A 71,406-nucleotide genomic window follows, 5' to 3' on the forward strand; every position below is an offset into this window, starting at 1 on the left:
GGTTCTTCATGATTTCATATGTAGGTGAGAGAGGACCGCGCTTTTGGCCTCTTTTCATAAAAGTATAAATGTCTGAATAACTCATCAGGACAATATGATTGGTTGATGTTTGGTATTATTTATTTATTGTGTTTGTGTATTAAGTGGGGACAGTGCATGTAATGAACATACATGGACTCATGCATGTAAACATGCATGAGTCCATGTAAACATGCATGATTGTAGCCAATCCATCGCCCCACACTCTCATTCATCCTGGCCTATTGTACATGTTTTTAATGGAAACCTACGCAGACACAGGTATATACAAACTCCACACAGAAAGGCCCTGTACGGGATCAAACCCGGGACCTTTCAACATTGAAGCACAAGCGCTAACCACTACGCCACCGCCAGCGTTGCCAAGGCCCTGGGGCACCAAACTGTGGGTTGGTCCTGGACGGTCACCTTGGTCACCTATGCCCAGGGCCGGCTCCAACTTGACAGCCGGTACCACTGAAGCGCGGGTCGGCACTCGCTCGGCCGTAATTGTGACCAAAACAAAAGCACATGTTCACCCCTCCCCCTTCCCGCCAGAGTCTGGTTGGAGGAAAAAGGCTGTTCTACATAACACCGCCTTGGCCACCCCACCCCTTCTTACTTAAAGGAATAGGCCACCGTTTTTACATACTGAGATATGTTCTTACCTTAGCTGTGACGAGTTCTTTAGGACCTGTCTGATCTTCACCCGTGCCTTCAGTCACGTAAACACAGCGCAGACGGCGTTAGCATTTAGCCTCTCCCTCTCTCCTCTATAGCTCCAAAACAGGTCAAGATAGAAGCTACCAAGCTCTTCCACGTTTTCCCTATTTAAATATGGTTACGTGAAGTGTTCCACTACAAAGTATAATTACACAAAATTAAACAATGTGGATTTTCTAATCGGATAAAAGGGGGAACTATATTGTAAGGCGTAATAAAACCAGGAGTAATTTGGCATCCGCACAGTAAAGTGAAGATTACTGCGCAGTAAAGTGAAGATTACTGCGCGGATTTCGAACTACTCCTGGTATTATTACGCCTTACAATATAGTCCCCCCTTTTATCCGCTTAGAAAATCCACATTGTTTAATTTTGTGTAATTATACTTTGTAGTGGAACACTTCACGTAACCATATTTAAATAGGGAAAACGTGGAAGAGCTTGGTAGCTTCTATCTTGACCTGTTTTGGAGCTATAGAGGAGAGAGGGAGAGGCTAAATGCTAACGCCGTCTGCGCTGTGTTTACGTGACTGAAGGCACGGGTGAAGATCAGACAGGTCCTAAAGAACTCGTCAAAGCTCAGGTAAGAACATATCTCGTATGTAAAAACGGTGGCCTGTTCCTTTAAATGGCCACAAGTCGGGGAGCTGCAAGATCTCAAAGTGAACTCCTGCGAAGCACAAGATGCTACGCTGTAGTCTGCATTTAGAAACACAAGATTGAGCCCACTGAGTTCTGCCATTGTTTAAATCACTGGTTCTCAACATGGGGGTCGGGACCCCAAGGGGGTCGCCAGATCATGTAGATAAAATAGACATGCTTTTTTTAGCGTATATTATAATATTTTATTGTGGCATGTGTTATTTTACCAGAGTGCCATTATATGTTCATAATTTGATGAATTTTATTTTAGGCGTTTGTTTTTTTTCTTTGTTTTTTAAGAATTATGTCGGCTTATGTTCAAATTTCTCACAGTGTGACCCGGGCGGGGGGTCACAAACCCCTTTAACTGTTATAATGGGGGGCGCGTTTGAGATGTTTGAGATGTCTTAATGCTGTTTTTCCTTTGCAGACCTTTGCGGCTCCAAAAGGTTGAGAATCACTGGTTTAAATGACTACACGACTACAAAAAATACTGTGTTTGAGATGTCTTAATGCTGTTTTTCCTTTGCAGACTGTGAAAAGGACCTTCATTTCTCTGTATTAGGAGTATTTTTTTATATTAGGGGTTGCTTTATTTGAGTAGTTTTCCTCTGAAGTAAGATTTTGTGAAAAATGATGTCCCAGTCTCTGTGCACAGAGAGGCTCTAGGACAAAGACAATAGACAATAGCATCGGCCTGGGCAATTCATCCAAATTTGATCTACTTTGGTCAATGTCAATAATTGTCAGGGACTTCAGAGAATCGATAGGTATACAGCCGTTTCTTTGGCAGAAACAGCTCCTAGCAAATCAAATCTGCCCCAATGACCACGAAGGACTGAGCCTTTTCATATTCCGCTCGGCTATACCCAAATCTAAAAGCTTGGAGCCTATAGGCCAGGGTAAAGCCTCATTTGAGAGATTTTTCCTTGCATTGTTGCCGTGTTGTTGTTACTCTTTTGACATTTTGTGATGTGACTTTTTTATTACCTTTTTTGTTGCTTTTTGTAACTTTTATGTTGCTTATTCGTCATTGTTTTTGCTACGTTTTCATCCTTGTGTCCATCCTTGCTATTTGGACTCTTTGTTTCAAGAGACTTGATGCATGTTGGTCATTTTATACTCACTACTGCCACCTCAGGCCTTACGTGTAACTGCAGGTTCTAGATTAAGCTCGTGCATGACGGGACACCTTTGTGAGTGACAGTGCAGGATTTTAGAGGCAGTTGTGGTGAACAGGTCTGGGCTCATTCTCTACAGTAGGACATGGCTGGAACATGTGGGAGGAGGAAAATACTTGATTTGAACATTTTTAAACTCCGTATAGTCCCTTTCAAGAAGCTTTTAGAATTGGGTAATGCCGCACTTGAGAACCTGTGCACTAAAAGGTCCTGTAGCCGCTCATAGTTGACCTGCCTGTCTCTCGCTCCTTTGCAGAGGAGTTGTCGTCGTATTTGGCCAGCAGTATCTCCGAGATGAACGAGCTTCTGGACGGCGATTATGACCAGGACCTTTACTGAAGATGTTCTGATGATGTCACTCGCTCAGGGGCCACTGGAAACACAACATCTGACATCATTATAAGCAGTCAACGTGAAATAAGTTAAAAGTATTCATTATAGAAATCGAATTGCTTTTGCTACTTTGACCAGTGAAGAAAAATGTCTGTATGTATTGACCAAACCTAATTACCTTTTGTGTCTTTTCTTGTTATGGAGTTTTGTGCCTCAGATTTATCTCCTGTCTTTAATGTTAAGATGAAAATATTTCTGTTTACAAATATATAATATGGCTATGGACCGGATGTGGAACATGTGGAACATTTTGGCAGACGCCTCAGAAAGTATTTAAAAATGTTTCATTTCAATAAAAATGTGTGTTTGTTTGTTTACGTTTTTCACAGATTGAATAAAATGCTGTCACAATGTGGAGCCTTGGTTGGACTGTGTGAGTGCGCCCTCTGGTGGAGAAAAGGCCAATGTAACTGAGGGACAAGTCCTACGATTATTAGGGCAAGAGACAGGACAGTTTATAAAGGGTTTGAGCTACAGGCAACACTACAGACACTGTTTTACTGTTGTTGTTTTTCTTTCTCTAACACATACACTTTCACATGAAAAAACAACAACACAAACTAAACTAAAACACAAAATAACGTGTGTAATTATTCCTGATTCAATGTTTCTCACAGATTTATTTGACAAATTGTCATTTCAAGGGCCATTTTCTCAAAATGCATTTTCCTCTCTTTGTTGCGACATCATCTCCTCTTTTACCCACTTATTCAATACCTAATTCCTAATTTATTGAGTTTGAATAAAAATAAAATAAAGCTACATTTCTTTTAGCCTTATTTCTACAGATTGGACTCGAGGGTCGGTCTGCAGCCGGACTCTCTCATAAAAACAGCAGGATTTACATTTGAGAAAGAAGTTAAGAGATCTCGCTAGATCCCTCTGTAAGCAAACAGGTGCTCATGGAGATCTGAGGACCAGGATGTACTTGAATAAAAGACAGGATCGAGGCACGTTTTTCATTTCCAGACGCCAGTGTCGTGTCCGCTCTACAGAGTCTTCACTAGGGCACGTCAGGGGTGTTTCAATCATTTATATTAATCGTTCAAACTAAAATGACTGTTATTCTGTTATTCCTCAGAATAACAGGATTTATTTTGTTCATAAAACCAGAATATTTTCTTGTTAAAACAGAAACCAGTCTCATGGAAACAAAAACAGATTTTTTTTTTTTGCAGTTTTGATGACAAGGTCAACTTCAGCCAGGGACACTGAGGTGACCATCCTGTAGTGTGTGACCAAACACTGTACTCCAGCCCAGAGCTGTGGAACGCTCTGCCCCTCCACGCCCGAACGGCCCCACCCGGGAGTGTTTCACATCTCGTCTTGAAACACACTTTTATTCTCAGGCTTTGAAGGAGTTGAAGTGAGTTGTATTGTCCCGTGTCTTTTACTTATTTTATCTTGTTTGTTTTATTGTTTTAAAAATTGTTTTTAATTATTTTATTGTCTCATCTATTCTATTTATGTCTTTCACGAGCTGTGTATTGTTTTATGCAGATTTATATGTATTCTCTTTTGTTTCATTTTGTGGTAGAGCCTATTAGTACCTGTTTATTGTTTTCTTATGCAGCACTTTGGAAACATTTGTTGTTGGTTAAATGTGCTCTTTACAAATAAAGTGGACTGGATTCAAATCTTCGTTGGAAATGCGCAGGTTTTTATATTTACGGTTTGATAATGCCTTATTTAATGATAATAATAATATGAAATGTTATTTGTATTGCACTTTACAAAAGACGCCTCAACGTGCTACAGGTAAAAACAAAAATAAACAGTGAAAAACAGCAAGAAACATAAAAAACATATAAAGAAAATGCATTATTTAACCTTTAGCTCGCAAGATAAAAGCTCCGACCTTACAACCACTGGAGTGTCCTTTGGGGCAGGATTCACAGCGAACATGAAGTTTTGACCACGCTGCAGTGACTGACCATCACTGACTCGTCATTTACTCCATGAGCTCTCTCTTCATTTGTTTGGGACCCTGCAAATTTTCAATGTAAAAGATGCGGGACAGGAAGTACAGCACTGATCAAACTGAGATCACGTGGGGACATCGTGCATGTAGCTCATAGCCCATACAAAATAAGTAGGTCTCTAATTTATTGTTAAAAACCTCAATGGGTACATTGAGTACACCGTCTGGTCACTTTTTCTGTCTAAATGTGGTCTGATCTTCATCAAAATCTTAAGAATGATTAAACAGTGTCTACTTGAATTAATACCACCCAAACATTTACATTTGATCATATTTTTTTGGCCATAACATGTAAACATAGGAGAGCGTGGAATAAGTAAGTACACCCCCTGAATCTGACTGAACTGCAGCAGTTTTGTAAGAAGAATGGTCCAAGATTCATCCTGATCATTGTGAGCGTCTGATCTGCAACTACAGAAAAGCAGTTATTGCTATTGATTCACAACGATCAGGATGAATCTTGGACCATTCCTCTTTACAAAACTGCTGCGGTTCAGTCAGATTCAGGGGGTGTATTTACTTATTCTACGCTCTCCTGTGACTGCTCTACACGTACACCACGTCGAACATTATTGATGGTAAATGAGGTTGAATATTTCTGTACAAAACGAGAGTTACTGCACTCAGAAGTCCTATGCGACTCCATGTGAGTCGCATAGGATGATCGTTGGACTTGTATGAACTGGGAGAACAATGTTTACATGTTGTGGCCAATAAAAATATGATAAAATGTAAATGTTTGGCGGTATTAGTTCAAGCAGACACTGTTTAATCATTCCTGTGAGTTTGATGAAGATCAGACCACATTTAGTGACCAATTTAGGCAGAAATGTGAGAAATTCCAGACAGTGTAATTCTTGTATGCACTATGTTCCCATGTGCTCTCTTCCAGGACAGTAAGATCGATGCTGTACTGCTTTGTCCAGACCGCATGCTGTCAGGCGTCAAACATGCGCCCAAAGCCCCTGGTTGGACGCTTGTGCTTAGTGATGTCAGATGCTTGTCACAATATCACAGAACGCTCTGAAGGCGAGTCAGCTCAGAGTGTGTTCCAAGACCTCCTTCCCCCATGGTCTACACAAGGACCTCCCCAGTATTTAAGCCTATATCCAGCACATACGCTTCAATAGGGACATTATTTGTGTCAGTGGCAAGAGGCTAGGCTAACCTGGTTAGCTTGTTACAATCGCCTACAGCTCAGTGTTGATGAAAAGTCTGCAATAAACCACAAATGTGTCAAGCTCGCCTCGGTGTGAGTACATGTTAAAGGCTGCTTTATGTAGCTGCTGGCGTTATTGATGTTGTTAGTGCATAAGCAGCTAGCTCTGGGAGAAAACTGACCGTTGTAGATGAAATGTGAGCAACATAGATATAATATGATAAAGATGAGCGGGTCAATTCAGCCCCATTGGTTCCTGAGTCATGTGTGAAACTTAATGGCCGTCCTGTCTCCCTCTATGCAGCCTGTTCCTTAAAAGGGCAAAAAGGCGGGAAGACCTGCGCTCGTGGGGTGGGCGGAGCCTCCACAGAGCTCCAGAGCTTGATTGACAGGCTCTGGAGCCAGTTAATGCACTGAAAATGCTTCCAATTGTCAGGCTGACAAACAAAAACCAGGGTGGTTAAAAATATTTCACCTACGCCAGCGTGGTCACATGGGTCATAGCGAATATTAGAAAAAGAAAAACTCTTTGGAGCCAGGCTTGTAAGCCATTCTTGGGACGTTTGAAGTCCCATTAGAATCAATGCTCTCAAGTGTCTCTTGGAGTCGCCCCTGGCCACCAGGGGGTGGTATTACAGCAATGTCAGCTCCCTGCCAAGGACCATAGTAAGGGGGCAGCAGTCTCAGCAGAGATGCCCAGACTTCCCGATCCACACACACCTCCTCCAGCTGTTCTGACCCCGAGGCGACACCAGGCCAGCTCGGAGACATAGTCCCACCACCGTGTCCTGGGTCTTCCACGAGGCCTTGTCCCACTAGGACATGCCTTGAACACCTCCCGCGGGAGGCGACCAGGAGGCATCCGGAACAGATGCCCTAGCCACCTCAGCTGGCTCCTTTCGACGTGAAGGAGCAGCAACTCTACTCCGAGCAGTTAACTGAGCTCCTCACCCGATCTCGAAGGGTGCGCCCAGCCACCCTGCGAAGGAAACTCATTTCGGCCGCTTGTATTCGTGATCTTGTCCTTTCGGTCATTACTCAAATCTCATGACCATAGGTGAGGGCGGGAACGTAGATCGATCGGTAAATCGAGAGCTTTGCCCCGACTCAGCTCCCTCTTCACCACGACAGACCGATACAGCGACTGCATCACTGCTGACGCCGCACCGATCCGTCTGTCCATCTCACGCTCCATCCGTCCCTCACTCGTGAACAAGACCCCGAGATACTTGAACTCCTCCACTTGAGGTAAGGACTCCCCACCGACCTGAAGAGGGGAAGCCACCTTTTTCCGGTGGAGAACCATGGCCTCAGATTTGGAGGTGCTGATCCTCATCCCGGCCGCTACACACTCGGCTGAAAACCGCCCCAGAGCAGCTGAAGGTCCTGGTTCGTTGAAGCCATCAGAACAACATCATCCGCAAACAACAGAGATGAGATCCTGAGGCTCCCAAACCGGACACCCTCCGGCCCCTGGCTGCGCCTAGAAATTCTGTCCATAAAAGTAATGAACAGAACCGGTGACAAAGGGCAGCCCTGGCGGAGACCAACACGCACCGGGAACAGGTCTGACTTACTGCCGGCAATGCGAACCAAGCTCCTGCTGCGGTCATACAGGGAACGGACAGCCCTTAACAGAGGGCCCCGGACCCCATACTCCCGGAGCACCCCCCACAGGGCACCACGAGGGACACGGTCGAACGCTTTCTCCAGATCCACAAAACACATGTGGACTGGATGGGCGAACTCCCACGAACCCTCGAGCACCCGATGAAGGGTATAAAGCTGGTCCAGTGTGCCACGACCAGGACGAAAACCGCATTGTTCCTCCTGGATCCAAGGTTCAACTATTGGCCTGATCTTCCTCTCCAGCACCCTGGAGTAGACCTTACCGGGGAGGCTAAGGAGGGTGATCCCTCTGTAATTGGAACACACCCTTCGATCCCCCTTCTTAAAGAGAGGGACCACCACCCCGGTCTGCCAATCCAGGGGCACTGTCCCCGACCGCCACGCGATGTTGCAGAGACGTGTCAGCCAAGACAGTCCTACAACATCCAGAGACTTAAGGCACTCAGGGCAAATCTCATCCACCCCCGGAGCCCTGCCACCGAGGAGCTTTCTCACCACCTCGGTGACTTCAGCCCCGGTGATGGGTGAGCCCACCTCCGAGTCCCCAGCCTCTGCTTCCCCATCGGAAGACGTGACGACGGGATTGAGGAGGTCCTCGAAGTACTCCTTCCACCGCCCGACGACATCCCCAGTCGAGGTCAGCAGCCCCCCACCCGCACTGTAAACAGTGTTGGTGAAGCACTGCTTCCCCCTCCTGAGGCGCCGGATGGTTTGCCAGAATCTCTTCGAGGCCGACCGATAGTCTTCCTCCATGGCCTCCCCGAACTCCTCCCAGACCCGAGTTTTTGCCTCTGCGACCGCACGAGCTGCAGCACGCTTGGCCTGCCGGTACCTCTCAGCTGCCTCAGGAGTCCTACAAGCCAACAAGGCCAGGTAGGACTCCTTCTTCAGCTTGACGGCATCCCTTACTTCTGGGCGCCACCACCGGGTTCGGGGATTGCCGCCGCGTCAGGCACCAGAGACCTTACGGCCACAACTGCGAGCAGCTGCATCGACAATGGAGGAGGAGAACATGGTCCACTCGGACTCCATGTCCCCCGCCTCCCTCGGAATCTGGGTGAAGTTCTTCCGGAGGTGGGAGTTGAAGACCCCACTGACAGAGGGATCCGCCAGACGTTCCCAGCAGACCCTCACAACACGCTTGGGCCTGCCAGGTCTGACCGGCTTCCTCCCCTGCCAGCAGATCCAGCTCACCACCAGGTGGTGATCGGTTGACAGCTCAGCCCCTCTCTTTACCCGAGTGTCCGAGACACGCGGCCGGAGATCAGACGACACAACTACAAAGTCGATCATCGACCTCCTGCCTAGGGTGTCCTGGTGCCACGTGCACTTGTGGACACCCTTGTGCTATAACATGGTGTTCGTTATGGACAAACTGCGACTAGCACAGAAGTCCAATAACAGAACACCACTCGGGTTCAGATCGGGGAGGCCGTTCTTCCCAATCACTCCCTCCCAGGTCTCACTGTCGTTACCCACGTGGGCGTTGAAGTCTCCCAGGAGAACAATGGAGTAGCCAGTCAGAGCACCATCTAGTGCCCCTCCCAGGGACTCCAAGAAGGCCGGGTACTCTGCACCGATGTTGGGCCCGTAGGCCGAGACAACGGTGAGAGACCTGTCCCCAACCCGAAGGCGTAGGGACGCGACCCTCCCGTCCACCGGGGTGAACTCCAACACGTGATGGCTGAGCTGGGGGGATATGAGCAAACCCAGCCCAGCCCGCCGTCTCTCCCCGCGGGCAACTCCAGAAAAATGGAGAGTCCAGCCTCTCTCCAGGAGTTGGTATCCGGAACCCAAGCTGTGCGTGGAGGTGAGCCCGACTATATCTAGCCGGTATCTCTCAACCTCCCGCACAAGCTCAGGCTCCTTCCCCCCCAGCGAGGTGACGTTCCATGTCCCGAACGCCAGAAGCTGCGCATGCGGACCAGGTCGTCGAGGCACCGGCCTCGACTGCCACCCAGTCCTCTTCGCACCCGACCTGTACGGATCCCTCTGCGGGTGGTGGGTCCACAGGAGGGCGGGCCCACGACGTCCCTTCGGGCTATGCCCGGCCGGGCCCCGTGGACAGAGGCCCGACCACCAGACGCTCGCGTTCGGGCCCCAACCCCAGGTCTGGCTCCAGGGTGGGGCCCCGGCTGCGCCATGCCGGGCGACGTCACGGTCCTTGTGTATTGTACGTCCATAGAAGTCTTTTGAACTGCTCTTCGTCTGACCCGTCACCTCGGACCTGTTTGCCATGGGTGACCCTACCAGGGGCATAAAGCCCCAGACATCATAGCTCCTCGGATCATTCGGGCACTCAAACAACCCCACCACGTTAAGGTAGCAGCTCACGGGGTTGTCGCCGCTTTTAATCCTAGGTGTTGAGGCAAAAAAAACACTGATGCGTGTCTTTGTAAAAGTCCCAGAGCTGCTGTAGCTCTGGTTCACAACACGATAAAGCTAATCCTCCTTGACTCTGACTGTTTACATCTGCAGCATAGGATACGCCGCCAGCGACTCTGCTCCAATGTCACTGTTGGGGAAAGCCATTTTCTCCAAAAAGTTCAACAATTCCCAACTCTAGCGTCAGCCGCATTGAAGGTGCTGGACGTACATTCAAAATTAGCACAGTCCTAAACCAGTGGTTCTCAACCTGGGGATCGGGACCCCCATGGGGGTCGCGAGACAAATTTGGGGGGTCGCCAGATCATTTAGATAAAATATACATATTTTCAGTAGCAAATAATCTAACGTTTTATTGTAGCATGTGTTTGCTATTGCACCAGAGTGCCATTATTTATTTGTAGTTTAATGAATTTTATTTCAGCTGCTTTTCTTTGTTTTTGAAAGAATTATGTCGGCTAATGTTCCTATTTCTCATGGTGTGACCCGGGCGGGGGGTCACGGACCCCTTTACCTGTTATAATAAGGTTGAGAACCACTGTCCTAAACAAATGAAGAGATAACTCAGGATTGAGTAAAGGATGAGCTACTGATGAACTGCAGCGTGTTACAAACATCATGTTCGCTGTGAATCCTGATCTTGCCACAAAGGAAACTAGCCTTTTTCTTGCGAGGTAAAGGCTAGTAGTGTTAAATAATGACAATCAAATTTAAACTCAATAACATTTAAACTACTAACAGGCTGATTCTTTGCACTAGTTTTTATTTTTATTTTGGAGCTGTTCGCCTCAAGACAAAACCATCTACGGTTATGAACAAGGAGGTTTCCTCCAGTGAAGTCGTTACATCTCACGGGATGTTTTTAACCTGCTCCAGGCACATCCTAACTTTTGCTCGCTGTCCTTTACCAAATCTTGAGCTATCGCTTCATTTGTGTGGGACCCTGCTAATTTTGAATGTAAAAGATACGGGACAGGAAGGACAGCACAGATGCTACTGTTCAGGCGGAAATCACCTGGGGTCACCCCGCATGTGGCCTATAGACTGTGGCGCCCTCAGGTGGTTGGGGAGGACATTCCACAAGGCGCAGCTGAAAGGCCCTATTTCCCATAGTGCGGAGATTGGACTTAGGGAACTGGAGTTGGTGGCTGTCAGAGGAGCGGAGATGTCGGGTCGCTATTGACGAGTTCTTTTAGGTTTATTATTGTTATTTATATAATATAAACAATACATATTTTTATTTATTACTGTTTCGCCCGTACATGTGAAAGTCCATGAGCGCAGTAGCTAAGCAAGTGTTTCTTTTTTTTTTTTTTTTGTAGCTAAGCAAGTGTCCAATCAGCGCACCACAACACCGTGACGCAATCCTGAGCTCTGCGCCTGCGCACTGGGCACACAGCTGATAGCTCGTCTGTTATGCTACAGGCTACACGGCTAAATACAAAAGCGAACAGAACACGGAGGAGCGGGGACCAAAGGACCAGCGCAGCGCCTCTTCGCAAAGTAAAGCTCCGTTTTTCTGCCTTTAGGCCGGCGTTTGCACGGATATTGCCGCCGTGGGAGCCTGGAGGCGTGCGGATCGCGGCGCAGTGTTTTCGGGGTGGCAACAGCAACTCGACTCGGCGCCTTTAGACAAAGCTCGGGCTAATGGCTAACAGCTAATGGGCTAACCGCTAAACACTCGCAAAGACGCGACTTTTACTCGCTGAAAACGAAGCACAGGTTGATTATTGGCAGCAATTCAATCTTGCATTGTGTTTGAAAACGCCTTATACGCCGACGTGGCTGGGTATTGCTTGTACGGCTGCGCGAAAATGTGTGTTTTTTATCCCACACACTGCGTTGGAATCAGCCCCGTCTTCGCTCTGTGCCATTAGCTTTAGCCCCCGAGCTAACGTTGCTAACCGTGTTCTGCCCGCCATCTTTTTAAAGCGAGAAAACGGGACGTGTGTTGGGCCGCGGCGGACCGAACCGGGCCGTGTCGTCCCCGCTCGCCCCCTGGACCACCCGGGCCTTCGGAACCGCGTCTTTTGACCCTCTCCACACCGACGAAGGCGTGTGTCTGACCGGGTATGTGTTAAGTTGAGAGGCGGGCAGCTGTTAGCGTTAGCCGCATTCAGAATCATAACTCACGTCGGGCTTCACAGCGGCGCCCGTGCAAACACTTCCAGACCGGATTTTAATCAACTTTACAAACAAGGAAACCGAAATGTAACGTGGAAACAAGGCACCACGAACTGCGTGCTGTTTGTATATTTTGTATATTTATGGAGACTGACGCTAAACAAATTCGGGCTAGTCGATTGGGCCAATTTACGAGACCAGGGAATACAAGATCATTTTCAAATACATGTGACTTGATGTATGCCGCTTTAAAGGCTGCTGCATTTCTTTATGATAGATAACACTGTCACGCGTGTGTAAACAGTGGAATTTAAATGCTGAAATTTGCAGGAATTTTCTCGTCCTAAAATCAGATAATTTGGTGAGGTGCCATTGTGTTGTTTGGGGTCTGTTTTGGTGATTTATGGTTCCTTTGATGTTGTTCCATGATTGCATGCTGTCCTACGAAATTTCTCAACTCGAATGTTTTGGTTATCAATGTCCAAATAACGTGCAAAAAACGGCTCCTATGTTCAGACACAAACTGCAGACAATTGTAGTAATTTCATACTAATGTAGGTTTTGAGTGTGGTTTAATTGTAGGATTTTTTTTCTCGCAGTGCAGTCATCTTTTTTTGTTTTAAGCCGAGACACGACGGGTAAATAGGGAAACTTTAAGATTAGGGGTGAAACGACTAATTGATTAATCGACGACTAATCGATTATTGAAATAGTTGACAACTATTTTAGTAATCGATTAATCGTTTTCTGGTTCACACAAATTTAAATGTAGCAAAAATGACATAAAAAATGTAGTATTTTTGATGAAAACCTACCGTGTTTATATAGTTATATTCTGTCGTGTTTTGTACATTGTAAATTTCATGAATACAGCCTTTAACAAACATTTCCCTTTAGTTAAACTAGTTTAATCAACATATCCTCAAGCAGCGGCACTTAAAGCTATATGTGATTTAAAAAAAAAAGTTAAAATACAATTTTCCTACACCATTCACAGCCAAGCGATTAATCGATTACAAAATTATCGTTAGTTGCAGCCCTATTTAAGGTAGAGTTATCAATTTGAAACTTTTGCTGGAGATTACCGTCATAAATATGTGATAAAAAGATATTTTCATATAAAACAATAGGTGTTTAATGCCTAATAATGCCCCAGATTTTCCTATATATATATATATTTATATCTTGCTTAGTTTTCAAAATATCTGTTTGTTTTTTTTGCGGAAAAGTCTGTAAAAAAAAATTAAATTTTGCCTCTTTTTTTTTCAAAACCATGGTAAATCAGGTTAGGAATTAGATTACAAAAAAAATCCCTCTGAAAATGTTTTAATATTTTTCAGTCCAAGACTGGAAAGTTTGAAGTCTGTAGGTGCTACTGACTAGGGCTGGACGATCTCTCGATACATTTTTAAATGAGATATGGTTTTAGACTATATCGCATATATCGATATAGTTCAAATTTGTGCTGTAATAGTTGTTTCATATGCTATTTTTATCTTTTATCTTTTTTGATTTAAATGTGCACCGTGTGGAGCTTTGTTATACAGTGTTTATGTGTACATTTTATAGTGAGTTTTCAATAAAACTACTCGCAACACGACATTTAATTTCACCGCTCTCACTTTGCGGGAAAGCTATCAAGATATATATCATATCATTCAACCTAAATATATCACATTTTGAGAACATGGCTCTTTTAAATTACAATTTCCAAAATCTCTGCAGAAATATTGAATCAGTGAATAATTAAACAGTTTACTGTGAAAATTAGAATGAATTTTTTTGTTTTGTTTCCAGGTTGGGTCAAAGCCTGAAAATTTAAAGTAGAGAATTCTTTATCTTTTATTTATCATGTGCAATGTTGCACGTCGTGATTTCAAGTCCAGTGCCAAAATAAATCATTTTCATCTAATTAAGTCCAGGTCTGTCCGCCTTTTGTCTGTGGGCGAGTTTCTGCTGTAAACTGTAGGACTGGGATGTGATGTGATCCAGGGATTTTGCTGGTAAATAAAAGTATTGAAGGCAGCTACTAGGGTTGGGACGATCCACTGTTCAATCAATCAAACTTTATTTATAAAGCGCTTTTCATACCGAAAGGTATCACAAAGTACTTTACAGATTACAACATTTAAAACTATACGCCTGGCACAACCTCCCACTGTTGTCACGATACGTATCACGAGACTAAGTAATTATGATTTGGAATATGTTTACCTTAAAATGTGTCCCAAGTTTATAAACTCAGGGCCCATTGACATTTATTGAAGTGTATAGATTGAAAGTGCATTAACACAAAATGTAACAAAGTGCTGTTACTGGAAAATAAAGGAGTGTAGGGAAAAAAATCCTCCAAACACAAGTATTGAAAGTATTGCGATCCTTGGAAAAAGTATTAATACTTTGTATTGCAGCACAAAGTATTGCGATCCAAATCCAATCCGATATTTTGTCCCAGCCCTAGCGGTTACCGAAAAAAAAAAACATCTTTAGAAGCATTCAGTTGGATCAAGAATCTATAGTGTTCAAGACTCAGTGCGTTGTTATTCAGCTTTGGTTTGACACTTTAAGCGTGAGATGATACTTATTCGAGTGCAGCACTGCTCCTAATTGTTTCTGGTTCAAACCTGATTTCAAAATCATTTTTGCTATCAAATAAAAAGTGTTTTCTTTTACCAGGGCTGTCCTGAAAAAAGGCAGGAGACTTTGCACATCCATTAGGATAGAAGCTAAAGTCAAAATTACAAATAGGAAGTCCCACACACCAATGTTTGCAGAAAGTTTGCATTTTTATTATCTTCAGTCAAACGATGCCTAAGGAAGACCCTGTCAGGTCCAAATGTTGCGTTTTTATTAATAAACTTTCTGCAAGGATTGATGGTGTGCGGGTCTTCCTTTATGTAACTGCTCTGGATAGTAAAAGCTCTCCTCGTAGGTGACATTGACTCTTGTTTTGGTGATAAATGTGATGCTGGTGGAAAGTAATAAATGTACAAAATGTATTATGCTCATTGCCAGGTAACTAGGCCTGCGTAAAATATAATCATTTTAAACTGTCATTTAACACAGTAGAATGGAAGACTTGTGTGCAAGTAATAATAATGCAGGATAATTAAATGAATTATGCCACAATTAAGGCCTTGAAAATTAGAGCATTACATTTGATTCAAACTGGCATTAAATCTAAAATGCTCAAAATATTTCTTTCCTTAGGGACAGAACCCACAACAATGACATTACGTGCTGTTTATACCTGCATACATTCATCAAAAACACCAAAACTGTGGTCTAAAACTAATTCCGCTGCAGTTCTGAATGAATTTTGACATAATCTTTTGTTTAAACTTTCCCATCATTCCCGTTTGATTGAATCTTTACAAATCTCAGGAAATTAAATATGCCAACTGTTTTTCCATTTGCGGCATTAAAAATATCGTATTTAGGCATTAAAATGGGGTTAAAGGGCTTTATACCATAGTCTGGGTGAATACTCGATTCTGATGCAATATTTTTGTACACGTAGTCCGGTTGTTAAATCACTGGGTTATCACTCTGCTGCGGGCATCGCCATAGCAACGCATAACCACTGACGGTATGCAATGGACTGTCAATGATAACGCAGCTTAATTTTACGTTTTTGGCCAAAACAAAACTTTTGATGAATGGAAAGTAGAGGATTAAGCAGCTAGGTTAGCCTACTGTTACTGTTTTCAGACGTAAAATGATGATGAATAAAGTCAAACATAAAAGTTTCAGAACATGGGGCCCAGGTGTAAGCGACTCCACTGCAGCTGCAGTTGAGCTCGTTGAGCTACAGGTGGCTAGCTTGCTAGCTAGCTTCAGGTTCAACAGCGTAAAAGTGAAATAGATCCTGTCCATCAGTGCCGCATATCGATGTTTACTTCCACGGAAAAGTGTCGGGTTAGTCCTGTTGTGTTGTGATTCTGGCGATGCAGCGCGTGCTGATGTTTCGTTGAGCCTCACGGAGATCCTCATAACAGCGAGAGAATGGCTCTGACGAGCGTTCAGACAGTAAAAAATCCCTAAACACTAAAATCCCACATAAAATAGTTCCTGTAGTTTGGCATATTTAGCGAGTTTAGTAAATGAAAACAACATTTGTTGAAAATGTTATGTTTGTGGGACCCTGGTATAAGCAGATTAAACAACTCGGAGCCGAGCATTAGACGGTTATAATGCAGGAGGAACTCCACGACGCGCGTCGTGCATTATAACCGTCTAATGCGCGGCTCCTCGTTGTTTAATCCTACATCTATTTTCCTTTCATTTTGATTTGGAACAAATTGCAAAACACCATTTAAATAAATTGATAAATAAATTAAATTGATATGTTGCTGTGTACATGCATGTTAACTTCCTCAGCGTTGTGGGTTGGAGTTCAGCTCTGATAGTTTGTTCAATGTCTCTCTGCTGTTCTCCTGCGCTGATCTGTCCAGTCCGATGGCGATGGTCTTGTTCTCTGGTACTGCGCTAAACTGGTTTAAGTCCTATCTCGAGGACAGGATGTACTTTGTCGAAATTGGCAAAAGTGTCTCAGACAAAACTGCCATGACCTGTGGAGTCCCTCAGGGGTCAATCTTGGGACTCCTCTTATCTAACTTGTTCATGCTTCAATGGGGCCCGCTAATAAACAGCATTAATGTGTCGTACCACAACTATGCAGATGACACTCAAATCTACGTGTCACTGACGGCTGGTGAACATGGGCCTGTAGATACACTCTGTCACTGCATCCAACAGATCAGTTAGTGGATGCAAAACAACTTTCTCCAACTAAACTCAGACAAAACTGAGATCATTGTTTTTGGCCCACAGGCACAAAGACAGAGTGTTATTAGTCACCTTGAGTCTCTCTCTAAAACCAAAAAATCAGGTTTGAAATCCAATAATAAAATGATAATCATGAACTCAGACCTGAAATTAAACAGCCGCATCAAAGCAATACCATCAGCAGCTTTTTACCTACCTATTAGTCCGGTGCTTCCTGTCACTCAGAGAATAAGATTTAAAACAGCTCTGCTTGTGCACCAGTCTTTTCATTTTTTAGCACCAAAGTACATCTTTGACATGTTAGCGCTGTATGAACCATCTCAGGCCCTGAGAACTTCGGGAGAGGTTCTCCTGGTGGGCCCCAGAGTCAGGGCTAAACACAGTGAGGCGAGAGCTGAAGCCTGGAACAGTCTTCATGAGGATGTGAGGCAGGCCTCAACTCTGACAATGAAAACAGTTCTATTTACCTGTGCATATGACACAGAAAGTATTTTGTCTTCGCTCTTTCGTTTCACTGTAATTGATTAATTTTTATGTTATTGATTTGATCAGCTGTCTTGTAATTTTCTGTAACTGTGAAGCACTTTGTACATGAATTGTGCTCTACAAATGGCCTTGCTTTGGATTGAGTTGAGATGTTTACTCTGGTTTTGTTGGAGATGCTCCGACTGTTGTCTGGTGTCTAAGTCCTCTCTCTGAAGCTCCCATTTGAACCCAGTGCTTGCTCTGTTTCAGGTCGTGCGATGGGCAGTTGTTTTGAAGGAAATCTGGATCTGAACTGAACTCGAACGCACAGAACGAGTGTGTGGCTCTAAACTCTCCACAAGCAGTGAGTATTTGCTGTCCTGTGATACTTAGTTACAAATCTGGGACTAAGGCATTCAATTAAAATAAATGGACCAAATTGGAGCTGCGATTTCTTTTTTGTGAGTAAGAAGACATTTTTTGAGGAAATTCACTGGTGGCATAGTTCTAGATACATGGTGTTCAAATTAGGGGGGAAAACGCTTTTTTCATGTACCTTTTTACTATTTGATTATTAGTTCACGAAATTTTCAATAAATATTTTCTGCTAGTGCTGGACAATGATTCGAAATTAAACCTGAATCGCAATCCCTCAATAATCGTCGAGGGTTTTTATAATCGACAGGTTTACAGACGTTTCTTTGGCAGAAACGGTTTAGAAGACAAAGGCAGATCTTTGTGTTAAATGAAAGTGAAGGAAGATGTCTTGGTTCATGAATAAGCTACATTTATTATTTGTATGAAAAAAGAAAATGGAATCATAAGTTGATCAATATGGGAAAATAAATGTTTTTTTCTCTTTTATAGTCCAGCCCTAGTTGTAGTTGTGGTTGAAATGTGTTAATAGTATTTTAAATAGCTTTAGAGTGATCAAGTTTGTTTTAAAATCAAGTCATTCAAAGTCATTGAAGGACCTGTGCCTAATTTAAGCCTTAAAGGAATAGGCCACCGTTTTTACATACTAAGATATGTTCTTACCTCACTTTAGACGTGTTAATATATCCCCGTCTGGTCTTTGTCCGTGCGCTCTGTCACGCAAACGGAGCACATACGCAGCCTCTCCCACATGTCACATAGCTCCGAAAAAGCTCACGATAGAAGCTACCAAGCTCTTCCACGTGTTCCCTATTTAAATAAAGTTACGTGAAGAGTTTTCATGCAAAGTATATTTACACAGAAATGTAGCATGTCGATTTTATAAGCAAATAAAAAGGGGAACTATATTGTGAGGCGTAATGATACGAGGAGCAAAACGTCCGCGTAGTAACTCCGAAAGACTTCCCCCGCTCACTTCCGTCAATAACCTTTAGGAGTTACTGCGCGGACGTTTTGCTCCTCGTATCATTACGCCTCACAATATAGTCCCCCTTTTTATTTGCTTATAAAATCGACATGTTACATTTCTGTGTAAATATACTTCGCATGAAAACACTTCACGTAACTTTGTTTAAATAGGGAACACGTGGAAGAGCTTGGTAGCTTCTATCGTGAGCTTTTTCGGAGCTATGTGACATGTGGGAGAGGCTGCGTATGTGCTCCGTTTGCCTGGCAGAGCGCGCGGACAAAGACCAGACGGGGATATATTAACTCGACTAAAGTGAGGTAAGAACATATTTTGGTATGTAAAAACGGTGGCCTATTCCTTTAAATGTAACAATAAATGAAAATATTCATACATGCATAATCTAGTCATGACCTTTTTTGACTTTTTATACAGGAAACTGGTCCAAACACATTTCGTTGCAGGTTTTTTTTTTTATTCAGCCAGTTTAATGCACATTTTAATCTCCTCTCTCCCGGTAGGTGGACACTGCAGTCCCAGGGTGCATTGCTGCGTGTTGACCCTGCATCATGTCGGACGCCCCCGAGACAGCGCCCCCTAGCCCCCCGGCCATCACCAACCCGTCCCCTCCCGAGGTCACCAACCCCAGCAAACCGGGCCGGAAAACCAACCAGCTGCAGTACATGCAGAACGTGGTGGTGAAGACGCTGTGGAAGCACCAGTTTGCATGGCCCTTCTATCAGCCTGTGGATGCCATCAAACTGGGCCTCGCAGTGAGTGCCGTCTATGCCGCTCTATTACTACTATTCATTAATTAGGAACGGGAAAATTATCGCCTTAACGAATTGTGGTACAATTATCCAATTAATATGTTAAAATAAATGAATGGAAGCTGCTGCTAATGGAACCCTGCTCCTCCATGGAAATGACGGAGCTGATGATCTCCGCTGCTGTGGGCGGCTGTAGTGGCTGTAGTGACACGGAAAAGCAAGTCAAAACTAGAGCGCCTCTGTGTCTGTCTTTATTGCGTGATGACAGTCACGTTTCTTTCCATGCGGCAAACGGCACAACTGGCACGTGTCTCGCTGTTTACAACAAGCGCTGAGCGCGGGGCCGACAGATTCATAAAACTCTCTACACCAGGCGGATGGAAGTCTGTAAACTCCAGTGAGTGCAAAAAAAATGCAAGATTACTCAAACAAAACATTACTTCAGGCCTTTTCTTTATGGGGACGTGACATAATGTTTTTAAGTTAACTTTGAAGTAGGGTATTTTACCCCCCAAAAAATATATATGTATATTTTTCCCATATTGATCGATCTCACTTTTTGATTAGATTATTATAATTATTTTGATAAAAACAATAAATATGGCCTTTCCTGGACTAGCAAACAGATGCTGCGGCCGGACTGAAAGCTGCAGCTAACTCTGTTAGACACTTCACTTGTCACTTGTGCAACACACAAACAACTGCAAAGGAGACACAAAAAAATGGAACGTCAGAATCAGACAACGCAAACTTGTGTTTATGCAGAGCTTTACAAACCTCACATTACCGAACCGGCAAAACGGGAGTGCTTAGAGTAGCTCTATAATGCGATAATAATCTATTCTTTTTACGTCAGTCATCCAACACAAGCTGTCCAAACAATGAGCTCATTTCTCATCCTCCAAAGACAAAAGCTCTGCTCCTGTTGGCTCTTTTCTAACCAGCTCCTTGCGTCCTGTGTTTTTAGGATTATCACAAAGTGATCAAAAACCCAATGGACATGGGCACCATCAAGAAACGCCTCGAGAACAATTATTACTGGAGCGCCAGCGAGGCCATGCAGGACTTCAACACCATGTTCACCAACTGCTACATCTACAACAAGGTATGACGGGATCCACTGGGGGTTTCCCACTCTTTTAAGTGAGTTTCCACCTCTAGCTGAATAAACTTGTATAATTAAAACTCTAAAATGCTAAATATATCATTATAATGAAGCCTGTGTTATGTTGAAGGCCCAAAAGCGATGCGTCACTGATAAATTTAAAGTAAAGGTAGTTTTATCATCAGCTTCACTTTGCTCCTGCTTTCTGTATGTGTTCAAAAGCAGGACCGTCTGGAATTCTCAACGTTTTATATCAAATTACAGACCACAATGTCACTACAGGAACCTAGTAGGAACCAGTAAAACATTTTCTTGAATGTCCTTAACAAGCATGTACCTGCTTCCATCTGTTGAAGTCTTCAGTCCGATTCCAAACATCCATTGATTGAAGCAGTTGTTGTACATTCGTGTTGACTTCTTCTATGTTTAAAATCCAAACAGTTGCTATTGACTCATTGTTCCTCAAAGGAACTACCCTATTTTCCGGACTATACGTTACTCCAGAGTATACGACGCACTAGCCAAAAAATGCCTAATGAAGAAAAAGAACAGCAGGCTGAAGAGGTTTATGGTTTGCTAACTTAACACATTGATGGTTAGCTACATGAAGCATAAACAACCATTGAAATAGGTGTCTGGTATGTTAACGTCACATAAACGGTTCACATAACTAAAGCATAAAGAACAAACCAAACTCTCCATCTCACAACAAATGCAACAACAGGCCTTGATTTTGAAAATAAGAATAAAATATAAACATACTCAAATGCGTATTTTACAATACTATGTACGATGTTGAGGGTATTGAGGCACGCTATATCAGCCGCAAGGAAATTCCTTAACCGAGGAAGGCCTAACTCTGGCTGGTCAGGCTACTTATCCACAGATGGATAACTATTAATAATATTAAATGTACAGTCAGGTCCATAAATATTGGGACATCGACTCATTTCTTATGTTTTGGCTCTATAAACCACCACAATGGATTTCAAATAATACAAAGCATACTTCATTTGACGCTATTTCCATCCAAATCAGATGAACGATGTAGGAATTACAACCGTTTTATGTGAGCCTCCCACTTTTTAAGGGACCATAAGTAATAAGGCTGAACGATTAATTGCATTTGCAATTTAATCGCGATATTACACAACGCGATTTCGAAATTGCAGAGGCCCGCAATTTCGGCCCATGAAGCTGATGGCCGCGCCCCATAGAAGTGAATGTAGCGGCGAGAGACGCCACCGACGTCCGCTCCGCGCTCCACCGCCTGCTTTTGTTTACTTCTCCGTCTGCTTAAGGTGTGCGGTAGATCGTGGATGTACTGTGATAATATCAGCGTGTATAATACAGCCACCGCAAAGGACTATTGCTGTTTCCTCCATTAGCATTGCGTTAGCTGCAGCGCTACATGCTCTGATGCTCTGATCACAGAAACTTTCCTCCCGATCCACACGTCTCGGCCTCCACAGATGAAGCTGAGCCTGAGCTGCTTGTTGAGTCTTTTGCGGCTCTCTTTTGGAGGCTTATGTTTTGGGAATGTTTTGGATAAAGATAAGAACTTATCTCACAACCACTGACTAATACACAAGACCAAATAGCAAGAAATTATTTAGGCTATTTACAAAAAAAAAATTCAATATAATCTTGTTGGAAATGATGTAGGCTAAATGACTATGTGGACTATTTGGAATTATATTCCATGTGATTATAAAGGACTTAAGAGTAAGTAATACTTTATTAAATCAGTTGTAAATATTTAATTGTATTGCAACAAAAAGTTATTAGCGAGAAATCGAAATCGCAATATTGATTGAAAAAAAATCGCAATATTGATTTTAGGCAAAATCGTTCAGCCCTAATAAGTAATGGGACAAAGTAACAATTATGAATCAGACTTTTTTTATTTGAACACTTGGTTGCCAATCCTTTGCAGTCAATTACAGGCTGAAATCTTGAAGGCATAAACGTCACCAGACGCTGGGTTTCATCCCTGGTGATGCTCTGGCAGGCCTCTACTGTTAATGTCTTCAGTTCCTGCTTGTTCTTGGGACATTTTCCCTTCAGTTTTGTCTTCAGCAAGTCAAATGCTGATTAATTGGATTCATGTCAGGTAATTGACTTGGCCATTGAGTAACATTTCACTTCTTTGCCTTAAAAAGCTCTTTGGCTTTGGCTAGGGCTGTGCAATTAATCGAAATTTGATTACGATTTCGATTATTACACTAGACGATCACAAAAATAGCATAATCGAGAACCAACGATTATTAAGGATGCCCTCCCGCTCCGTCCTGCGCGGTTTGTGTGAGCGCGTCTGATCAGCTCAAATACCAGCAAATAATATCATATTAATATTTTTTCATGTAAATAAAATACACATATTTTTATTAGCATATAATCTAATACTTTATTGTAGCATGTGTGTGCTATTTTACCAGAGTGCCATTATTTGATGGATTTTCTTTGTTTTTTTTCTCTGTTTTTTAAGAATTATGTAGGCTAAGGTGCCTATTTCTCATGGTGTGACCAGGGCGGGGGGGTCACAAACCCCTTTAACTGTTATAATGGGGGTCGCGGCTCCAAAAGGTTGAGAAGCGCTGGTTTATAGAGCCAAAAACATACAAATTAAGTCCATCCATCCATCCATTTTCTTCCGCTTTATCCGGGGCCGGGTCGCGGGGGCGGCAGTCTCAGCAGAGATGCCGAGGCGACACCAGGCCAGCTCGGAGACGTAGTCCCACCAGCGTGTCCTGGGCCTTCGACGAGGCCTTGTCCCACTAGGACATGCCTGGAACACCTCCCGCGGGAGGCGACCAGGAGGCATCCAAAACAGATGCCCGAGCCACCTCAGCTGCTCCTTTCGACGTGAAGGAGCAGCGACTCTACTCCGAGCTCCTCTCGGGTAACTGAGCTCCTCACCCTATCTCGAAGGGTGCGCCCAGCCACCCTGCGAAGGAAACTCATTTCGGCCGCTTGTATTCGCGATCTCGTCCTTTCGGTCATTACCCAAATCTCATGACCATAGGTGAGGGCGGGAACCAGGACCTTCAGCTGCTCTGGGGCGGTTTGCAGCCGAGTGTGTAGCGGCCGGGATGAGAATCAGCACCTCCAAATCTGAGGCCATGGTTCTCCACCGGAAAAAGGTGGCTTCCCCTCTTCAGGTCGGTGGGGAGTCCTTACCTCAAGTGGAGGAGTTTAAGTATCTCGAATTAAGTCGATGTCCCAATATTTATGGACCTGACTGTATCACAAACAATTAAATAGATTATAAACCTAAACGTGCAGTAAATGTTATTTCCATAACAAGCAATATGCCTGTAGGATTGTACCTGTTATTCACAGGTTGTTGCTAAATGAGGCTGTGGGAAAGAAGTGAAAATTTAAATGAATCAAGCCCAGTCTGCTCTCCCCAACCCCACAGACACTGATCAGATCAGCTGATGTCCGGACTCTCGCACTGTTGAGCGAGCGCCTGTACACCCCCACATGCACACCCCCATGCGCTGCTTGGTGGAGAAGGACTTGTTTTTGGACAATGTTTTGAACGAAGGGGAGCATGTGGCTCGGTCTGCGCTGTGGGCGGGGCGCATCCACTTTACAGTCTCTCTTAATCCTTCAGCGACAGCTCCAGTGTCAGAGTGTAAAACGCACATTTCCAACAGTCTAAGTGCGTCTTTCCCGCAGACTTCAGCGCTTTGTTGTAAAATACAAACTAGCCCGCACCTGTCACTACCTTTTTACATAACTTATCATCATAACTCCTCACTCTCACAAGTTTCTTTGTTTGAACTAGGCGTGTCGTGATTTTTTAGTCCATCCATCCATCCATCCATTTTTTTTTCTTCCGCTTTATCCGGGGCCGGGTCGCGGGGGCAGCAGTCTCAGCAGAGATGCCCAAACTTCCCGATCCACACACACCTCCTCCAGCTGTTCTGGGGGGACCCCGAGGCGACACCAGGCCAGCTCGGAGACATAGTCCCACCACCGTGTCCTGGGCCTTCCACGAGGCCTTGTCCCACTAGGACATGCCTGGAACACCTCCCGCGGGAGGCGACCAGGAGGCATCCGAAACAGATGCCCGAGCCACCTCAGCTGGCTCCTTTCGACGTGAAGGAGCAGCGACTCTACTCCGAGCTCCTCCCGGGTAACTGAGCTCCTCACCCGATCTCGGAGGGTGCGCCCAGCCACCCTGCGAAGGAAACTCATTTCGGCCGCTTGTATTCGCGATCTTGTCCTTTCGGTCATGACCATAGGTGAGGGTGGGAACGTAGATCGATCGGTCAACTCTTCAATACCAATGCTCTTATCACAATAATACAAATGTAAATCGGAGCTTATTATTTGCATTTGCTCAATTTTAACATAATGTTTAAGAAGCTACAGAAACTAGCGTGCATATTAGTTATATCTGTGATTTAATTTACAGTGCAATCCCTGCAAAGTTTGTAGGTTTACAAGGCTTACAAAAGACCAGTGCGTGTTTCTGACAGGAGGGGGCGTGGCATCACGATGGTGGCTCTCCATCGTGATGTTGCTCATCCATCACATCATCGTCCATCGGCACAACCCTAGTTTACATGTAAAACACATGGTGGACGTACCTCAGGGAGCGTCAAAATGTCCCGCAGCGAGTCACACGCCTCCTGTGCGGCGTATTTTGAAGCTTTTCGCACGTGACAAGCTTTTGACGTGCCTCCAGGGCGTCCAGCGCAGCCCACGCTAGAGTTGGGAATTTTTGAACTTTTTGCAGAAATTTGCGAGTGTCGACCAATCAGGAGCTTTCCCCAACAGTGACGTACGTTGTAGCTGAGCCACCGGGGCAGATTGTATGCCAGCCAAGAAAAAGAAAAATGAAAACAAGTCACGGAGGTTTAGCTTCATTGTGAACCGGCGCTACAGCAGCTCTGGGACTTTTACAACGACACACACAGTGTTTCTTTACCTAAACACTCAGGATTAAAAGAGGCGACAAGAAAACTTATTTCAGTGGTGCTGGGAATGTGTTTGGGCCTCGAGGACGCCTGTTGTAGCTACGATCACACGCTGACGTGCGACCAGAGCGTCAGTGTGACAAGTGTCTGACTTCAGGTAAGCACAAGCGTCTAACTACGGGCTTTAGGCGCGTTTTTGACGCCCGAAAAGCGTTTGGTGTGTACGCACCTTTAAGCGGTCGGGTTCCTCTCGCTAACAGTAGGTCTGATTAGCTCTGATGCACTGACTGGGCGGTGTTTTCGCTTCGTTCTCACGTTGGACAAACCTGCAGTGACATTAATGTTGTTATTCTCTCGGTGATGACTTCTTTTGGCTGGAATTACAAGTGTTTTCACACGAGTCCCTCTTGCTCCGCGATAAAGTTCACAGAAAGTGTCAGAATCAGCGTAGAAGCACGGCACTTTGTTTACACCCCGCCTCTCTCCTAAAGCAGTGCTGATCTATAAATGATCTGGATACATGCGGGGATGCGGCTGATGTGCTCAATGCTGTCTTCACGCACAGGGGGTTCGATGGATACTGCGCGCACTCAGCGCTGTGACTATTATTATTATTAATATTATTATTATTATTAATAATAATATTATTAATAATATTATTATTAATATTATTATTAATAATATTATTATTAATATTATTATTATTATTATTATTAATATTATTATTAATATTATTATTAATATTATTATTATTATTAATATTATTATTATTATTAATATTAATATTATTAATATTATTAATATTAATGCATTAGTCTTATATAGCGCTTTTCCAGACGCTCAAAGCCGCTTTACAATTTGGTGCATTATTCATTCACTCCATACTCGGTGATGATAAGCGAGGCAACCAGTCTGCGCACATCAGCCACCACCACCAACCACTCAAACTTAGCTTCCGAGGTCTGACGGGATCGGGCCTAGCAAAGGCCTTTATCACTGCTTTAATCTAAAGCAGTGATAAAAAGAGAGAAAGGACATTATTACCTCCTGAGCTGCAGAGACAGACCAGATCCACATCAGGACACGGTTTTCTTTCAGCTAAACTTTTCTAAACGCACTGCTCGACAAAGTGAAAGCTCCACACGTCAAAGATGTGTTGCATAGTGAGAGCACTCACTCTGTCACTGAGAATTTACCAAAACTGTTGCAGAGTGAGCGCTCACTTTTTTCCAGAAACGCAATGGGAGCGCAGCGTAGAGGGAACTGTGTCGGTCGGCAGAGACTGAGAGCGAGAGAAATGAGATGTCGAGGAAATAGTGAGTTGTTGTGAAGTTTGGGCTGGTCTCGAATCGAACAGAAAGAAAATAACACTGCACAAGTGAGTGATACGTATCTTTGCCCTATTTGTAGTAGTTATACAGCAATTCTGCAGGATTTCTAGTGGTTCTACAGTGTATACCTGCGTATCATGTAGACTAGGCTACACCACTGGGGGTAATCCACTCTGTTTACTACATTGAACAATTATTTGCGATTGCGTGTATGCCCTGCATAAGGCAGTGATTGTGATTGTCTCACCGCTTTAATGGAAAAAATGCGGTAATGCTTTCCCAGCCTAAATGGGTTAAGCAAGTGTCTTGGTATTGGCTAATCGAAAGATACTCAAACCCCCAGTTTGGGTATCAGCAGCAGAAAACCTAGATTGGCGCAGGCCTACCTGCTGAACAGTAATGGTTTTAATAAACCAGCTCTATGCCCCTGCAATCCCCCATGGGGGGCCCATTCCTCAGGTTGGGAACCACTGCTATCATGGATTGTGATGGATGACATGTTTTTGTTGCAGCTTTGTTGCATAAAGAATGAAATCAGTGGTTTTCTGACATTGGTTTAATCTACTTTTCGGTTTCAGCCCACAGACGACATCGTGCTCATGGCCCAGGCCTTGGAGAAGATCTTCCTGCAGAAAGTGGCTCAGATGCCCCAGGAGGAAGTGGCTCTGCTCCCACCGGCTCCAAAAGGAAAGAAGCAGAGCAAAACACCCTCTGCCACCACAGGTAAACAAATCCTGGGTTTACAGAAGTGGTCAGGAGTGGAGTCTTGTTGGAAGCACATTTGTCTACATGCTTAGTAATTATTGCTTTCTCCGCATGACTCCAGCACTTGGGTTGTCCCCTTGAAAATCTTTTAGTTTGGGCTTTGGTTAAACGAATGAAGATGAAAGCGCATGGAGTTTGTCTTTACAAGAGGGCCAAGTTTCTCATTTTAAAGCAGCGGAAGCTTTGAGCTTGTATAGAAGCGCGTAAAAGCACACTTTGCCAAATGTCTTTTCCTGTGCGTTTCAGAGGGTTTGTTTACTGGTGCCGCGCTAGCCTGGTAAACCACACCCACTTGTTTACCGTGTGTGTCTCCAGACAACCTTTCACGCAGAAAAGAAGTGACTGACTGGTGGCTGAGACCGAACCAATCACAACCGTCACAAGGAATTGACAAGGTTGTGTCACTCACTGCGCTGCTATGTTGTAGTTCAATCAACAGTGACACGCGCATAAGTTATTAGCCAAAACTAATCATGGATGAAGGAGTAGAATAAAGCTTTGCCATGCTGTGGCATTGGCACATCACACCTTATTTTCTGTAATGTTCTTCATAAAGCCTTGTCCTGGCCTTTGACTGGATGTTTTCTTCTGTTGATTGCAGTGAACCAGCAGCAGGCGGAGTCCTCCTCCCCTTCCCCCACTCAGACGCCTGTCATCTCTGCCACGCCCGCCGCCCTACAGACCACGCCCCCTGCCTCTGCCCCTCAGCCGCCGGCCGCCATCATGCCCTCCGCCCAGCCCGTCGTCAAGGTAACACTGATATTATACTGTATACTAATACTGCAATAGGTGAGCTGCATGATTAACCTTCATCGCATTGACATTGAAATTTGAGCTGCTGCGGTCACTGAAGACTCTTGTGTCTGGTCTAACCCTGGCTCTCTCTTATCCTCAGCAGATGAAACTCTGTAGACTCTTGTGTCTGGTCTAACCCTGGCTCTCTCGTCCTCAGCAAATGAAACTCTGTAGACTCTTGTGTCTGGTTTAACCCTGGCTCTCTCTCTTATCCTCAGCAGATGAAACTCTGTAGACTCTTGTGTCTGGTCTAACCCTGGCTCTCTCGTCCTCAGCAGATGAAACTCTGTAGACTCTTGTGTCTGGTCTAACCCTGGCTTTCTCTCGTCCTCAGCAGATGAAACTCTGTAGACTCTTGTGTCTGGTCTAACCCTGGCTCTCTCTCGTCCTCAGCAGATGAAACTCTGTAGACTCTTGTGTCTGGTTTAACCCTGGCTCTCTCTCGTCCTCAGCAGATGAAACTCTGTAGACTCTTGTGTCTGGTCTAACCCTGGCTCTCTCGTCCTCAGCAGATGAAACGCTGTAGACTCTTGTGTCTGGTTTAACCCTGGCTCTCTCTCTTATCCTCAGCAGATGAAACTCTGTAGACTCTTGTGTCTGGTCTAACCCTGGCTCTCTCTCTTGTCCTCAGCAGATGAAACGCTGTAGACTCTTGTGTCTGGTTTAACCCTGGCTCTCTCTCGTCCTCAGCAGATGAAACTCTGTAGACTCTTGTGTCTGGTCTAACCCTGGCTCTCTCTTATCCTCAACAGATGAAACTCTGTAGACTCTTGTGTCTGGTCTAACCCTGGCTCTCTCTTATCCTCAGCAGATGAAACCCGGTAGACTCTTTTGTCTGGTCTCACCCTGGCTCTCACTCGTCCTCAGCAGATGAAACTCTGTAGACTCTTGTGTCTGGTCTAACCCTGGCTCTCTCTCGTCCTCAGCAGATGAAACGCTGTAGACTCTTGTGTCTGGTCTAACCCTGGCTCTCTCTCGTCCTCAGCAGATGAAACTTTGTAGACTCTTGTGTCTGGTCTAACCCTGGCTCTCTCTCGTCCTCAGCAGATGAAACTCTGTAGACTCTTGTGTCTGGTCTAACCCTGGCTCTCGCTCGTCCTCAGCAGATGAAACTCTGTAGACTCTTGTGTCTAGTCTAACCCTGGCTCTCTCTCGTCCTCAGCAGATGAAACGCTGTAGACTCTTGTGTCTGGTCTAACCCTGGCTCTCTCTCGTCCTCAGCAGATGAAACTTTGTAGACTCTTGTGTCTGGTCTAACCCTGGCTCTCTCTCGTCCTCAGCAGATGAAACTCTGTAGACTTTTGTGTCTGGTCTAACCCTGGCTCTCTCTCTTATCCTCAGCAGATGAAACTCTGTAGACTCTTGTGTCTGGTTTAACCCTGGCTCTCTCTCGTCCTCAGCAGATGAAACTCTGTAGACTCTTGTGTCTGGTCTAACCCTGGCTCTCTCTCGTCCTCAGCAGATGAAGCGCTGTAGACTCTTGTGTCTGGTCTAACCCTGGCTCTCTCTTGTCCTCAGCAGATGAAACTCTGTAGACTCTTGTGTCTGGTTTAACCCTGGCTCTCTCTCTCGTCCTCAGCAGATGAAACTCTGTAGACTCTTGTGTCTGGTTTAACCCTGGCTCGCTCTCTCGTCCTCAGCAGATGAAACGCTGTAGACTCTTGTGTCTGGTTTAACCCTGGCTCTCTCTCTCGTCCTCAGCAGATGAAACTCTGTAGACTCTTGTGTCTGGTCTAACCCTGGCTCTCTCTCGTCCTCAGCAGATGAAACGCTGTAGACTCTTGTGTCTGGTCTAACCCTGGCTCTCTCTCTCGTCCTCAGCAGATGAAACTCTGTAGACTCTTGTGTCTGGTTTAACCCTGGCTCTCTCTCTTGTCCTCAGCAGATGAAACTCTGTAGACTCTTGTGTCTGGTCTAACCCTGGCTCTCTCTCTTATCCTCAGCAGATGAAACTCTGTAGACTCTTGTGTCTGGTCTAGCCCTGGCTCTCTCTTATCCTCAGCAGATGAAACTCGGTAGACTCTTGTGTCTGGTCTCACCCTGGCTCTCTCTTATCCTCAGCAGATGAAACTCTGTAGACTCTTGTGTCTGGTCTAACCCTGGCTCTCTCGTCCTCAGCAGATGAAACGCTGTAGACTCTTGTGTCTGGTTTAACCCTGGCTCTGTCTCGTCCTCAGCAGATGAAACGCTGTAGACTCTTGTGTCTGGTCTAACCCTGGCTCTCTCTTATCCTCAGCAGATGAAACGCTGTAGACTCTTGTGTCTAGTCTAACCCTGGCTCTCTCTCGTCCTCAGCAGATGAAACGCTGTAGACTCTTGTGTCTGGTTTAACCCTGGCTCTGTCTCGTCCTCAGCAGATGAAACGCTGTAGACTCTTGTGTCTGGTCTAACCCTGGCTCTCTCTTATCCTCAGCAGATGAAACGCTGTAGACTCTTGTGTCTAGTCTAACCCTGGCTCTCTCTCGTCCTCAGCAGATGAAACGCTGTAGACTCTTGTGTCTGGTCTAACCCTGGCTCTCTCTCGTCCTCAGCAGATTAAACTTTGTAGACTCTTGTGTCTGGTCTAACCCTGGCTCTCTCTCGTCCTCAGCAGATGAAACTCTGTAGACTTTTGTGTCTGGTCTAACCCTGGCTCTCTCTCTTATCCTCAGCAGATGAAACTCTGTAGACTCTTGTGTCTGGTTTAACCCTGGCTCTCTCTCGTCCTCAGCAGATGAAACTCTGTAGACTCTTGTGTCTGGTCTAACCCTGGCTCTCTCTCGTCCTCAGCAGATGAAGCGCTGTAGACTCTTGTGTCTGGTCTAACCCTGGCTCTCTCTTGTCCTCAGCAGATGAAACTCTGTAGACTCTTGTGTCTGGTTTAACCCTGGCTCTCTCTCTCGTCCTCAGCAGATGAAACTCTGTAGACTCTTGTGTCTGGTTTAACCCTGGCTCGCTCTCTCGTCCTCAGCAGATGAAACGCTGTAGACTCTTGTGTCTGGTTTAACCCTGGCTCTCTCTCGTCCTCAGCAGATGAAACTCTGTAGACTCTTGTGTCTGGTCTAACCCTGGCTCTCTCTCGTCCTCAGCAGATGAAACGCTGTAGACTCTTGTGTCTGGTCTAACCCTGGCTCTCTCTCTCGTCCTCAGCAGATGAAACTCTGTAGACTCTTGTGTCTGGTTTAACCCTGGCTCTCTCTCTTGTCCTCAGCAGATGAAACTCTGTAGACTCTTGTGTCTGGTCTAACCCTGGCTCTCTCTCTTATCCTCAGCAGATGAAACTCTGTAGACTCTTGTGTCTGGTCTAGCCCTGGCTCTCTCTTATCCTCAGCAGATGAAACTCGGTAGACTCTTGTGTCTGGTCTCACCCTGGCTCTCTCTTATCCTCAGCAGATGAAACTCTGTAGACTCTTGTGTCTGGTCTAACCCTGGCTCTCTCGTCCTCAGCAGATGAAACGCTGTAGACTCTTGTGTCTGGTCTAACCCTGGCTCTCTCTTATCCTCAGCAGATGAAACTCTGTAGACTCTTGTGTCTGGTCTAACCCTGGCTCTCTCGTCCTCAGCAGATGAAACTCTGTAGACTCTTGTGTCTGGTCTAACCCTGGCTCTCTCTCGTCCTCAGCAGATGAAACTCTGTAGACTCTTGTGTCTGGTTTAACCCTGGCTCTCTCTCGTCCTCAGCAGATGAAACTCTGTAGACTCTTGTGTCTGGTCTAACCCTGGCTCTCTCGTCCTCAGCAGATGAAACGCTGTAGACTCTTGTGTCTGGTTTAACCCTGGCTCTCTCTCTCGTCCTCAGCAGATGAAACTCTGTAGACTCTTGTGTCTGGTCTAACCCTGGCTCTCTCTCTTATCCTCAGCAGATGAAACTCTGTAGACTCTTGTGTCTGGTCTAACCCTGGCTCTCTCTCTTGTCCTCAGCAGATGAAACGCTGTAGACTCTTGTGTCTGGTTTAACCCTGGCTCTCTCTCGTCCTCAGCAGATGAAACTCTGTAGACTCTTGTGTCTGGTCTAACCCTGGCTCTCTCTTATCCTCAACAGATGAAACTCTGTAGACTCTTGTGTCTGGTCTAACCCTGGCTCTCTCTTATCCTCAGCAGATGAAACCCGGTAGACTCTTTTGTCTGGTCTCACCCTGGCTCTCACTCGTCCTCAGCAGATGAAACTCTGTAGACTCTTGTGTCTGGTCTAACCCTGGCTCTCTCTCGTCCTCAGCAGATGAAACGCTGTAGACTCTTGTGTCTGGTCTAACCCTGGCTCTCTCTCGTCCTCAGCAGATGAAACTTTGTAGACTCTTGTGTCTGGTCTAACCCTGGCTCTCTCTCGTCCTCAGCAGATGAAACTCTGTAGACTCTTGTGTCTGGTCTAACCCTGGCTCTCGCTCGTCCTCAGCAGATGAAACTCTGTAGACTCTTGTGTCTAGTCTAACCCTGGCTCTCTCTCGTCCTCAGCAGATGAAACGCTGTAGACTCTTGTGTCTGGTCTAACCCTGGCTCTCTCTCGTCCTCAGCAGATGAAACTTTGTAGACTCTTGTGTCTGGTCTAACCCTGGCTCTCTCTCGTCCTCAGCAGATGAAACTCTGTAGACTTTTGTGTCTGGTCTAACCCTGGCTCTCTCTCTTATCCTCAGCAGATGAAACTCTGTAGACTCTTGTGTCTGGTTTAACCCTGGCTCTCTCTCGTCCTCAGCAGATGAAACTCTGTAGACTCTTGTGTCTGGTCTAACCCTGGCTCTCTCTCGTCCTCAGCAGATGAAGCGCTGTAGACTCTTGTGTCTGGTCTAACCCTGGCTCTCTCTTGTCCTCAGCAGATGAAACTCTGTAGACTCTTGTGTCTGGTTTAACCCTGGCTCTCTCTCTCGTCCTCAGCAGATGAAACTCTGTAGACTCTTGTGTCTGGTTTAACCCTGGCTCGCTCTCTCGTCCTCAGCAGATGAAACGCTGTAGACTCTTGTGTCTGGTTTAACCCTGGCTCTCTCTCTCGTCCTCAGCAGATGAAACTCTGTAGACTCTTGTGTCTGGTCTAACCCTGGCTCTCTCTCGTCCTCAGCAGATGAAACGCTGTAGACTCTTGTGTCTGGTCTAACCCTGGCTCTCTCTCTCGTCCTCAGCAGATGAAACTCTGTAGACTCTTGTGTCTGGTTTAACCCTGGCTCTCTCTCTTGTCCTCAGCAGATGAAACTCTGTAGACTCTTGTGTCTGGTCTAACCCTGGCTCTCTCTCTTATCCTCAGCAGATGAAACTCTGTAGACTCTTGTGTCTGGTCTAGCCCTGGCTCTCTCTTATCCTCAGCAGATGAAACTCGGTAGACTCTTGTGTCTGGTCTCACCCTGGCTCTCTCTTATCCTCAGCAGATGAAACTCTGTAGACTCTTGTGTCTGGTCTAACCCTGGCTCTCTCGTCCTCAGCAGATGAAACGCTGTAGACTCTTGTGTCTGGTTTAACCCTGGCTCTGTCTCGTCCTCAGCAGATGAAACGCTGTAGACTCTTGTGTCTGGTCTAACCCTGGCTCTCTCTTATCCTCAGCAGATGAAACGCTGTAGACTCTTGTGTCTAGTCTAACCCTGGCTCTCTCTCGTCCTCAGCAGATGAAACGCTGTAGACTCTTGTGTCTGGTCTAACCCTGGCTCTCTCTCGTCCTCAGCAGATGAAACTTTGTAGACTCTTGTGTCTGGTCTAACCCTGGCTCTCTCTCGTCCTCAGCAGATGAAACTCTGTAGACTTTTGTGTCTGGTCTAACCCTGGCTCTCTCTCTTATCCTCAGCAGATGAAACTCTGTAGACTCTTGTGTCTGGTTTAACCCTGGCTCTCTCTCGTCCTCAGCAGATGAAACTCTGTAGACTCTTGTGTCTGGTCTAACCCTGGCTCTCTCTCGTCCTCAGCAGATGAAGCGCTGTAGACTCTTGTGTCTGGTCTAACCCTGGCTCTCTCTTGTCCTCAGCAGATGAAACTCTGTAGACTCTTGTGTCTGGTTTAACCCTGGCTCTCTCTCTCGTCCTCAGCAGATGAAACTCTGTAGACTCTTGTGTCTGGTTTAACCCTGGCTCGCTCTCTCGTCCTCAGCAGATGAAACGCTGTAGACTCTTGTGTCTGGTTTAACCCTGGCTCTCTCTCTCGTCCTCAGCAGATGAAACTCTGTAGACTCTTGTGTCTGGTCTAACCCTGGCTCTCTCTCGTCCTCAGCAGATGAAACGCTGTAGACTCTTGTGTCTGGTCTAACCCTGGCTCTCTCTCTCGTCCTCAGCAGATGAAACTCTGTAGACTCTTGTGTCTGGTTTAACCCTGGCTCTCTCTCTTATCCTCAGCAGATGAAACTCTGTAGACTCTTGTGTCTGGTCTAGCCCTGGCTCTCTCTTATCCTCAGCAGATGAAACTCGGTAGACTCTTGTGTCTGGTCTCACCCTGGCTCTCTCTTATCCTCAGCAGATGAAACTCTGTAGACTCTTGTGTCTGGTCTAACCCTGGCTCTCTCGTCCTCAGCAGATGAAACGCTGTAGACTCTTGTGTCTGGTTTAACCCTGGCTCTGTCTCGTCCTCAGCAGATGAAACGCTGTAGACTCTTGTGTCTGGTCTAACCCTGGCTCTCTCTTATCCTCAGCAGATGAAACTCTGTAGACTCTTGTGTCTGGTCTAACCCTGGCTCTCTCGTCCTCAGCAGATGAAACTCTGTAGACTCTTGTGTCTGGTCTAACCCTGGCTCTCTCTCGTCCTCAGCAGATGAAACTTTGTAGACTCTTGTGTCTGGTTTAACCCTGGCTCTCTCTCGTCCTCAGCAGATGAAACGCTGTAGACTCTTGTGTCTGGTTTAACCCTGGCTCTCTCTCGTCCTCAGCAGATGAAACTCTGTAGACTCTTGTGTCTGGTTTAACCCTGGCTCTCTCTCGTCTTCAGCAGAAGAAAGGCGTGAAGAGGAAAGCGGACACGACCACTCCCACCACCTCTGCCATCTCCTCCAGCCGTGCCGACTCCCCCTCGGGCCCCGAGCCCAAGACCAAGCCCTCACGCAGACCCTCCGCCAAGTCCCGCGAGGAAGGGGGCGTAGCCGAGGCTGTGGGTGGGGCTCCAGCACCAGGGGGTGGTGCCAAGCGGACAGGGGCAGGGAAACTGGGCGAGCAGATGAAGCACTGCGACGCTATTTTGAAAGAGATGCTCTCGAAGAAGCATGCGGCGTACGCTTGGCCTTTCTACAAACCAGTGGATGCCGAGGCGCTGGAGCTGCACGACTACCATGACATCATCAAGCACCCCATGGACCTGAGCACCGTGCGGGTGAGGAACACATCTGAACCGCCACATAGAGTGAAATAACTTTTTGGAGGGGGGATTTTTTTATTTAGATACATCTTCCTGCATTCAGGTGCATTTTAAACAATAAACAAAATCTTTTGGGCCATTATGCTGTTGTGAAAAAGTAGTTTCTAGTTGGCACAAATGGGGTCCAAACAGCTGATGTGTCACCTCCACAGTAAATTGTTTAGATGTGCATTGATAAATAACTTATAACCAATAGAATTGGCTAGAACACCCAGGGTTATCACAACTAACTACATTTATTATTTAAAAATTGTCAAGTTAAGTAATCGGCATCGACGTTCGTATACAAAGCATTTTGCAGGGTTCTAGACTGCAACCAAAATGCTCGCATATGCGACTATTTTTAGAGAATGTGCGAGTAAAAAAAATAAGTGGTAGCACCTGTGCGAGCAAAAAAAAGAAAAAGTCTAATAGGCTTTATGAGGAGTCCTGCAAATAACGTTATAAACAGCGTCTCCAGAGCACTCCTCTGAGAACACACACACACTGCACAAACACGCACGCACGCACCCAAGCTTTCACTATTATAGAATAAGTCAGCTGGTAGTTGACGCTAAACGTTTTGTCCATGCGAGCGCTCTCCCTGTTTGTCCGAGGGACAGGTGAAATAGAAGAATGTTGAAGAAAATGCCTTGTACTTTATCGGTATCGGCCGGTACTTAAATCAAAGTACTTGTATCGGTTTTTGAAAAAGTGGTATCGGTGCATCCCTAATTTACAGACCAACAGAAGGTTGCGTCATCATTGTAGTGGGCTATAGACTGGTGCTATGTGATGGAAAAAAGCATGATACCCCCTCTTTAAATCTGCAGTATGTTTTTTTATGTCTTTAGATCAGTATTACATTTTCTAACCAAACAAAGTGTAAGACAAAGAGGAGTTTGAGATTCCTAGATATATGCAGAAAGTGTATTATTATTTTTTATCACAATTGATAATCAAAGAGGCCAGTGGTAGACGAGGCTGTAATGAACATTTCCCCTATGGAGCTGTGTTTACCCCAGAGGGACTGTTCTAGCAGATGACCGTCTTTATGTTGTGTTTAAATGAGTCCAGTATTAACTAAAGTTTTTCTTTATTTTCGAAACAGAAAAAGATGGACAAAGCCGAGTACAACGACCCACAGAGCTTCGCCACAGACGTGAGGTTAATGTTTTCCAACTGCTACAAGTACAACCCTCCAGACCATGAGGTGGTGGCCATGGCCCGCAAACTACAGGTGAGGAGAAATGTCCCTTTAAAATATGATTAGTGCACCTCACACTTGACCAATGAGTGTCTCGCGACCTGTGGGTTGGATTAGGTCACGGAGATGTGATGTCATTACGGAGCTGGTTTGGGTGGTCAAAAATAGCAGTCTGTCTCCGCTCATGGCCGTAGTTAATTGTAACATCTTGACGGGCAGTTTTTGATGTAAAGCCGAATTCTCGTAAAACAAGCAGTGTTTTGCAGCTTGTGATTCAAAGAATGCTTTTATGCAGCTGAATGGGGATAAAGAAAACCCCACGTTTATATGAGATTGATTCAAATTAAGAATGTTTATGTGACAACTCCATAAAACACCTTTGTCACTTGTTGCTGCATGAAGCTGAAATGTAATAAATGAGCACCATGGTGTTCAACAGCAGTTTTAAAAGAAAGTTGCATAATCTGTCAGAAAAATCACAATTAGGTTTTTGTCAATTGTGCAGTTCTAGTCTCCTGGATGTGTTTGCGATGCGTTTATGAGCATCGGATAAAGCAGATCTGACATACGCTCCTTGTTTGTCTAAAGGACGTATTTGAGATGTATTTGAGAGGCGTTTCTCGTATCGATCCAAAAAGCATATAAGAAATATTAATTGCGTTGTCTCTTTGATCCTGCACTTTAACTCCTGCCGGCTAGATGGCAGTGCACCACGCAGCCTGCTTGAGTAACAATAGAATAAAGTGAGAGTTAGAGAAGCACAGGAAATGGTTCTCATGGAGGACAAGGAGCTATAAGACGCTCCGGGGCTCTTTTTAAAACTTTACATTTGACCTCACCTTGGCTTTTATAGCAAAGACCAAGACCTGGATTATTACGAGAGCCACCAACTTTGTGTGTCGCTGCTGTGTTCCTCTCCCCCTTTCTCCACTTCACCATCATGTTTTGACGGATTGTTTTTACCACTCAGCAACGCAAAAGGGATTTATCTTCGTAGCCTTTTATTATGGAACATAAATGCTAGCATGATGCTACATGTTAGCATCTAGCATCTTGCTATATACCGTTTTTTCGTTTCTACTGAACAATCTGCTGTGAATAAATATCCATATTCACCCGATTTAGACTTGGCTTTATTTGTATGTGATAAGTTTGTATTTTCGCCCAAAAATGAGTGAAAGAGTGAGTACTATTTTTTGTGAGAAAAGTATTTTCTGGGGTATTTTCCAAACGTGGAAGACGAGACGCTTTGATTCAGTTAACTCCGCCCCCTCTCTCTGAGCGGATCTGCCCATGCATTATTAGCAGTAAAATAAATATAAATATCACAGCAATAAGTAGGGATGCACCGATACCAGTATCAGGTATCGGGCCGATACCACATGCTTGTACTCATACTCGTACTCATTCATGAGGTCCCGATACCAGAAACCGATACCATTTGACGTGCGGCCAGCGCACCTACGAGGCGCAGCTACGAGGCGCAGCTCTCAGCTGAAGAGAGAAGAAGCAACAAACTGGAGAATTGTTGGAAATCCAATAATCCACATAGAGCTGACTTTATTACAGACTGCGCTCTCTAAACCAGAGTCTGAGCTGGATTTAACCAGAGCTTAATGTTGTTAGTGCTGCAGCGTCTGCAGTGTTTACAACAAACAGGCTAACGTTGCTAACTCGCGGCTAGCAGTTTTAGCCATTCTGACGCCGTTTTATGCCCAGGGGTTTATTCATCTGAAAAACTGACCCAGCGACTAAAAAGTCCTCAGAAAATCCAAATTAAAGACATACAGCATGTTTATATTGAGCGAAAATGAGCTGCAGCAGAAGAATGAAAACGCTGTAGCTACTCGCTAAATTACTACAAACACACGAGAAAATCTACAGGAGCTGAAGTAAAGATGAAAATCTCAATACTATTGTTAAATAAAAATACATAAATGAATAAAGCTCAGGCATTGGGAGCTTTAGGACATGGGCTTTTCTGTCTGATGGACAGAGACATAAAAATTTAAAAATATATTGAATGAAAATAAAATAAATAAATGGCATCAGAACAATTCTAATATAACTGCTCTTAAATGTGTCGCCGACTTTACTTAAGGAAATGTACATGAGTAAATTAACTAATTACAAACCAAACTGCTGTGAAAAAAGTAAGAATGTTGAAGAAAATGCCTTGTACTCGTATCGGTATTTGGTATCGGCAAGTACTTAAATCAAAGTACTCGTACTCGTATCGGTTTTAGAAAAAGTAGTATCGGTGCAACCCTAGCAATAAGTGAAGTTACTTCACAATACAGTTATAAGGAGTTGACATCTGCAACACAGCTTCAGAAATGGCTAACACACACAAGCTAACATACATGCTAACACGCGTTTTGACTCACCACCGCTCTGTCCTGGCCTCTCCATCACATTGGGGACTCGCATTGGTTATAAAAGTTAATCCACTTTGAGAAGATTCACCAAACATCCATCAGTGACGGTCACAGAAAAACAATATTTTGCTGATGGTCACTGAATGCCTGAAAGAAATTCCAACTTCTGGTGAGTGGCCTCTTCTTTAGGAAGGTTGAAAAAAGTACTGCACCTCTCGTAGCCAAACACGTATCGGGATACATATTGTATCGCCTGAGACTAGGCAATACACACCCCTAGTTTGAGATGTGTTTTTGAGCATCGGGTAAAGCAGATCTAATGTACGCTCCTTGTTTGTCTGCAGGACGTGTTTGAGATGCGCTTCGCTAAGATCCCTGACGAGGGTCTGGAGGCGTCAGTCCAGTCGAACGCTCCTGTGGTCAGTAAATCCACCGCCTCCTCCGACACCAGCAACAACTCCTCCTCCGATGAATCGTCCGACTCTGAGGAGGAGCGAGCCACGCGATTGGCCGAGCTCCAGGAGCAGGTGGGTGAACGGGCCAATCGCAGCGGGGACAATCACAGACCAACCAATCACAGGGTAGGACTCAGTTTGAACGGGGTTTTACAGGGAGTAGGTGGTGATGTAGAGATGTACTTTTTGTCTTAGTAAAGATTTAAGTCCCACTAGACGCTAAACTGCAGCAAAGGACTCATTTATGTGTGAAATACTATTTTAATTTGTCATGTGTTGGCCTGTCACAATAACAAAACTTTATGTTTGATTTATTGAGGCAAGAATATATTGCGATCACTGATATTATGAAGACCGTATCACAGTAATCTCTTATATTAAAAAGTGGTTTCGCACGGGATCATTTTCATCCTTCAGTTTGATGGACAGGGTCGTAAAAACCCTGTCATTAATTCATCTCTCGTATGCATTTTTGTCTATCATAAATAATTGGGATATACTTATTATTTATGATTGAAACAAGCAGGATAAATGGATGTTAAACTAAACATGGAACATGAATTTTGTATGAAAAATGCATCAAAGTTCCAAAAGAAGACGACATGCTCATCTTTCACTGTGAAAAATGCAAGCAGGAGTTTAAGCATTTCCTTCATTTTAACTTAAGGAAACAGCCCTTGCCCTGTCAGGACGATAGCCTTTTATTATGCAGTGCCAATCAACGATCGTTAAAACAACCGTCTTTTCCAAATCTGTTCCGCTAATGCATTCTGGTTTGTGTTTTATGAAATACTACGCCTGCTCAATCCAGTCCGTGTTTTGCGCTCGTGTTTATTTGGAGAAACCATTGGAGAAACAGACGGGAGCTGCCGCTACAGCGCGAGTAAGTTTAACTAGAGCAATTAGATGACAAAAAGATTTACATTAAAAGCCCTTTGACACTTTGTAAATAAGGAACTCCAACCCAAGCTAAATGTCAGTTGAGTTTAGGTGAAGCTGTTGAATTATCTGTTTCATATCAGTCACTGAAGTGAGCTATGATTTTGTAGAAAGTCCTGAACTTAGCCGTTAGCTGATTTTGGCACCTCTTGTTTTTTACAGAACACAGACCTATTACACATGTCCTATTAGAGCATAAATTGTGGAACTCACTGATACATATTAAACATGAATATGAGGAAAATCCAAATACCTAGGGGAAAATTAAAAGGTAGCCTACATCAGTCAAGCAATAGTACATTACATACTCAAACTTTCTAAAACATATTGTTTCCATCATCAGAATGCTCTATAGTTACTAAAAGGAACTATACGGAGTTTAAAAATGTTAAAATTCTGTATTTTCCTCCCCCTACATGTTTCAACAATGTCCTAAGGTGTAGAATGAGCCCAGACCTGTTCACCACAACTGCCTCTAAAATCCTGCACTGTCACTCAAAAAGGCGTTAATTCGGGTCCGAAGGTCCATCACGCACAAGCTTAATATAGAAGGTGCAGTTACACGTAAGACCTGAGGTGGCAGTAGTGAGCATAAAATGGCAACCTTGCATCTAGCCCCTTTAAATGGAAATAAATATGTATCACATAGAAATTCAAACAATAAATTGCTGCAATTCATTTAACCCGACAGCGTGCAAGGACCACACACACCAGTAAACCGAAGGGAAACACTGAATCCTCATTGGTGATTTAAACATGAAACAAGGCTACAGCATTAATATTTCTGGGCAGACTTTGATTCAATGTTGCGCGCTGCATCGACATGATCCTCTATGCCGCGGGCCCGAGTGCCTATGCCAGCCCGGACCAGAGACATTAGAACATGGGCAGCTAAACTAAAAATATATTGTCATCTGTTGAATGATCAGTCATTCTAGTAATTATTGTGACAGGCCTCGTCATGCATTTGATCTGAATCGCTGTGGGACTTGATTAAATTAAGGCCAAATGCACCCAAAATGTAACATTTATTTGGCAAAATTAACCAATTTTAGCTTTTGTCAACAACATCGGCATTTTCCCCAGTTAGCTTTAGGCCCTGTCCACACGAAGTCAAGCTCAGGACTTTTTCTAGGGGTCTGTAAATGAACATTTTCCAAACTAGGTCCCAGAACGGAAAGATCTCATTGTCTCAAAATGCTGTTTGCGTGGCTCCATCGTTACGGCGTCTCTGCTACTTTGACTAAAACGATGACATCACAGCGCCAGCGTCATGTCTGTTTTCCTTAACCCACTGACCTTTGAATGAGTTTTACTCCACATACGCTATCTACATTTTGTTCTCTTATCTGTGGTAGCGTCACAGTGCCACACACAGGCCTGGCAGATGAATTGCAGCGGTTTAGCACAAATGACTGGCCTCATGTGGACACAGACATTTACTAAGCTGGTTCCATGTTTACTGAGAAAGTTTCTGAAATAAGCGTTTTGTCTTCGTGTGGATATAGTCTTAATGAGCTATGCACTGTTCTTCTACAAATGACTTATTTTGTTAATCTTTTTTGACCTGCCTCTGAAGTTGTGAAGTTTGCTGTGGCATTTGAGTCTTCGTACTAAAGTGTGGTCCTGTCGCAGCTGAAGGCGGTGCACGAGCAGCTGGCCGTGCTGTCGCAGGCGCCCGTCTCCAAACCAAAGAAGAAGAAAGAGAAGAAGGACAAGGAGAAAAAGAAAGACAAAGGGTCAAAGGGCAAGCTGGAGGAGGAAAAGAAGAAACCCGCCACACCCGCGCAGCCCAAACCGGCCAATCAGAAGAAGGCGCCGGCGAGGAAGGCCAATAGCACCGTGACCGCCACGAGGTACAGGAGCTTTTACTTTTTTCACTTCAGATTAGACTTGTTACACCTGCAGCTTCTGTGTTTCCCCTGGTCTTTCAAAAGGTCTAAAGGTTTTGGAATAAATTGGGCCAACATTACGACTAGGGATGCACCGATACTGATACCAGTATTGGGTATCAGGTCGATACCACATGCTTGTACTCATTCTCGTACTCATTAATGAGGTCCCGATACCAGAAACCGATACCACTTGACGTGAGGCACATCTCCGCTGAGGAGAGAAAATAGCAACAAACTGTAAATCCAATATTCCACATAGAGCTGACTTTATTACAGGTGACACTCCCTAAATCTGAGTCTGTGCTGGATTTAACCAGAGCTAAATGTTGTTAGTGCTGCAGTGTAGAGTCTACAGTGTTAACAAGATACTTTTGGACATGGCTGTTCTGTCTATGATGGACAGTGCAACAAAAATTAAAGATGATATTGACTGAAATTTATTTTTTTGGTTCTGATATAACTTGTAAAAGGAAGTGTAAATGAATAAATTAACTAATTACTAACCAGTCTGCTGTGAAAAAGTCAGTCTATAAACTGTCTATTCACTTCAAAAAGTCTGTTGAAAAAAATGCCTTGTATTCGGTGTCGGCAAGTACTTAAATCAAAGTACTCGTATCGGTTTCTAAAAAGTGGTATTGGTGCATCCCTAATTACGATACTTATATGTCATTGAAAGCACAAAATTGGATTCAAACTGGCATTGATTTCAATGTAATGGGAAATCATCAAAAATCATCTTTTGCTGTACTTGCCGATCTGTTTGAACCTGAACCAAAAGTGGTTTGGCAAAGATGACAGAAAGACACAAGGTGCCTTTATAAACACTATTTTCTAAACGAAATATTCCATGTTGTAAATCCAATAGCTTCAGAACTGTGTCATTTCCCCAAATTATTTTAAGCCAGAGCCGTCCCAGATTGATGTGGCTCCAGGCTGAGTGTGCCCCGCGCTCACTTCACCTGGGCAGCGCAATCGCTAACCCCGCTCCAACTTTTACTGCTTTTACTTCGTAGCTCGCGGCATCACGTCTGCACAACAAAGTTACACCGACACAGCGCGCAACTGTGCATGAGACAGAGCACCAAACTAATCCAAGTCTTGTGGTGACAAGAGAAACGTGAGAGCATCTACAAGCTAACATATAAAGCTAACGGATAGCTACATTTACTGTGAGGCTAAATCCTATGGCTAAATTGACCGGGCAAGTGCCCGTGGCTCTGTGCGCGCTCTGCACTCGTTTGATGTGTGGTTGCGGTCAGTGAGGAGAGGGCTGACCTCTCCAGGTGGGCCGTGTGGTCATTGACAGTGAGGAGAGGGCTGACCTCTCCAGGTGGACCGTGTGGTCAGTGAGGAGAGGGCTGACCTCTCCAGGTGGACCGTGTGGTCATTGACAGTGAGGAGAGGGCTGACCTCTCCAGGTGGACCGTGTGGTCATTGAGGAGAGGGCTGACCTCTCCAGGTGGGCCGTGTGGTCATTGACAGTGAGGAGAGGGCTGACCTCTCCAGGTGGACCGTGTGGTCATTGACAGTGAGGAGAGGGCTGACCTCTCCAGGTGGACCGTGTGGTCATTGACAGTGAGGAGAGGGCTGACCTCTCCAGGTGGGCCGTGTGGTCATTGACAGTGAGGAGAGGGCTGACCTCTCCAGGTGGACCGTGTGGTCATTGACAGTGAGGAGAGGCCTGACCTCTCCAGGTGGGCCGTGTGGTCATTGACAGTGAGGAGAGGCCTGACCTCTCCAGGTGGGCCGTGTGGTCATTGACAGTGAGGAGAGGGCTGACCTCTCCAGGTGGGCCGTGTGGTCATTGACAGTGAGGAGAGGGCTGACCTCTCCAGGTGGGCCGTGTGGTCATTGACAGTGAGGAGAGGGCTGACCTCTCCAGGTGGGCCGTGTGGTCATTGACAGTGAGGAGAGGCCTGACCTCTCCAGGTGGGCCGTGTGGTCATTGACAGTGAGGAGAGGCCTGACCTCTCCAGGTGGGCCGTGTGGTCATTGACAGTGAGGAGAGGCCTGACCTCTCCAGGTGGGCCGTGTGGTCATTGACAGTGAGGAGAGGCCTGACCTCTCCAGGTGGGCCGTGTGGTCATTGACAGTGAGGAGAGGGCTGACCTCTCCAGGTGGGCCGTGTGGTCATTGACAGTGAGGAGAGGCCTGACCTCTCCAGGTGGACCGTGTGGTCATTGACAGTGAGGAGAGGGCTGACCTCTCCAGGTGGGCCGTGTGGTCATTGACAGTGAGGAGAGGCCTGACCTCTCCAGGTGGACCGTGTGGTCATTGACAGTGAGGAGAGGCCTGACCTCCCCAGGTGGGCCGTGTGGTCATTGACAGTGAGGAGAGGCCTGACCTCTCCAGGTGGGCCGTGTGGTCATTGACAGTGAGGAGAGGGCTGACCTCTCCAGGTGGGCCGTGTGGTCATTGACAGTGAGGAGAGGGCTGACCTCTCCAGGTGGGCCGTGTGGTCATTGACAGTGAGGAGAGGGCTGACCTCTCCTCTCCAGGTGGGCCGTGTGGTCATTGACAGTGAGGAGAGGGCTGACCTCTCCTCTCCAGGTGGGCCGTGTGGTCATTGACAGTGAGGAGAGGGCTGACCTCTCCAGGTGGGCCGTGTGGTCATTGACAGTGAGGAGAGGCCTGACCTCTCCAGGTGGACCGTGTGGTCATTGACAGTGAGGAGAGGGCTGACCTCTCCAGGTGGGCCGTGTGGTCATTGACAGTGAGGAGAGGCCTGACCTCTCCAGGTGGGCCGTGTGGTCATTGACAGTGAGGAGAGGGCTGACCTCTCCTCTCCAGGTGGGCCGTGTGGTCATTGACAGTGAGGAGAGGGCTGACCTCTCCAGGTGGGCCGTGTGGTCATTGACAGTGAGGAGAGGCCTGACCTCTCCAGGTGGACCGTGTGGTCATTGACAGTGAGGAGAGGGCTGACCTCTCCAGGTGGGCCGTGTGGTCATTGACAGTGAGGAGAGGGCTGACCTCTCCAGGTGGGCCGTGTGGTCATTGACAGTGAGGAGAGGGCTGACCTCTCCAGGTGGGCCGTGTGGTCATTGGGTGCTCACAGATATGAGCGGTTCTGACGTGGTTTCTGCTGATCAGTGACGTTAACGTTGGACTGAACGTGTCCAAAGAGACTTGCAACTATTCAATCTGCCAAACCATTTGTAAGCTTTTAGTAGCTACTGTTGCAAGAAAACAAACTGATACCTTTTTATTTTGTATGGGATGGGACGGTAACCGGTTTCAAGGTATACCGTGGTATTAAAATGCTACGGTATCACTACCGTGAGGATTCCCTGTCTGACCGTAATAAAAATGCTTGTTTTATCATGCTATTCCTGCCAAAAAAAAGTTGCTCTCCGTGCAAACCCCCTGTCCCCTTCTCCTCCACCGCACCTCACCGGACACCGACTGTCCCTCCATCCCTCCCTCTCCCTCTCCCTCCCTCCCTCTCCCTCCCTCTCTCTCCCCTCTCTCCCCCCTCTCTCCCCCTCCCTCTCTCAGCCGTCAGCCTGTTGAACACGGCCCGGAGCAGCAGAGTAAAAAGTCACTGTCCTCCGTGAACATTACTGCTGCCGCTGAGATGAAGCTTTGTTTGGATCTGTCGCGTTAAAAGCTGAGAAACGGCTGTTTAGCGCTTTAGCTCTTTAGCTCGCGTTACGCTAACCTGTTAGCTTTGTGGTTTGGATTGTCCATCATCCAGTCCATCGTTTATCAGACGCGCACTAGACAACACTGCTTGACGTTGTATTAATCAGAAGACGCTCAGCCTTCCTTTGCCAAATGCTCATCAAAGACGCACTGATTTTCATTTAGCTCCAAACTCCACTCGCTGTCACGCGTCGCCAGGGCTGATACTGCTACTACAAGCCACTACGTGATGTAAACAAACCTACGCACTACTCTACTAAAGTAGAGACAAACAATAGTTTGATGCATTGCATGGGCAGATAGCATAATTATTCTTTACCCTCTAGGCTTCACTGCAGGATAAGGGTGAGACTTACAGTGCCTCTCGTAAGTATTCATACACCTTGGACTTTTGCACATTTTGTCATGTTTACAACCCTAAACATAAAGATTTTATTTTGATTTTTTTACTGAACGTTCCCACACAAGTAACAGAAAACTGTGAAGTGAAAGCAAAATGATACATGATTCTGTTATTTTTCAAAAAATAGAAAAGTGAAAAGTGGGGCGTGCATAAGTATTCATACAGCATTTTCTGAGTGCATTAAATTGCCTTTGTAACATTCCTAATGACTCCAGAATGTTCACTCCTTGGCCTAACGGTTAAATAGAGGCACCTGTGTGTAATCTGCTCTCAGTTTAATTTCAGCTGTTCTTTTAGGCCCTCAGAGCTGTGGTCGGAGTGTATTGGTCACTAAACAACATCATGAAGGTCAAGGAGCACCAGAGAGGTCATGGATAAAGCTGTGGAGAAGTTTAAAGCAGCATTAAGTTATACAAAGATTTCCCAAGATTTAAGCATCTCCCGGAGCAACTGTTCAATCCATCATTCAGAAATAGAAAGAGTAAAGCACCACTGCCAACTTACCAAGACACGGCTGTTCACGTAAACTAACAAACCGAACAAGGAGAACACTGGTCAGAAATGTAACCAAGTGTCCCAAGATAACTCTGGAGGAGCTGTGAAGTCCTGCCGCTGAGCTGGGGGAATCTGTACATGGGACAACTATACGTCTTACTCTACACAAATCTGGCCTTCATATACGAGTGGAAGAAGAAAGCCATTATTGAAAGGAGGCCATAAGAAATCCCGTTTGAAGTTTGCTAGAAGTCATATGGAGGACACAGCTCCATGTGGAAGAAGGAGCTTTGGTCAGATGAGACGAAAATTGAACTTTTTGGCCCAAATGCAAAGCGTTATATATGGAGCAAACCTGACACTGCTCATCGTCCCGAGTGCACCATCCCCAGTATCAAATATACGGGGGGGAGCATCATGCTGTGGGGCTGCTTTTCCTCAGCGGGGACTGGGGAGATTGTAAGAATAGTTGTGAAGATGGATGGAGCCAAATACAGAGACATTTTGGAGGAAAACCTGCTGGAGTCAGCAAGAGAACTGAGGCTGGGGCGGAGATTCACCTTCCAGCAGGACAATGACCCGGAGCACAAAGATAAATCTACAATGGAATGGTTCAATAAAAACATATTAATGTGTTAGAATGGCCCAGTCAAAGTCCTGACCTAAATCCTATTGAAAATCTTTGGAATAATCTGAAAACTGCTGTTCACAAACGCTCTCCTTTTAATGTGACAGATCTTGAGTTGTTTTGTAAAGAGGAATGGACTAAAATGTCAGTCTCTACATGTGCAAATCTTGTAGAGTCAAACCTCAAAAGACTTGTGCTGTTATTGCAGTAAAAGGGGGTTCCACAAAGTATTAGTTCATGCTGTATGAATACTTATGCACGCCCCACTTTTTGGTTTTCTATTTTTTGAAAAATAACAGAATCATGTATCATTTTGCTTTCACTTCACAGTTGTCTGTTACTTGTGTGTGAACGTTCAGTAAAAAAATAAAAAATAAAATCTTTATGTTTAGGGTTGTAAACATGACAAAATGTGCAAAAGTTCAAGGTGTATGAATACTTTCGAGAGGCACTGTAGGTGGAACCTTTACCTGATGCAGTTTTCTAGTCGGTCGATTAATAGACGAGCACTTGTGTTTGTTGACGCTTGATGCGACACGTTTTGTATACTATTATTAGTATTTTTTTGATATGAAGTTGAATGCACAGATTACTTTAGTGAGAAATCTAGCAGCAAATTATAATGGCAAGGCTGCCTTTGGAAGTTTTGGGGCAGACATCGAACAAACAGTGATTAGAGCTTCAGCGAACTCCGTCTGTGACTGAAGTGATTAAGGTAAAAAAAAAATATCCCTTTGTTTTAAAGTGTTATTCATTTGTTCATAATAGTACATTTTATTGATCGTTGGCAGCATGTTAAGACATAGCCAATTACAAATGAAAGATAAACAAACCCTGTTTGTTGAATGCGAACCCTGTGTTTACTTTTTAAATATAAAATATGCAATTTCACAGTACACCGTGATATCGCGGTATTTTTTGTCAAGGTTATCATACCATGGAAATCTCATACCGTCCCATCCCTAGTATAGGGTGGGATATTCTGCAGTGTATGCTATATTTTTATAAATAGTCAATAAAAGTTTAAAATCTATATTTAAAAATCGAAAATTTAACAATATTTTATCCTTTTTTAATATAATTCAAATAGAAGCCAGTCTTCTGATGTACAGAACCTGATTTGGAATTCCACACTATGTACAAATCCTTTACTCTCTCTGTTCCCTCTATGAGGAAACTGAAGCCATTAGGAGAACTACAGTTCTTAAACAAAATGAAAGTTTAGTGTTGAGTTAATATAGTTGTCCATCATACGCACTACAAAAAATGGATTGTTTCATTAATCATAGAATCTACGTGTTCTGTTAAATTCCCGCAAAACACGCATTCCGCCATGGCCCCGTATATGTGTTTGCATGTCTTGTGTCTTGTAAGACAAAAAAAAAAATCACGTGTGAACTAGTGAAACGTGTATAAAGTGTGTGGTGAGGGGTTTTACAGCCTTAAAACATAAAGCTGACTACTTAACGGATTTAGTTTATTGCGGGTTATTTTTAGAACGTAACCCCCATGATAAACGAGGGAACACTGTATATCGGCTATCGGCCAACCCCCTTCATATCGGTATCGGACCCCAAAAATCCACATCAGTCAAGCTCTAGTATTTTTCACATTTTTCGAGCACATTAGCAGATATTTGGTTGCTGGTTTGTGCAGTAGTTCTCAAAATCCTCTTGGGGGCCAGAGGCTCACTGCTGGAGGGGTGGATTTGGCCCCCGGACCTGACATTGCCTACCTATGTTGTAAACTGTCTCTCTAATTCTAAAGCATCTCTATCAAGTTGTGAAAATGTGTTAATAATTAATAAATAATTTAAGTGACATGGTTTGTAATTGGGTACAGGGCCTTTCATAGTGGACATGTGACTGACCTGTATTTCCTGTTCCTCTTTGAAATGCTCCGTGAAAGGGCCTGTGGTATTGTTTAGCCCCAGTGGCTCAAACGCAGTGTGATAAAAGCTTTTGTCGCCCTGTAGACAACCCAAAAAGGCGGGGAAGGGCGGCTCGGCCAACGGCGAGGAGGGCGAGGAGTCGTCTCTACCCATGACGTACGACGAGAAGCGGCAACTCAGCCTCGACATCAACCGCTTACCGGGAGAGAAACTGGGCCGCGTGGTGCACATCATCCAGTCCCGGGAGCCCTCGCTGCGGGACTCCAACCCCGACGAGATTGAGATCGACTTCGAGACACTCAAACCCTCCACGCTGCGCGAGCTGGAGAGATACGTCAAGTCCTGCCTCCAGAAGAAGCAGCGGAAACTCATGCGTGAGTACAACACACTCATTAATGTCCTTGTATAGATTCACACCGGGACCAAGTCTGAAAGTCTTGGAAAACTTCGCTCAACTATTTTTACTGTAGAACTGCCGTTTTGGCTAAAATTGTACTAAATTCTTTACTCAAAAGTTGATTGACTGCACTTCCTAAATCAGAGTCTGAGTTGGATTTAACCAGAGCTAAATGGTGTCTTCATTGTACTGTATTCGGTATCTGCAAGTACTCGAATCAAAGTACTTGTACATTTGCACACACATTTTTTTTTAAAGAAAGTGAAATCAGTGTTGAATAATTCAATGTAAACATTAAAGGAACAGGCCACCGTTTTTCCATACTGAGGTATGTTCTTACCTGAGCTTAGACGAGTTGATGCGTAACTGTCTGGTCTTTACGCGTGCACTCAGTCACGCAAAAAGACCAAAGATGTTGTTCGCATTTAGCTTCTCCTCCTCTCTTTGTAGCCAAATGGGGGTGAAGTTAGAAGTGGCCAAGCTCTTCCTTGTTTTCCCTCTTTGAATACGGTTACGTGAGTAGTTACACGATCCAAGTATACACAAAATTAAACATGACGATTTTCTAAGCGTAATAACGCCACAGGAGCCCTTCGACGCGGAAATGGACGTCGAAGTGGAAAGCTTGATCGCTCTTCACTTCACTCCGTTTGGTCACATAGAGGACTGGAGGAGAGGCTAAATGCTAACAACATCTTTGGTCAGATGCCAAAAATACAGTTACATAAAGTCAATGTATTTAAAAAAAAAGCGCTTTGATTGTAAAAACACAAATGAACCTTCCGTTTGTTTCTATTGCAGAGAAAGCAGCGGGGGGCGGGGCCTCGGGAGCAGGGGGCGGGGCCAGCCGGTTGAGTGGCAGCTCGTCGTCTTCGTCCGACGACAGCTCGTCCACGGGAAGCTCCTCCTCCTCTGACACAGACTGAAAGACTCTGTACATACGCCCTGTAGAGTAGCGCTCTGTCCCACCTCGGACTAGACCCCCGAACGCACCACATTCCACTCACTCAGTAACACCTGAACGCACCGCGGCAACGAGCGGCCAATCCCCCAGGGGCCTGAACACACCGCGGCGCGCAAGGACCTCGGAGAGCACAGAGGAAATCCGCCCAAAAAATGGAATTCACCGGAGAGTCACAAACCACGAACCGGGGCTGGACCAGGGCTGGGCGAGACGACTTTTATTATATCCACACAAATATTTTATTGTTACATGTCTTATTTGACCACACGGCGCACGGTGAGGGAGATTAGGCAAGAAAAGGTTCACTTTGTGTGATACAAGCGCAAAAATCTGGTCACACTCTTTCAGAAAAGCCTGTCAAACATTAATGTGGCAAAAATCCATGTTTCAGGGATGCACATTCAGTTCTAATCCGTTAATGGACTTTGTCACTTCAGAGTGTAGTTCATCACAGACAGTTACTGATGGATGTAAAGACTTTACAGGAGGAAACGGGTTTTTCTGTCCTAACGGCTAGTATGAAAAGAACTTGGGCCAGGACTTTTTTTCAATTAATTCGATTAACTAATGACTTAAAAATATGAATGGAAGTGAATAACACTTTAGCGGCTCAACACTTTTTCGGTTTCCTTTTTCCTGCAGACGTTGCTTAGAGACGAACACGACGAAAAGCTAAAAACAATTTGACTGCCAAACATGTTTATCCAAACAGTTACGACAACATAAACTTATTTACAAAGATCAGTCTCCAAAATCTAAATCAAACTGCTATTGTCCTGAAACCCTCAGTTTGAACAGTATGAGCAGCTGCTTCTGGAGGTTCAGATGTTTCTTCATCCACTTCATACTTCACAAGACTTTGTTCTTGCACCCTGAGCTGCAAGAACACAATGTCAAGTCACAGTCATTTTTCCATTGCAGCCATGAAAACGTTTTGTATCTGATGACGGTGGCTCTATGGCTACAAGGCAAAAATGACTTCATTTTGTTCTTGCATCTCAGGGCGTAAGAGCAAAGTTGTTCCGTCTCATGGAGTGTGAATGAGCAGGTGTGGTCTTCAGTCCACATGTAGAGTCGCCCATAAGAGCCGCCTTTCTCTGGAGCACAGAGTGATACTACAAAGATGATACAACTTAAAACGTCTTTATCTCAGTTTCCACTTTCCCTTAGAGTCAGAACCCACAGCAATGACACTAAACTGTTTTTACTGCAGACGTACGTCAAAAACACAAAAGCTCTAAATCGAAAAGAAATTCCGCTGCAGTTCTGCTCAAAAGTTTCCCGTTGTGTCCAATTTAGTTTTTAATACCAAAAGTTCCCCTCATTCCCCCGTTTGAGTGAATGTTTACCAGTCTTACAGAATGAAATATACCAAGATTTGTTTGCATTTGTGGCATTAAAAACATAGAAAGAACACAGTAGAAACGCTGTTAATACTAATGTCTGGCCGAATGTTTTTTCAGCAGTTCAGCTTCAAGACAAAAACACCACGGAAGTTTCCTCCAGTGAAGTCTTTGCTCCTGACGCAATGCTTATTACAATGAAATCAAAAGAGTCGTAAGATTAACTAAAGACACATATATTTACCCTTAGTTCTGTTTTATTTCATCCGGCACTTTTCTATTTCTAAGATGAAGATGGCGATCAATCGATTCACAAATTTTGCCACCTGTAAATGCGTTATGTTATTTGTTATCCTCGTCTTCTCAGGAGCATTTTAAAGTAATTTCACCACTTTTTTAGGTTCACAACTGGACCAAGTTTGAAAAAAACAGATGGGCTGAGGAGAATTCGAACAAAAGCGAATAGTTAAAAACTGCAACGAAATCAAAGGACTGATATGTTTTTACAGATTAAGTATCATGGAAAACCCTCTTGAGGCAACTTGTGGCCTCTCTGAAACGAGTTCAACGCCAAACTTTACGATTGAACAACTGAATGTTTTAGCCACAAAAAAAAGCTTAATCCGCTCCTCAAGAGTTTAGCAGAAGAGGGAGAGCGTCCAAGAGAAAAGTGTTTTTAACACGTATTTAAAATTGCTAGAAAAAAGCGTCATGCCATGTCATCTTCTCAAGCTCTTCTCAAAGTTTTAGCCATTTTATTTTTCTATCTTGGCATTCACGGATCGGGCTTTGTCATTTCTCGCCCAGCCCTTTCATGAATCGTCCTGTTGGAGAAGGTGGTTTACTGTTGCGATTAGGATCCTTTTTTCTGGGGGATCTTTTACTTAAGTCTCTATCTCTAAATCTGACTGGAGGCGGACCACGGCGTCTCGGAACTCGCACAAAGCGGATTTTCACTGATTTAGCTCAGATGAAGGGATCTCAAGATGAAAATGAGTTAAACATGAGGCTTGACATCTCATTAGGACATCGGAATTTCAAATGATTTCAAATGTTACGATTGATATTTAGGGACTTTTTTTCAATTAACTGATTGAATTATCCCAAAGAATCCAGTCACTACACATGTAATTAGGGCTGCACAGTATGGGGAAAAAGTAATATTCAATAACTATCATCGATGATCAACAAGACTTGGAAAAATGCTGCATCAAGACCAAAGCAAGGCAGAAATGTTGCTATATTAGAAAAAAATCATGGCGAAACATGAACTTAAAATATAAAGTGTGAATTGCAGATGGAAGACTTGAATTATTTAGCTTATATTGTTGCTTCTTGTGAATTGTATATTGTGCAGCTCCACATGAATTTGTCGATAAAAGCGATAAAACCTCAATCAGTCGACACAAAGCCTCAAAATCCCGTCTTTTGTGCCTCGCTGTTGAGTCTTTGTGGAGACGCCGCGGTCCGGCCTCGTCTCCTCTTCCCGGCGGGGGTCGAGAGGTCGTCCCTTTTCAATCGTCTGTAAAAAGAGAAAAAAAAAGTGAGTTTTTTTTTTCCTTTTGTAAACTACACTACATGAGTTTATCTGCTGTGTGCCGTGTGTCGTCGTGCCGCTGTCTCAATGTCCCTCATTTTTGGAACAGAAACTTTACAAACGGACTGCGGTTTTCGGTGCGCGACGAGGAAGAGATTCCTGTGTTTTTCTTTTTCCAAATGTCCAGATGAAACCAGCGTCAGCTTTAGTTCAGACCTTTTTTTTTGTCAATTTGACTGCATTTTATTCAAGTAATCTGCTTGATTTTGTAATGATGGCTAGGGCTGGGTACTGTTCAATATGCAAAAATCAAAGTCTGAAATCTTCCAGAAATATATGGGAATAAACAGGGAATTAACACCATTTTTTGAGATGTGTGCATCTACGTAACAACCTTTAAATAATCAACACTTCAATATCTGTCACGGCAGAGAAAAATCAGTACAATCCCTTTCCAAAAGCAGCATAATGGCATTCTGTTTAATAAGAACAGTGACAAATGCGACGTCACTCAAATATGTTAATGGTTCATCAAATCAGTGGTTAAATAACGGTTCACTAATTGTTTATTCAGCCCAAAAGTGCACAAATACATTTACATCAGAACCAGACAAAAGAACAGTAATGTTCATTTATTCCATCCATCGACCTGTCCCTGACCGACTGCGGCCTGTCCCTGACCGACTGCGGCCTGTCCCTGACCGCCTGCGGCCTGTCCCTGACCGACTGCGACCTGTCCCTGACCGACTTGTCCCTGACCGACTGCGACCTGTCCCTGACCGACTTGTCCCTGACCGACTGCGACCTGTCCCTGACCGACTGCGGCCTGTCCCTGACCGACTGCGGCCTGTCCCTGACCGACTGCGGCCTGTCCCTGACCGACTGCGGCCTGTCCCTGACCGACTGCGGCCTGTCCCTGACCGACTGCGGCCTGTCCCTGACCGACTGCGGCCTGTCCCTGACCGACTGCGGCCTGTCCCTGACCGACTGCGACCTGTCCCTGACCGACTGCGGCCTGTCCCTGACCGACTGCGGCCTGTCCCTGACCGACTGCGGCCTGTCCCTGACCGACTGCGGCCTGTCCCTGACCGACTGCGGCCTGTCCCTGACCGACTGCGACCTGTCCCTGACCGACTGCGGCCTGTCCCTGACCGACTGCGGCCTGTCCCTGTTTTGGATATCATTTTTAAAATCCCAGTAGTACTTAGACACTGGCACTAACAGTACCCAGCCCTAGTTAGGGTTGCACAAACACGATATTTGATCATTATTGAATAACTTAGACTTAAAAACTACGAAATCGGGATCAAAGTGAAGCTAAAATGGAACAAAATTAAGTCAATATTTGAAAGGTTTTTGTTTAGTTTGTAAATAAAGTCAGAAGAAATGTTCCGATATATGGCGATAACCATAATTTGCCGACATTGTGCAGCCCTGTAACATAGATGTGTGTGGGGCTAAATCCCTCTGCTTTCTCTCGTGGTGTGTGACGTGTGATTGATGAAGTGGGAAGAAGATTATGGCCTTTTATTTAGAAATTCTAAGCTATTTTTTATCTTAATCATGGTTTTATATTATTTATAACTCGCAAAGCTGTAATAAGTCGAGTTCGGTTTGATTTCTTCCATTCTCTTGCGATCGGTTCAGATTTTTTAAATAGTTTTGTAAGGATTATTAAATAGCACGCTTATTACAGCTTTGTCCTTGTTTTATTTTCTTAATCCTCTCTTTTTGTATCATGAGCTTGTTTGGATGTAAATCTGGAATTTCCTGTTCCGTTCATGGATCTTGCTTTTAGAATAACAAAGACATTTTTCTACTTTGTTTGCGTTCTCTTTAACTCTCTAACTTCCTGAAGGATCTTAGCCGTGTTCCTGTCCACTCTTTGAAACGTAATGAAACCATTTACTTATCAGGCAAATTGGTTCAGATTCACTCACATTAGACTGGAAACTGTTGAGACTCCAGGGAGAATATGCAACATTTCACGCATTGAGCCCATATTTGGTCCATTTCTTCGTTTTCGATGTTTTGTTTTGCGCGTAATGGCATAGTGATGGGATGGAAAAGACGGGTGAAGCAGCCGTTTCTGTCTTCAAATAAATGCAACATTTTCTGGTCATTTCTCTGCCCGCAGAACTTTTAGCTGCCGTTTTCATCCCGTTTGGGCCGCACAATCCCAGAAACACATGCCCGCACCTGGTTCCATCCCGTTACTCTGCCGTTCAGTGCCAGAATTTCATTTACAAGCCACCGTTGTACATGTTTTGCCTTAAAGAAAGAAAAAAATCAAGTTGTTTGGTGTCAAGGTCGTGCCCTACTTTGTTTGAATCCAATTCCTGTAATGAAATATTTAGTGACGCTGGTTTGATACGGACTCTTTCATCGTTAAAAAAATTGGTTCTTAGCGACGGACAAACAGCGCGTCACGGTTTTTCTCCATTGTTTTCTTTTGTTGTTTTTTTTGTTTGTTTTTTTAGTTGAGGTCGATGCATAATAATAGTTGATAATAATAATGTTTTTTTGTATTTTATTAAGAAAATGAAAAAAAGTGAGTTTATGTACTGCATGCACTCCGGCCGTTCGTTCTTTCCGATGTTTTGAGCACTGTATAGTAGCTGTAAGTAGAGACATTAAACGGGCTCAGAGCGACGCCGCGTCCACAGAAATCACTCAGACAGTTTAAGGCCAGATGGAAAATGGCTAAACATTCACATTTAGCATGGTTGGATCTTCAGGTTCAAAGTGGATAACATGTGGTCCTTTTTTTTTGTCCAACTCGCATTTCTTCTTGTTCCATACTGAAGTTCACTGAGAACCTTGTTAAGACCCGGCCATGCAGAATGTGAATTTTTACCATTTTTCAGCTGCTCTTGAACTTTTGATCGGACTGCATTTACAGAAAACGTCTTTGAAACTGAACAAAAACAGAGCCAGGTTTGAATCGGGGACGTCAAGACGCCTCATTTTAGTCCTTTGACTTCAGAATGTGCAAAAGAATGTCCCAAAATCAGTCAGAATGAAGAACTTTGGGATTTTGCGCTGGACTTGCGCAGCTCATCAAACACAATAATTGTCAAAGTTGTCATATGGCACACTCCTGATTGGATTCACCTTCTATAAAAGCCTCTTCTTTTCTCTGATGTTAGTAAAAGTCGTTTATTTGAGCCTAAAGAAAGCCTTGGTACGATGAGGTGGATCTTGACGTGCCTGGGTTCTGGTTGAGGCGTCCTTGTGCAGTGAAATGGTGGGAGCGTGTGGCGTGGACGCAGCCGGAGCAGCAGACTGAGTAGATCGATGTAAAATTAATGATGGATTATTTTCTGAGTTCCTTTGTTTTCATAAATAAACTCATAAACCAGACGCTGGGCTTTGCCTTTTCTTTGTCTCTGACGCTGCAGAAGTGCGTAGCTTATACAACCACCAAGCTGATGCTGCTCAAATATAAGGTAGTTTAAATGTAAAATGGTTCAAATTATGTATCTTTATTATTTATGGACACAGACATTTCTATGGTTAGTCTGGTGTTATAAGTGATTTGCCTCAGGTGCTCTGTGGAGCGGGTCACACTGTTTTTAATGCAGGCTAGCTGATACCATAGAAATGCACTAGCCATGCATTAGCCTAGCGCCACGAAACTCTTCAAATATAAGAACTGCATGAATTACAAAAAAAATATCTCCAGAAATCAGCAACACTCTGGATAACGAGGAAATGAGGCCCTATGTCAAAAATCCTGAAATATCCCTTTAAGGATATATTGTTGACAAGCTATATTTTGTGTAGTATACTCAAGTTTATTATCTTGCACATATATATAGAGGACTTGTGAACCCGCTTTAGTGTTTGAGACCAGTCCTCACCAGTTTCCCCCAAAGAGCTTTGATTGAGCCAAGAGTGTTGGAACGTATTGACGATATCCCATTATATACAAGAGAAATGGATCCTTTCAAGTTATGACTGGGCAAAAACAAAGAATCCAAAATGGAATCCCCAGGCAAGTTTGGAAATGTAGGGAAATTGCTTTTGGACAAAACTATGGACTTGCAATTATCTGAAAAAGCGTTGCTTTGTGAGAGGGAATTTGGACGAGAGCTGCTGGAAGGAAGCAAAACATTGTCAACAAGAAGATCTTTAAATGGCCGTACTCCATGTATTTAAGAGTTCTAATGTCAGTGGCCAATAATAATATCTCAAATTTGGCAAAGCCATCCCTCCAACATTTTACGCCTTTGTACAACCTAGAGATCTTCTTACCCCAAAGTAATTTGACTAAAGAGGTAGGTAGAGAAAGGAGGATACACTGGAACAAATACACAGTTAATGCGTGCTACTAAAGACTGTTAGAGCAACGTCCATCGTTCAAAATCCTCTTTGACCTTAAACATTTAAGGGGAAAAACTGGGTTTGAACCAGTTTTCTGGTTTGTGAGGAACCTGAACCCCAACATAGGCGTCAAAGGCCTCTTTACAGGGGAAGCTACGCAAGGAAGAGACATGACAAGGTAAAAAAAATGAGGGAAAAGCACTTTTATTTAGATTAAGCTTAACTAGTGATGCACGATAATGCCAATTTGAACCGATAACCGATAATTCCGCATGTCCCGATACCGATAATGACACCGATAATTATGTATATATTTTTGCACTTTTTTTTGCACAAGAACTCAATGTTACAGTTCACAGTTCTGCCCAAAATGTATTAACTCTACCAAGCAATATACAAGTGTATAAATATAAATCAAATAATGAGTTTTACTTTGGGTTTGAGTCTCCACCTTTTTCTAAAGCTCTGTTTTTTTACAGTTCCATCATCTGAGCAGGTCTGTCTCTGTTCATCTGTGTCACATCTTATTAAAAAAATATTACTACTACTACTACTTCCTTCCTAGTATTTTTCTTTTTGTTGACATCATACTAATGAATTCTTATTTACAATACTGGAATATAGGCAGTATTCTAGTATTTCACTGAGTCTAGAGGCGTCTCTGACATGAGAGAAGTGATGCCAAATCTGTGACAGATTCAAGTTTGACTAATAATGCGATACTGCAGCACAAAAACAAGACTCTCTCCTGCATTGGCTCATTTATGCATTTGTGACGAGCAGCGCGGCTCATTTCATCAATGTAAAACTTCTCTCGTTCATAGCACTTCAATCGCGGGGCTATCGTGTTTATTTGATCCGAAATACAAAGATAATACATGGGTTTAGGCCCCGCTGTGTTTTAGTAACTTACGTGAGCGGATCACCGGTTCACATTTCCTCGTCTTTTTCTCATTTTGTTGCGGTGCTAATGTTGAAGTGACTTTGATGCAAAAAGTAAAAAAACTCTTCCTTCACGGAGAGCGCTGTTTCGCTGGAACACTCGTCGTATTTTTCAGCTAAAACCGTACAAAAGTCGGCCGTGGAGAGCGTATATCTGCTGTCCTGAGTCTGCAGCAGCTAGAGAGAGAGAAAGGCAGCGAGCTGGAGCCGCAGATTCAATGTAATTTGAGCTTGTAAGTATCGGGCCTAATAATCGGCCAATTCTTTTTTTTTATCGGCTTTATCGGGGATGGCACCAAAATGCCGATATCCATCCATCCATTTTCTTCCGCTTTATCCGGGGCCGGGTCGCGGGGGGCAGCAGTCTCAGCAGAGATGCCCAAACTTCCCGATCCACACACACCTCCTCCAGCTGTTCTGACCCCGAGGCCACACTTCCTCCAGCTGTTCTGGGGGGACCCCGAGGCGACACCAGGCCAGCTCGCAGACATAGTCCCACCAGCGTGTCCTGGGCCTTCCACGAGGCCTTGTCCCACTAGGACATACCTGGAACACCTCTCGCGGGAGGCGACCAGGAGGCATCCGGAACAGATGCCCGAGCCACCTCAGCTGCTCCTTTCGACGTGAAGGAGCAGCGACTCTACTCCGAGCTCCTCCCGGGTAACTGAGCTCCTCACCCGATCTCGGAGGGTGCGCCCAGTCACCCTGCGAAGGAAACTCATTTCGGCCGCTTGTATTCGCGATCTTGTCCTTTCGGTCATTACCCAAATCTCATGACCATAGGTGAGGGCGGGAACGTAGATCGATCGGTAAATCGAGAGCTTTGCCCCGACTCAGCTCCCTCTTCACCACGACAGACCGATACAGCGACCGCATCACTGCTGACGCCGACCTGAAGAGGGGAAGCCACCTTTTTCCGGTGGAGAACCATGGCCTCAGATTTGGAGGTGCTGATCCTCATCCCGGCCGCTACACACTCGGCTGCAAACCGCCCCAGAGCAGCTGAAGGTCCGACAGAACAACATCGTCCGCAAACAGCAGAGATGAGACTCTGAGGCTCCCAAACCGGACACCCTCCGGCCCCTGGCTGCACCTAGAAATTCTTTCCATAAAAGTAATGAACAGAACCGGTGACAAAGGGCAGCCCTGGCTGTAAAATGCCGATAATTATCGGCGGCCGATATTATCGTGCATCCCTACTTGTAACCAGTGGCGGCTCCAGACAATTTTGATTAAGGGGGCAATGGGGGGTCCTGGTCATTTCAAGGGGGGTCTCATGAAAACCAACAAAAAGTGGACACAGCTATAACTGAATATTACTGCTACTAAACCATAAAAACAACACAGCACATATACAGCACATCTGCTACTTTGTTTTTAATTAATTAATCAATTGCAGTTTGCAAACAATCTGCTCAAACTTTAATTGCCAAAGCCACGCCCATGACAGAAAACATATGTACAAAAGAGCAGGTGCAGCACGTTTCATGAGGTGTTGCAGTGATTCTTATGTTTATATTTTTTTATAGGTCAAATTCATTATTTATTATTAGGGCCAGGAATCGATTAAAAGAATTAACAAATGAATCGCAAATCTAATTTTAATTGCCTTCAAGAAATGCCTAAAATCTCTGGACTAGAATTGACTTTGGCTTTGAAAAAGGGCAAAGCATTTCTCTTCAGCTCAGTGCTCCCTGAGGCTTCCCTGTGCTGGTCCTCAGAGGGTCACCAGCCGACAGATGTGATCAACTAATGATTGATCGACTGTAACTTTAAGCTCTTTAACAGTAGGTTTGTTCGGGATGCGGTTGTGTCTCGCCTGGATGATCGAGAGTAGCCGGCGCCACGGGGGCGGAGAGAAAAGTCTGAAGCCAATCCGACCGCTCCACATGCAGAGAACAACGAGAGCCTCAGATCAGCAGAGTCTCGTTCAGATATCGCCTAAAGTTTATCCTAAATAAAAGTCCTTCACCTCCTGCTCTGTTTCCTTTACTCCAGAGACATCATTCTTCATCAGAGGAAACTTTACATTCGTTTGTTTGTTCAAGTTTGTGATAAAACACGTCCTTTTAAATCATGAGTTGTTCTGTAAGAGCATCAAACATGAGCTCTATTTTAGGGGCGATGCAGAACTTTAATAGTTTCAGTCATAGTTTATTTGTTCAGATCTAAAGAGGAGAGAGGAGGAGGCGAGGAGCATGTTTCTGATCACACAGACTCGTATCCAATCACCTGAGCGTGAGGACAGGTGGGTGTTTTCCCATCATGCACTGGGCCGTGGAGCCGCTGCAGTTCCTCTGGAGAGATGCAGCGGCTGATCCAGGCGGCTGCTCTCGTTGGGGTCTCACGATAGGTGTGTTTGAGATGAGCCACACAGACGCAGTTTTACAGCGACTGCAGACTCTCGGTGCCGGTTAGATTTCTGTCCGACTCGCTCCAGACGGGCTCTGACGTCACGGGCACGTGGGGCACGGAAACCATCTTAAACAGGAGACACGTCTCTGAGGATAAAAGACTCTTAAACCGGGAACATCTCCGCGTTTATTTACATGTGAGTGATCAGCTGTAGTTCAGCTGGAGGCTCGGTGTGAGGAGGAGGGGCTCGGTGTGAGGAGGAGGGGCTCGGTGTGAAGAGGAGGGGCTCGGTGTGAGGAGGAGGGGCCAATGCAGGCGGGGGCTTGGTGTGAGGAGGAGGGGCTCGGTGTGAGGAGGAGGGGCTTGGTGTGAGGAGGAGGGGCCGCTGCAGGCGGGGGCTCGGTGTGAGGAGGAGGGGCTCGGTGTGAGGAGGAGGGGCTTGGTGTGAGGAGGAGGGGCTCGGTGTGAGGAGGAGGGGCTCGGTGCTGAGGAGGAGGGGCTCAGTGTGAGGAGGAGGGGCCGCTGCAGGCGGGGGCTCGGTGTGAGGAGGAGGGGCTCGGTGTGAGGAGGAGGGGCTCGGTGTGAGGAGGAGGGGCTCGGTGTGAGGAGGAGGGGCTCGGTGTGAGGAGGAGGGGCTCGGTGCTGAGGAGGAGGGGCTCAGTGTGAGGAGGAGGGGCCGCTGCAGGCGGGGGCTCGCGGTGAAAACCAAACGGATTGTGGGAAATATAGCTGGCGGAGACGCACAAGTCTCATCTGATGCATTCTGGGTAAAACGGGCGGAGCAAGTTCTCATCCGGGGATTTACAGCGAACTTGCTGAGAAGCGAACTTTGAACAGGACTTGGGCCGCGCGTGATGACGTGTCACGAGTCCACGAGCACAGAAGTCCACACAAGTACACAGACTGAGAAACGGCCTCGGTCTCACGAGAACACGGGCGCCGTCGCACAGGTGGCGTCAGAGCGAGGCGGGGCCATCTTGGACACGAATCTGACCGGCCTGCACCGCTCGCCTGCAGCCGCCTGCAGCTCCTCGCTCATCTTAAACACACCTATTTTCACGGAGGAGGAGGGATTTATCCCGGATAGGGTACATGTATTTAATCAGGAAGGGTTTGGGGGGTCAAGGCATTTTTATTTATTTATTTATTTCTGTATTTATATATTTATTTTTGTATTTTTTTTTCTGTATTTATTTATTTTGTATTCATTTCTTTCTTTCTGTATTTATATCTGTATTTATTTCTGTATTTCTCATAATGTATGAATGAATATAAATCAGGGGGCGGGTCTTGAGGCCGCTGCTGTAAGCTCATTGGTTAATCTTTCTTCATGCACACAGACTGATTTCAGACGCTTAGGATTATTTACTCTTATATATTATATAAGAGTAAATAATCCTTTGCCTCCAAACCATACATGCGCATGCCTGTGATTTTGGGATTGGAACGTGAGTGCTGGGGGGGCACGGGGCATAGGGCATGTCCAGTTACAGATGTCCCTTACACTTCCCCCTTTCCAGCAGGTGCAAATCATTGGCCAAAACATAAACACAGAGGTACACAAGCATATTACTTACCGGTCAGTAATGCGGTCAGTGAGTGAAGGGGCACAGGCACAGCGAGGCAGGAGGACACGGGACAGACCCAGCAGCGGCCAGGACTCTCTGGAACTGCCTCACGCCTCCGGGAAGCGCTGGGAACATCTGGATCAACATGAAACCTGAACAATCACTTTCAATCATCTTTGTGCGTGCGCTCAGTCACTCAAAACGACCAGAGATGTTAGCATTTGGCCTCACCCAATGTATTCCTATGGCTCCAAACGGAGGTGAAGTTAGAAGCTTCAACGAAGACCACAAAGACCAGACAGATACGTATCAACTCGTCTAAGCTCAGGTAAGAACAGATATCAGTCTGGAAAAACACTGGCCCGTTCCTTTAAATGTCATAAATCAGATTTAACTGATATTATACATTTGTCAGAAAATAGTGCTCGAAAGTGTAACAAATGTTTCCCTCATTCCTCTGTTCGATACAGTGTTTACTTTTATATATCATATATTTTGAAGCAATAAATAATAAAAGCGACTAGAAATGCAATGGCTGCGCCATTGCGATTGACTGCGGAATTGCGGGAAGCGAATGCAGAAACTGTTCAAATTGCATAGATTGCTTAATTTGCATAATCTAATTTGCATAAACTGGTAAAATGCATAAAATGTCATGTTGCATAAAGTGGTAAAATGCATGAATGGGTTAATTTGCATAAATTATGTAAATTGCATAAACTCTTTGAAATTCATAAATCCTAAATGGCATAAACTCTTAAGTTGCATAAACGGTTTAAAATGTATAAAGTGGTTACTTTGCATAAATTGTTAATATTGCATAAACTTTTATATTCCATAAACTGGTCAAACTGTTGAAATGGCCTCAGTGCTTGATTGGCAGAAGCACAAATGGCTGAAAGGCCTGGAGTGTCTCGATTGGCTGGATTCCCCCATACACACCAATGCAAAAATTTCAAACTCTCGTATAAAAAAACTGGAAAACTGCAGAAGGACAATTTTTTCTCAAAACCCACAAGTTGCAGAAGCTGAACATGCACAAAGTGCAGAAATTGCATAAAATGCAGAAAAAAGTGCAGAAAAGCATGGATTTGCGGCAGCCCCATTATAAGTCAATGGGAAAAATCTCCGACATTTTGGCCGATTGCGGAAAAACCGTAAGGTGCAGAAGTCCCAAAAGTAATAGCACCCTTCTCCTCAACATGCGGAACATTTTGATGCATAACTTGCATAAATTGCACAAATCATGAAGGTGCTGAAAGCTCTAGAAAATCGGGAAAAAGATGGAAGAGGAATAATAATAAAGAACATGAAAACCAATAATTGACTGCGGAAGAATTCCGCAGTCAATCAATAAACTTGACTTGTTTTTATTCAAACCTGGTTCTTGTGGTTAATCACAATTTGGTTCCAAGAAAAAATACGTAATTGGCACCTTCTTCAGAACTTCTTAGCTCTCTCTTTTATAACTGTTTAGAAAGGAATGCTAAGTAGTGGAGGCAATTTGAGCGCAGAAATAATTTCAAAGGTCTGCGTTTCATGAACAACATTAGGACGTGGTTAAAAGAAAAAGAGCAGAGGCTTCAGAAAATCCCTTTAAAAGCGTTTATTGGTCTGAAACACAGCACAGGTTGGATCAGGGTTAGTGTCAATACTTGTGGTAATGAATAATCATTTATAATATTAATGACACACATAATACTGTTCAGGGCAGGTTACACAAAGATCAAATCAAATGATACAAACATGCACACTCTGAACAAGGCATTCAGAAATATTCCATTTGATTTCCTGTAGATTTATTTTCATCTTTTATTACTCCATAAGTTCAACAAAAATACAAAAACTATGAAAATTATGGTCCAAAACGTGCTCTGCTGCAAGTTTAACCAACCATTTCTGTGATTCTTCATTTTGATCTCGTATCGAAGTTGAGATGAAGAATAAAAAACACTTGGAATAAGATAATTGACTTTTACATTTGAAATGATACAAAATGAATGAAGAATGTGCTGGTTCTATGTGATAAGACGTTCTATTTTATCTAACACTAGAAGAAAACTACTCGCATTTGATTTTTTCAGTGTGCATACTGCATACATTATGTGGCATTGAAATCAATGGTACCATTGGACCGGCTGCTGCCTGTAGAAGTCCCCCACAGTGTAACATGTGGGTTTTCCATGTTGCGGGTGGTCCACTCCTGTGGGAGGTGAATCTGTTTTGAAAAGTGTGTTATGGAGTGGCCCCGGACCACCAGGGGGTGGTATTGCAGCATACTCAGCTCCCGCCATAAGGTTCTACTGTAGGGAGCAGATCCGGGACTCGGTCTGCGGCCGCTCAGGCACCAGGATGGGCTGGTTGCCGTGGTTACTGTACCAGGCCTGCTGTGAGCGGCTGAGGTAGGAGTGAGGGGGCGTGGCCTGTAGCTGCTGCTGGCTCCACACCAGGAAGGACGTGTCGCGGTACCGTAGCCCCGCGAAGGCGTCACTCAGGGCTTTGGCAGCCAGAGGGGGGCGCTGCTGAAGCGGGACAGAGGGGTCTGGGGTCAACGGGGGGTCGGGGGTCGCCATGGGAACAGGGCCAGCACAGAGGAAGACATGATCCGACCTGAGGAGAGACACAGAAATAAACTTCTTTGAAAAGAGAAACTATATAGATGGATTTACAAAAGTTTCACAGCAACACATATCGTATCTGCCCCCGAGTATCGTCAGCTTTTGTCACGCTCTCTTACGTATCATGGTACAATAAGTCATTATGATAAGGATGTGTTGACCTTAAAATATGTCAAGAGAAAACAGTCACGTGTCCAAGGTTCATAAACCAAATGTCATTTATCGCTGTGTTAAAGTGACAGTCTGGAAATCTTAAAGTTTTACACATCAACCACCTGGTCTTGGATCCAGATGATAAGACGAGGAAAATCTCCTTCCTACTTCAGCAATTATTTTGTTGTGAGACATCTGTTCGTTGTTATAAAACCAGACAGGCACTGACACGACATCTTCCACTGTGCAAAACAAAAACAAGTGCAATTTTCTTTTGGATATCGTGGAGCAAAACTATGGAATGAGTTTGGAGAGTTTCTAACAGCAAAAAGAGCCAAAAATGCTTATCTAATGCTCACTTAATATGAGCCCTCAATCACAATAGAAAAACTGAAAACGATGATGATGACGATGATGGGGCGACAGTGGAGCAGATGGTAAAGAGGGTCGTCTCATGATCGGAAGGTCGGGGGTTCGAATCCCACCTCCTGAAAGTGCACACTGTCGTAGTGTCCTTGGGCAAGACACTTCACCCACATTGCCCCCAGTGTCTGTGTACACTGGTGTATGAATGGGTGAGTGGATCCTTGCTGTACAGCTTCGAGTGCCTAATGTAGGTGGAAAAGTGCTTTATAAGTTTAGACCATTTACCATGTTGCAAAATGATTTATGTGTTTTGTATTTGGCCAGAAGAGAATGTTCATGTTCTCGCTCCGTCATTTGTTTGTGGGTGTGATGTGAAGTATAAGCCCTTTGGGGTTTCTGTCACAATCCATCACGTTTTAATTCTTATTAGTTTTTATGTAATCAAAATAAAGAAATAAATAGATAAATAACAAAAATAACAAATAATTACAAAGATCATTATTCCTCTACTGTTCATCACACGACTTGTCCAGTCGACTTCGACTATCTTGGCAAATAAGTCGACCTTTAAAATCAGTACTGGCACATTGAGTTGCCTTGTGTATAAAATGTGCAGTATAAATAAAGTTGCCTTGCCTACTGCATCAATACTGCAGTATCAATATGGCAATACCAAGTACTGCCATACGATCCGATGTTTTGCCCCAGGCCTATGTGATAAGTATTGCTAAGCGGATTGTCCCAGCCCTAATATTTAAATCTCATATTATTGCCTTTAGTATCGTCTCCATGGAGACAGACATGTAAAGTTACAGTCTGAGCCGCTCACAACAAACACGCGTGTTTTACTGTTGTCATTTTTAGATATTTTTAAAGACCAAAATATAATATAAACAAGTAAAGGCTTGTATTTCTGTATTTTTATCAGAGCTTTGAGTGTAGTACAAGGTCATCACTTTATTTGAAGTGAAATAACGCTTCTTCTGTTCACGTATGTCTAAAGTAATAAGAAAAGTTTTTAAAAGGTGACATTTGCATTAACAAGATCATGTCCATAGTCTTTCCATAAAAACAAAACAAAAAGTGTCAGAGCAAATAATACCAATCGTCACGAGACAGTTTTGACACGCTTCTGTAATCTGGAAGACAAACGTAAAGGTGAATTCTCCAAACTCTTCATCTCACACCGTCTCACTTCACCTGCGCTTCGACACTTGGCCTCACCTGGTTTATGCCTGATGATGATAGTCCAGTTAGATGTGACTGCAGTAGAAAAGCTGAGCCCAGCGGGACCGCAGGAAAGCGTTTATGTTATTCAAATGTTATTAAAATGTGATTGTTTTGCTCACTCTTCATCTCTGTCCAACCTGTTTTTCCACCGCGCTCTCCCGGAACTCTTTAAACCCTTAAATCCTCCGACAGGCCCTGGCAGACGTTCGTTAGCCTCTGTTAGCTTCGTTAGCTCAAGGTGTTCCCATAGCAACGGTCCATCAGCTAAGGGCGTCCGACCAGAAACGGAGCGGAGGCGAAGGGTCCAGACCATGTCCTGACATGCGCAACATTCATCTGGATTTGTGGTTATAACAAATCGGGAAAACGTTAGAACGATCCAGAAATGATGTTAGGTGACATAATAGTGTTTCCCGTGTGTGTTCTGTACGTCGGTTACACCCCCACACCAGTCTGCGGTACCTACATCCACACAGCAGAGGGCGATACCACGGGCTTTTATAGACTGAAACAGTGTTAGCGTTAGCTTTAGCTTTAGCTTTTCTATCCCAGGTAAGTAATACTACAAATACGACCACTATTAAACCACTTTGTGATGTTGTATTTGATGCTTTTTCATCCGCTTGAGTTGATAAAGCGATTAGACCTTTTGCAACTTTATTATTGCTTTGGAAATACGTTATTTGGCCACTTTAGCGAGTGAAGCGGAACCCCGGTCAGAAAATGTACACATCAAGACGTTTTTTTCCATAACATTTAACTTTGACTTTTACGAAGGTTCAAGAGAGGATTATAATAGTGCACTTACACACCTGTCCACTTCGGTCGATCAAAAATATAATTAAAGTGTGTCTTCTTGCATTTACAGAAAGTTTTATTTTTATTTTTTTTTAACCTCGTGCACGTGTTTGATTGAAAGACTGAGCGCTTAAATGTGATGAAACGTCAACGGGGTTTGTTTACGAAAATATCAGTTTATGTGGAATGCGTTTGGACTGTTTTCCTGTCTCTGATGTTAAATCATCGTTAAGAAATCATTATAATCCCTGAATAAAAAGGGGCAATTGAAAAAACACAACGTTTTTTTGTGAATTTCTCTTTGCATAGCAGTGTTTTGAAACCAGATCTGTTTCAGTGCCATAGAATGATAGAGTCCCTTGTTCTTCATCAAATGTACACAACTTTAGCTTCACAAGTGCCATCTGTAGAGTACACTAACAAATATCAACAACAAAATCAAGACGGAGATATCTGCACATGAACTCTTTCTTACTTTGATGACATTAAATGTGTCTTTTGTCAACAGTTGGTCTTGATGATGGTGAAACGGCCAGAAAAACGCACAGACAGGTAACAGACTGTGTATTTTCACAACTTTAAAGAAGTGCATGTGACAGTTTTCAACAATAATAGTGGGGGGGAAATGTGTTTGAAATCATTATACTTGTTGGGGTGTGGATTAATCATAGTTTTAAACCAATAAAGTGACAATTAGAGGAAAGTTGACATTTTCATTGTGACCTGAAAATCACTCAACCTACAAGTCGTGACCAATGGCCGATGGCTGCTCTGCTTTTTGGCAATAACACTAGGGGCTGCCATTGGTCCGCTATTGCTGTAGTACCTCCATATCACCGCTAGTCTCCCATTGAAATGCATTGGACTTTAGACATGTGAAAAACAACGTTAGAGCCTGGTACCTAATTTTCTTAAACTTCCTACAGCTAGATATTCCTCCTGTGATAACGCTGCGTTAGTTACAGGTTTTCGTAAGAAAAATGTCCGAAATCTCGTACTAATGAGGGTCGGACTGTTAGCATTGGAGCAGTGCGGGCTACAGTGAAGATCCCGCCCTTATGCCCTTTTTAGGAACATGCTTCGTCAGAGCTGGGGAGGAGGGTCTGTAAACTTGCCATGATTTCCCCCTGGAGCGTGGTCATTGTGGCAAACGGGGAGGAGTGAGGAGGAGACATCTATTCTTTTTAACAGTCTGTGGTGGAGACCCCATCCATCCATCCATCCATCCATCCATCCATCCATCCATCCATCCATTTACTTCCACTTGTCCGTTGCCGGGTCGTACACTGCACCAGCCCCTATGGCTCCTCCTTTAGGTGGTGGGTCCACAGAAGGACGACCTCATGGTTCTAACTGGGCCTGTTGGTCTCTCATGAGGGGCTTCTGAACCGCTCTTTGTCTGAGCCGTCATCTAGGAAATGTTTGCCATGAGAGACACTACCAGAGGCACGAAGCCCCCGACAACAGAGCTCCAGGAACATTCGGGGGCTCAAACCCCTCCACCACATTAAGGTGGCGGTTACATGAGTGGTGGTGGAGACCCCCTTCTGTAAAATGTGATGTGAGCATTTACGATGGCACAGAAATGGTTTGGACTTCACAGACATTAAACCATTTCAGGGAAAAGGACCTTATGAAGGTCACAGAGAAAAGGCCAAGAATATAGAGAATTTCAAATATAACAAAAACATTTGGAGTTAAGTAAATCGATAAATCTTAAAATAATCACCTATGACCTCTCATGAGCCTTGCAAAGAAAATGCATTTGCAAATGTCAAAGTTAACAGCAATGTCATGTAAACGTGAGAATATATAGGATACGTTTAACACTGCATATGTTTCGGTGACTCCATGATTGAAACACCCACTCAGGGTTCAGCAGTTCTGGCTCATTCAACAGTTGTAAATAAAGAAAAGACAAACCTTTGACCGTTTCTATAGATCACATGCTTCTTTTACTATTTCCCACAGGGAAGCACAATAATGACATCAGAAAAAAAGTGAAATCAGGGAAAACCGGGTTTAACAGAAATTGGCAATCTTTTTAAGTGAACTGCTCTGTTCTGATGAATGGGTCAATCTCTCACCTGTCTGCCATGAATGAATTTAAAATTATCCTTGAATTTTCCCCCATATCTCTCTGCTTCCAGGTGTTTTTTACCCGTGGGCAGTAACAACGTCACATTGGTTCAATTCCCGGCTCAGAGACGACCGAGCTCTTCACTGCAGCTCCCGGCGCAGGTGAGAACAAGCTATTAACACATTGAGTGCCAAAAACGATATATTTTTAAATTTTCTTATGAAACTAGACACTCTAATACACCTTATGTGTGATTTTGGGAGCTCTGTGATGAACAGAACTGAATTAAATGAAGATCAACAACTTGTGAAAAGACACGATCTGGACCTTTCATCTGGACAACGTGACAGAAATGAACCTGCCCCTCGTTCGTTCATCATGTGTTTTCAAAGCTCCGCCCATCGGTCCTGCAGCAGCGGTGTCAGAGAGAGAGCAGAGGGATCTCCTGCACAGAACAACCATCTCCACACCCTGTGATCAGATCGCTCTTTATTTTTATCAGTCGGCCTCATAATCGCGGACCAATGAGGTCCAAATCGATAAATAAACATTGTGTCAGACGTGAGCGCTGTTTACCGCGGCTCATGGCGTATTTTTGTCACAATATTTCAGCTCTATGTTCTCTTAAAACAACGTGATCTCAAGCCCAGACATTCACAATAGTCAATGTTTTTTTCTTAAGCCCCTGTTTTCAGTCACAGCTCAGTGAAGAGAGTGGTATGAGGGAGATATAAAACACACAATATCTCAGTTTCTAGAAAAAAAACTGTGATTTTGATCAAAACTATCCTCTGTTTAGCTTAGATTTCTCAGGAACCGAGACACATAGAATTAAACTGTTTTCACCTACTGAGAGCTTAGAGTCTCGCCTTTCAAACGAGCTGTAGCATGTGTCTGTAACATAGAATACCCTGTGGTGCTACAAATATCATGAGAAATGGTCTGGATTGTTGGCACTCTACAGGTAAATCCCAAAAGCTGCGCGGTCTCAGTTCGT

The 71,406-nt window shown here is 44.5% G+C and overlaps 3 protein-coding genes and 1 long non-coding RNA gene across 8 annotated transcripts in view; 2 read left to right on the plus strand and 2 right to left on the minus strand.

The window, feature by feature from the left end:
• The window catches only part of LOC306968429 (kazal-type serine protease inhibitor domain-containing protein 1-like), a 12,815-nt gene extending 9,754 nt beyond the window's left edge, over positions 1-3,061 (plus strand). The window contains exon 6 of the mRNA XM_079563776.1: positions 2,821-3,061. Coding sequence (XP_079419902.1) covers positions 2,821-2,903 — 83 coding nt within the window. The 3' untranslated portion in view covers positions 2,904-3,061. The remainder of the gene's footprint in view (positions 1-2,820) is intronic.
• Positions 3,062-11,502: 8,441 nt separating this feature from the next.
• On the plus strand, positions 11,503-51,508 carry LOC306968247 (bromodomain-containing protein 3-like). Of its 4 annotated transcripts, none has more exons than XM_079563588.1 (12): positions 11,503-11,614; positions 17,759-17,852; positions 19,352-19,603; positions 20,568-20,705; positions 27,546-27,690; positions 28,334-28,482; positions 35,398-35,775; positions 36,911-37,039; positions 39,729-39,965; positions 42,414-42,634; positions 49,817-50,106; positions 50,931-51,508. In XM_079563588.1, exons 3-12 carry the CDS (start codon positions 19,400-19,402, stop codon positions 51,053-51,055), a joined length of 2,016 nt encoding a protein of 671 aa, XP_079419714.1. In that variant the 5' UTR covers positions 11,503-11,614; positions 17,759-17,852; positions 19,352-19,399; the 3' UTR covers positions 51,056-51,508. The 4 variants fall into 4 exon arrangements, with proteins under 4 accessions (XP_079419714.1, XP_079419716.1, XP_079419715.1 ...); XM_079563590.1 differs by having other exon boundaries at positions 39,729-39,911; XM_079563589.1 differs by having other exon boundaries at positions 35,401-35,775.
• A 2,223-nt stretch (positions 51,509-53,731) lies between these two features.
• LOC306966531 lies at positions 53,732-54,736 on the minus strand. The gene is made up of 3 exons (XR_013793115.1): positions 54,707-54,736; positions 54,485-54,531; positions 53,732-54,392 (listed from the first exon to the last, which is right to left on the minus strand). It is a non-coding gene; the product is annotated as an uncharacterized lncRNA (long non-coding RNA).
• Positions 54,737-65,391: 10,655 nt separating this feature from the next.
• brd3os (BRD3 opposite strand) lies at positions 65,392-67,721 on the minus strand. 2 transcript variants are annotated; one of them, XM_079570672.1, is made up of 2 exons: positions 67,669-67,721; positions 65,392-65,774 (listed from the first exon to the last, which is right to left on the minus strand). In XM_079570672.1, exon 2 carries the CDS (start codon positions 65,735-65,737, stop codon positions 65,465-65,467), a length of 273 nt encoding a protein of 90 aa, XP_079426798.1. In that variant the 5' UTR covers positions 65,738-65,774; positions 67,669-67,721; the 3' UTR covers positions 65,392-65,464. The 2 variants fall into 2 exon arrangements, with proteins under 2 accessions (XP_079426798.1, XP_079426797.1); XM_079570671.1 differs by lacking the exon at positions 67,669-67,721 and adding an exon at positions 67,526-67,651.
• Between the last annotated feature and the right edge of the window lie 3,685 nt (positions 67,722-71,406).

Source organism: Gobius niger, assembly GCF_951799975.1.
Source record: "Gobius niger genome assembly, chromosome: 1".
Taxonomy (NCBI): Eukaryota; Metazoa; Chordata; class Actinopteri; order Gobiiformes; family Gobiidae; genus Gobius; species Gobius niger.

Excerpts from the sequence above, each read along its gene's own strand:
- LOC306968247 (XM_079563588.1), top strand. The coding sequence starts at position 19,400 with ATGTCGGACGCCCCCGAGACAGCGCCCCCTAGCCCCCCGGCCATCACC. Across the intron at positions 20,706-27,545 it reads ACTGCTACATCTACAACAAG|CCCACAGACGACATCGTGCT; the intron begins GTATGACGGGAT and ends TTTCGGTTTCAG. Across the intron at positions 27,691-28,333 it reads AACACCCTCTGCCACCACAG|TGAACCAGCAGCAGGCGGAG; the intron begins GTAAACAAATCC and ends TGTTGATTGCAG.
- brd3os (XM_079570672.1), bottom strand. The coding sequence starts at position 65,737 with ATGGCGACCCCCGACCCCCCGTTGACCCCAGACCCCTCTGTCCCGCTT.